Below are 72,089 nucleotides of genomic sequence, written 5' to 3' on the forward strand. Positions count from 1 at the left end.
GCTTCTTTCCTTGAGTCAAGAGATAGCACTTGAGTCTATTCCTGAACTCAGATACTCAATGCACACAACTCAGCGTGACCTCTTTACTTAGTCAGTTTTCAAGCAAGCAATATATATATATCAAAGGAGTTTAAGGTTAGAGAGATGTTACTCAGCAGATTTATCCAGGTTCAGCCTCTATGCCTAACCACCCCAAGTCAAGTGATATGTTTGAGATTGATATATCATTGTTGAGACTTGTATGTAACAATGTCTTCTGTCCGACAGAAAGCTGATCTCACAAGCTTCATATATACAGATATCTGGACAGTTACATAGATCCGATGAAACGTTGTTCATTAGGATTGGGGATCCGATTTGAGATAACAGGATGGGTAGATTCATCCTTGTCACCTGTTCATCTCATTGGTATTAATAGGTATAACTAATCCTCAGACTCAAAGGAATATTAATTGGTATTCTGGATTACGGAATGTGATGCTTTGACTCTGGTGTAACACGATCCTTAACAGAGATGACTCTGGGGTGTGAACAGTAGACGTTGGGTATCACAGGAAGTAATTGCGGAGTCGTTATATATTGGATTGAGCATTTATCACTCCCGATAAATGGGAGATACATCCATGGATCGCTTGTGGAAGACTCGACTCTAAATCCTCGGAAGGTGATAGCTTAAGAGTAAGAAATACAGATTTCACTTAACCTATCTTTTTGAGTTGACTCGGCCTGTACAAGTAAAACGAACGTCTCGCTATATGTGACTTGACATCACCCATAGTCATAAGATTCAGTTCAAGGATGTAGTTGATGAAGAATCGAATTATACTATAACTAATACGGAAAGGTTAACGACAGAATCAACCTGTCTTCTTATAGCTCTGGGGGAATGATTACGGACTTGCTAATCACATACTCTGTACATCATTCCGTTATGCAAAGATTAAATATAATTCTTTGAAAATTAATTTAATAACGTTACATACGGCTAGAAGCAATAAGAACCTAATGGATCACACATGACTTGGAACCTAAAAGAGAGATAGATGTTAATTAATTGATAGAAGCCCAATTGAGCCCAATAAGGGCCCTGGACATAAGGGGGTCGAAATTCATGTAGTAATATACATGAATAATTAATTTGATTTTGTTAATCCTAATTAGATTAGGAATATGAATTAAATTAATTAAGAGATAATTAAGTTAGGAGTTTTAATTAGATTAATATACTCCTATTATTATCCAATAAGGTTATTATTATTATCCTTAATATATTAGATATATAGTGAGATAATAATTAGGAATTCTATTCCGAATGGAATTCCTATTCAGTAACCTAATTCTATCTAACTAGGGATTAGATACAAGAGATTATAAATACCCCTTCCCTTGAGATTTTCGAAATCCAAGCAAGCCATACCCTACTTGTGATTTTCGAAATTCACTTAGTCCAAGAGAGAGAAAATTCGACACCCCTAGTTCGAGGACGAGATTTCTCTACGGCTTCGTTTGATCAATTGATTTTCATCTATTTCTTTTATCCTTGATCTTGTGTTGATTAGTTAGAGGCAATCTACTTTGGTTGCTATTCAATGGTTGATTCCAAATTAATCTTCCCGTGTTTTATTTCGTGTTTGGGAACTCGAAGAAGAAAAACACACAAAAGGGAGAAATTCATTTTACTACTCCTACATCAGGTCAGTTCACGATTTCGTGGATTCCCAGAGATTGAACCGTCGGATCGTCGTGATTTTTGGACAGGAGCTTCTAGACATATTCTTCCATGTTTCCACCGAATGGATTGTCGTTCGGAGGTCTGTTTCGGATAGGGGCAGATTGGTAGACAGTACCTACTAACCTAGCTTTGTAGGTGCTAACCTTTCCATCCATGTTTGTCTTCTTTTTGAAGATCCACCTGCACCCAATGGGTATTATCCCTTCGGGTGGATCAACCAAAGTCCACACTTGATTAGTATACATGGAATCCATTTCAGAATCCATGGCCTCAAGCCATGCTTTAGAATCTGGACTAGTAAGAGCCTCTTCGTAGTTTTCGGGTTCGTCGTCTAACACGGGAACCTCATTATCATCTCCCACTAGAAAACCATATCTAACTGGGAGTTCACGAACTCTTTGTGATCTACGAATAGGTGGCACTGGAGTCTCATCTAATGGGACTCATTCGGGTACCTCAACCGCCTCTGTTGTTTCAGTCGGTGTTTCTTCTTCTTGAACTTCGTCAAGTTCAATCATGCTTCCCTTTTGTGTTTCTTCGAGAAACTCTTTCTCTAAGAAGGTTGCGTGCTTGGATACGATTACTTTCTGATCATCTGGATGATATAAGTAATATCCCATAGTTTCCTTAGGGTATCCAATGAAGAAACATTTATCAGATTTCGAATCTAGTTTGTCGGACGCAATGCGTTTGACAAAGGCTGAACAACCCCATACTCTCATAAATGAAAACACGGGTTTCCTACCAACGAACAATTCATATGGTGTGGAACTAGCGGATTTAGTTGGTACTCGATTAAGGGTGAAGAGGGCAGTTTCTAAGGCATAGCCCCAGAACGTCTTTGGAAGTAAGGCAATGCACATCATGGATCGTACCATATCTAATAGGGTACGGTTTCTCCTCTCGGACACACCATTGTGTTGTGGTGTATAGGGAGGTGTCCATTGTGAGCATATCCCACATTCAGTTAGATAATTCAGAAAATCATCTGAAAGATATTCGCCACCTCGATCAGATCGAAGCGTCTTTATTTTCTTTCCTAATTGATTTTCTACTTCATTCTTGAAGCATTTGAATTTCTCAAAAGCTTCTGACTTGTGCTTCATCAAGTAGATGTAACCATATCGGGTATGGTCATCTATGAAGCTTATGAAGAATCTGAATCCTCCTCTTGCTTGGACTGACATAGGACCACATACATCTGAATGAATGAGTCCTAGAGTGTCTGATACACGCTCACCTTTATTGCTAAAGGGTGTCTTTGTCATTTTACCTTTTAAACATGATTCGCATGTTTCCAATGATCCAGGATCGATTGGATCTATAAGCCCATCTGAATGTAGCTTTAGCATGCGTCTCTTGTTTATATGGCCTAAACGACAATGCCACAAGTAAGTTGAATTATCTAGCTTATGTCTTTTGGTATCAATTGCAAAAGCAGGAATTTTTTTATCTAACACATAAATCCCATTTTGTGAAATTCCTGAAAAATAAAAGATCGAATCTTTATAAAAATTGCAACTCTTGTCTTTTATTGAAAAATGAAAATCGTCGTCAACAAGATGGCTAATAGAAATAATGTTACGAGACATTTGAGGAACGTATAAACAATTCCTTAATTCTATTACAAGCCCAGAGGGGAAATTTAAAACATAATCTCCAATTGCGAGGGCGGCAACTCTTGCTCCATTTCCTACTCGCAAGTTTATGCTTTCTTTCTTTAGTTCCCTAGTCTGATTTAGCTCCTGCATATTTGTACAAATATGAGATCCACATCCGGTATCTAATACCCAAGATTCAGACAGTGAAACTGTATTTATTTCAATATAAAACATACCAGATGTTGAAGTACCGTCATTTTCCTTCTTGTGGAAGGTCAAGTACTCCACGCAGTTTCTCTTCCAATGCCCCAAGTCACCACAATAGTAGCACTTTCCTTTGGGCCTCTTTAATTCCTTTCCCTTCGTTTCGGTGAGCTCAGCCCCCTTGCATTTATCAAGATGGTTTGGATTGGGAGAGATCCCTTTCCTTTTTCTCGATCCTTCAATAGCAAGGGCCAGTATCTCCTCGTTTTCTTTTATAATGGGCTCGACTGACTCGAGCATATGCACAAGCTCTACAAGAGAGGTTTGCAAGCCACTCATTTGGTAGTTCATGATGAACTGTGAGTAACTCTCGGGGAGGGACTGAAGAAGTAAGTTTTCACTTAGTTCATGGTCCATCGCATCTCCAATACTAGAAAACTTGGTGATAAGGCTGATCATCTTTGCACAATGTGCCATTACAGATGTTCCCACCTGCATCTTGCTTTTATATAACTCCTTGGTTATTTCGAAGCGCTCGCACTGAGTTTCATTCACAAATAACTCTTTTAGGTGCTTGACCATGGAATAGGCATCCATATCTGAATGTAGTTGCCTTTTTACTTCCGGTGTCAAAGATGCAAATATGATGTCTCCTGTTTGATCGTCATCAGATTTATGTTTCAAGTAGGGAGCATCATCCGTTGGGTAAGGGGGTATCGGTGTATCAAGTACATACCCTTTCCTCTCGAACTTCAAAACAATTTTGAGGTTGCGATACCATTCGGTGAAGTTTGAACCATTCAATTTGTTATCGGTAATAATGTTTCGCAGATCGGTGTTAGTCATGATTATAAGAGTGGGTTTAATTTAAACCTGAGAGTGAGAAAGAGTAAACGTATGTCATTCATTTGCTTAAAGTATATCAATCTAAAATTATAGGCCTTTTAGTTTATTTTAGATTGCTCCCACTATTTTGCCAAATTAATAGCCCTCCATATTAATTTAAAGAATTTCACAAATCCTTTAGTGAGCTAGGATCCTAACTCCTGAGATTTTGCCTTGAGTTTACTCAACAAGATAGTCTCATTCATTAGGTAGATTCATGTAATCAATCACATCTTTAATGTGATTCCTAGGTTATTGGGTTACTAACCACATTAGTAACTAATATGCTATTCATATTAATCCCAACCGTCTTGCCCATTAGTTTATGACAACATGAGTTTACTCATCCAATTATCATAATCTAATTTAAGTATTACCCCATATTCATGAAAAATGATTTTCGATAATTCAGGTGTTACCGAAAGGACCCCGAGCTTGAGTTTACTCAACAACCCAAAGGCCCTCAGCTCTGCCGGCTGAATTATAATATTAGGGAGGGGCAACCGATTTTAATAACTTGTTTATTTACTTAACTTTTTAATGAGGGATTTTATTTTAGGTCTCATAATCTAACTTAGTCTTGATTTGCTTTAGCATACATCAGACACATACATTCACATACATTGGCGTTATGGACATATCATCTAAATTATTCTGTCGAGCTAGAGACGGAATAAAAAGGCAAACCTAAGGAAATACTAACTATTACATATTTCTCTTTAGGTCCTCCGTCTTCTCCATGGCGCCTTGAAATTACATATTAATTTCTATACTACTAAAGAAAACTTCAATTGAATTGAAGGGAATCAGATGAGAGGAGAAATTACAATAGATAGTAGAAAGGCAGGACTCGCAGGCCCTATTTCAAAAATACCAAAAGACTAAAGAGAGTCCAAATATGTCCATAACTCCAAACATGCATAGACTCAATTAAATAAATTTAATTGGTTGATTACATAACTATCTTATGTAATATTTATGTTAATCACATTAACATATCAAATTAACTTTCATCCAATTTTACTTCTAATAGTTTCGTATCTTTTATATTAATCTTTAGATTAATATAACTATACAAAACTTTAATTATGCACGTCCCAATTATTTTGATTTTAATTCATTTAACATTTTGATTTACAAATTGGTAAAACAAACTTTTAAACAAATTTTCATTCGATAATCAAAACAGAAAACTATCAATTTCTGAAACATATATATTTAAATATAAAAACGATTTTAAATATATATATATATATATATATATATATATATATATATATATATATATATCAGTTCTAAAACGGTTTTAAAACGGTTTTCAGAAAATAGGAAAAACTACTATAGATTTCCGTTTTATCTTTAGAATTAATAAAATTGATTTTATCAATCTACCTATAAAACTAATAGATTTCGTTATAATGATTATCAACCAAAATAATTACGAATATACGCATAATCTATTTTAATTAATAATTAATTAAAACTTATTTATCTTTAGAATCAATTAATCAAAACAATTTTTTAATTAATCCTAACTAAAAATATTTATTCAATCCTATTGAAAAACTTCTAAATTTTCATATATGAAATAACGGATTTAACGATGGCTCTGATACCACTGTAGGAAAAATAGGCTAAGGTATAGCAGCGGAAATATAAAATTTTTAACCTATTTCCATTTAACCACAAGATCCGTTAACCGTTATTTCATATAAAGAAGGATAAGAAGAAGTACCTTTTAGAAGTTCTATCTACCGTTACAAACGATGTGCCCACAACTTCAAAAAGATAGAAACTATCTACCAATATTCCCCTATCCGAAACAGACCTTCCAGACCTCCGAATGACAATCCCTTCGGTGGAAACGTGGAAGAATATGTGTAAAAGCTCCTGTCCAAAAATCGCGACGATCCAACGGTTCAATCTCCGGGAATCCGCGCAATCGTGAACTGACCTGATGTAGGAGTAGTAAAACGAATTTCTCCCTTTTGTTTGTTGTTCTTCTTCGAGTTCCCAAACACGAAATAAAACACGGGAAGATTAATTTGGAATCAACCATTGAATAGCAACCAAAGTAGATTGCCTCTAACTAATCAACACAAGATCAAGGATAAAAGAAATAGATGAAAATCAATTGATCAAACGAAGCCGTAGAGAAATCTCGTCCTCGAACTAGGGGTGTCGAATTTTCTCTCTCTTGGACTAAGTGAATTTCGAAAATCACAAGTAGGGTATGGCTTGCTTGGATTTCGAAAATCTCAAGGGAAGGGGTATTTATAATCTCTTGTATCTAATCCCTAGTTAGATAGAATTAGGTTACTGAATAGGAATTCCATTCGGAATAGAATTCCTAATTATTATCTCACTATATATCTAATATATTAAGGATAATAATAATAACCTTATTGGATAATAATAGGAGTATATTAATCTAATTAAAACTCCTAACTTAATTATCTCTTAATTAATTTAATTCATATTCCTAATCTAATTAGGATTAACAAAATCAAATTAATTATTCATGTATATTACTACATGAATTTCGACCCCCTTATGTCCAGGGCCCTTATTGGGCTCAATTGGGCTTCTATCAATTAATTAACATCTATCTCTCTTTTAGGTTCCAAGTCATGTGTGATCCATTAGGTTCTTATTGCTTCTAGCCGTATGTAACGTTATTAAATTAATTTTCAAAGAATTATATTTAATCTTTGCATAACGGAATGATGTACAGAGTATGTGATTAGCAAGTCCGTAATCATTCCCCCAGAGCTATAAGAAGACAGGTTGATTCTGTCGTTAACCTTTCCGTATTAGTTATAGTATAATTCGATCCTTTATCAACTACATCCTTGAACTGAATCTTATGACTATGGGTGATGTCAAGTCACATATAGCGAGACGTTCGTTTTACTTGTACAGGCCGAGTCAACTCAAAAAGATAGGTTAAGTGAAATCTGTATTTCTTACTCTTAAGCTATCACCTTCCGAGGATTTAGAGTCGAGTCTTCCACAAGCGATCCATGGATGTATCTCCCATTTATCGGGAGTGATAAATGCTCAATCCAATATATAACGACTCCGCAATTACTTCCTGTGATACCCAACGTCTACTGTTCACACCCCAGAGTCATCTCTGTTAAGGATCGTGTTACACCAGAGTCAAAGCATCACATTCCGTAATCCAGAATACCAATTAATATTCCTTTGAGTCTGAGGATTAGTTATACCTATTAATACCAATGAGATGAACAGGTGACAAGGATGAATCTACCCATCATGTTATCTCAAATCGGATCCCTAATCCTAATGAACAACGTTTCATCGGATCTATGTAACTGTCCAGATATCTGTATATATGAAGCTTGTGAGATCAGCTTTCTGTCGGACAGAAGACATTGTTACATACAAGTCTCAACAGTGATATGTCAATCCCAAACATATCACTTGACTTGGGGTGGTTTTAAGTTTATCAGTTTACTATAAAGTTTTGTCTCACTTCATGCTTGTATGAACACTTTATAATCACTTTAAATAAACTTACGAATTTCCTTTTATTAGACTTTATTTAGTGCTTAAAAGGGATTGCCTTTATATAGTTATAAAACATATATCTCATTAAACAAATGATATAAAGAACAATTCATTTACATTAAGTTTGTATCCTAGAACAATTGTCTATAGGACACTAAACCCCAACAGTGTTGTACGACTTTCTTACCCTTGTCCTTCGTCTGCTGTTTCCCTTTAGAAGAAGTAGCTAGGACAGCTTGAGCTTTCTTGCTCGGCGTAACAGCTCTAGTGGGATTACGCTGGGTAGGAGAAGTGGGATTGTCATCAGAGCGGTTTTGGGAGTGACTGATAGGGGTATTTTACCCCTATCTTTTAGCGTGATTTACGGGTTAATTTTAAAAGAAATAAATAAGTTTAATTGCAAAAATAGAGTGTTTTGAATAAAATAACGAAATAATAATAAATTCCGTATTTTCGGATAAATTCCCTTGTTTTTGATATATTTAGGAAATAAAAACGTCAAGCTAACTCGGCTCTCAAGAATTGTATTTCAGGTACAAGGAAGAAGCAAAATTCATGCCAATACGCGGGGCGTATCATCCCATACGTGGGGCGTGAAACATCAAGTCAGAAATGATTGCCCTATCCACAAACACCACGCGGAATCTAGTCAGCATACGCGAGGCATACGCCAACTTACGCGAGGCGTGTAACACATGTCAGAAATAATTGCCTAATCCTGAAAAGTCAGACTGCATGGTCTCCCTGAGTCAACGATCCATACGTGGGGCGTACCACCTTACACGCAGGGCGTGTAAGGGAATTCTTCAATGTAAAAAGATCAGAGACTCATTTACGCAGGGCGTGCCTTAAGCTACGCACGGCGTAAACGGACCAAATCAAGCAATAAAAAGTCAGAGACTCAAACACGCAAGGCGCAGTCCATCCTACGCGGGGCGTGTTTGAGACATCAAGATCCGGAATTGGTCCACATGTAGGAGATTTTCGACGGAATGGGCATACACGCGGGGCGTACTCCACCATACGCGGGGCGTATTATGGGATTTCTGCACAAATAATGTTGCTTCATACTTGTACCTTGCAAAGTTACAATTTTGCCCTAGCTTGATATGTATAAATAGGCAGCTCTTGATACACACATAGATACCATTAGAGAGAGCAAAAACTATACTTGTTTTGATTGTTGTAGTTTAGATTTGTTTTTAGGCTTTGTGTAACTAAACTCTTCCATCTCGAGAGCTTGTTCGTTGCTCCCGGCATTTCATCAAAGTCCCGCTCCATCTCCGCACACCAAGCTCGAGAGCTCCACCATTCAAGTCCTTAGAGATGGCTTTTGAGTCCGGTTAGCTAGTTCCGAGGGTGGATTCTTCCCTTTACACTTGCTAATTAGCTTGATCTCATCCTATGTACTAGGCTTGTTTGTAATCCATATTTACACTTTCCGTATTTATAATTTATGATTCATAATCTTCTTTTCTATATATGTGTTGATGTTTGTTACTTGTTTTGATATTTATAATTGATTGTTGTGTAGGAGAACACGACTTCCGACGCCATTCGGGCTATTTTTAGGGATTCATATAGGTGTTGCCTTACTGGAAGTGACAAACCGGAAACCGTAGGAGTTGATAAACCACGGAACTTATGGGCCCTAATTTCTGGTCCCAAGCATTAGACACGCCTTGACTAGGAACCACGTAGTCTAAGTACTTCACGGGTCGGTTTCTCTACACGTAGTCGTCTTTGCACGAGCAAATCATCAACCGTATAAACATTAGAAGTCATTATTTGTCATAGTTATAACTTATCGCATTCATATCACTCCATAGAGTTTCGTTATATAAATTCGCCTCACACGTAGTTAGGAGTAGTTTGTAGTTGTGTCTCACACCAACCTCAAAGTATTCATCGCTTAAATAACGTATAAAACCCAGTCGTTTAATACTTGCAGTTATAAATCCCGTGGATTCGATACCCGATCTTAACCGGATTATTACTTGATACGACGGGGTACACTTGCCCCTACGTAGTGACATCTAGTAGATACAAAGCACTTAGAAAGACCATATCCATAGTCATAGCGCAATCATCGTGATATACATTTCGTCGTTAAAAAGAACACTACTGGGTGGCACGCACCAAGTTTTTGGCGCCGTTGCCGGGGATTTATAACATCTTGCAATATTAGACAAAAACGTTTTATTGTTAGTTTAAGCATTCTTTTTGTATAAATTGTTTATATATACTTTTACTAACAACATTCTTTTCTTGTTGATATTATATTTTATTTCACTTATTTTATGCATACCCGATCTCGGAGTGATTCTCTTATTCCTATTGATCTCGAAATTGAACGTACTCTTTGTAGGATTCGAAAAGAGAAGATGGCAAACCCCAACGCTGAGGTCAACCAACCCGAAGGAAACCAAAGGCCACACGTGAACAACATTCGCGGGGCCAACGACACACATTCGATGATGGAGATCCTTGCTCCGCACCGTCCCCAAAACCGTAACGGAATTGTCGCCCCCACAATACCGGCCAACACGTACGAGATAAAGATCGGGATGATCCAGCTGATACAATAATGCGATCAATTCGAAGGGGAACTCAACGAGAACCCTAACGAACATCTTGATAAATTCCTTATATGTGCCGACACCTCTCGGCAAAATGGTGTTCCCGTTGAGGCTGTTAGACTAAAGTTGTTTCCTTTTTCTTTGACAGGGCAAGCATTGGAGTGGCTACACTCTTTGGAGGCGGGATCCATCACGGCATGGGAGGAGCTCGAGAAGGAGTTCCTTTCCTACTATTTTCCGCCGTCCAAAACAGTCAAGTTACGGACCGATATCACGTCCTTTAGGCAGTTGGAATGCGAGGCCCTTCATGCAGCTTGGGCTAGGTTCCGGAATTTGCTCCAAAAATGCCCCCACCATGACATCCCGAAGCACGACTTGGTAAGCACTTTTTACCACGGGTTAACCCCCACTAACCGTGCGACTGTTGATTCCGCTGCAGGTGGGGATCTATTTCGGAAGTCAGCTAGTGAGGCCTACGAGCTCATTCATGAGCTCGCGAGGAAAAGCATGCAATGGCAAGAGGATCGGCTTACCGGCCCGTCACGACACCAAATGTTTGCTGTGGAGAAAGAGGCTCCGAAAAGCTCCATAGCAGAAATGCATAAGAAACTTGACTCGTTAATTGCCCAACTAAGCCTCAACAAAAGTGCACAGGTCCTGATGTGCAATCACTGTGGCGGAGAACACGACGGACTCAATTGCCAAACCGGCAGCCCTTTCGCCGGCGACATCGAGAGTGTAAGTTACGTAGGAGGAAATCCAAGGTATAATCCTAATCAGAACTCCTATCACCACCACAATAATAATAACAACGGTTGGCAGCCTCGGTACCAACACCCGAACTTGTCATATGGCAATAATAATAATGTGTTGAGGCCCCCATCCGGCTTTGAGCAAGAATATCGGGAAAACGGGCTCGGGCAATCACAAGCCGTTCCTGGTAATCGGAACGCTCCACCTCCCGGCAATGTACATGACCAATCGGTCACATCGTTGTTGAAGGATATATTAACCCGTCTTTCCGATAGCGAGGTGTTTTGCAGGGATCTTAGCCGCCAAGTAGCCCATCTGAACCGTCAACACAAGAAAGGCCACTAGGAACCCTACCGGCAAACACCGAACAAAATCCGCGGGGCAAAAATCGGGAATCCAGACAGGCGATAACGCTCATGAATAATGGAGGTCCAGACCCGTCAAGTTCCAACTCGGGCAACTTACATTGAGCCACCGCACGAGAAAGTCGAGCTAATTCGACTCTAAACGTAGCATCGGTTTGAATTTCTCAAACCCTTTGTTTATATGTATTATAAACTTATTTTTATTTCTTTTCTCTTTTATTTATTTTTTCCCCTTGATTGTTGTTATTTTAAATTTTATTTCTATTTTTGCTTTATTTCTCGTCTTTCTGCTCTTCATTTTTATTTCATTTTATTTCAATCTTACTTTCTATTATCTTTATAAAATCAAAAGAAAAACAAATCCCATGTAAATCCAAAAAAAATTTACGACACGCGGGGCATATACACCCATATGTCCCGCGTATCTACGTGTATGACCCTAATCCCTAATAAAAAAGACACGGTACGCGGGACGCCCCTCCTATCACGCCCCGCGTACACTTTAATTTTTGACACTCTTTAATAAACGCCACGTAGGAAGACACGCGGGACGTGCCCCAGGGCACGCCTCGCGTATCTTCGGGAGTTGTGAATCACAGCTTGAGCTTTCTTGCTCGGCGTAATAGCTCTAGTGGGATTACGCTGGGTAGAAGAAGTGGGATTGTCATCAGAGCGGTTTTGGGAGTGACTGATAGGGGTATTTTACCCCTATCTTTTAGCGTGCTTTACGGGTTAATTTTAGAAGAAATAAATAAGTTTAATTGCAAAAATAGAGCGTTTTGAATAAAATAACGAAATAATAATAAATTCTGTATTTTCGGATAAATTCCCTTGTTTTTGATATATTTAGGAAATAAAAACGTCAAGCTAACTCAGCTCTCAAGAATTGTATTTCAGGTACAAGGAAGAAGCAAAATTCATGCCAATACGCGGGGCGTATCATCCCATACGTGGGGCGTGAAACATCAAGTCAGAAATGATTGCCCTATCCACAAACACCACGCGGAATCTAGTCAGCATACGCGAGGCGTGTAACACATGTCAGAAATAATTGCCTAATCCTGAAAAGTCAGACTGCATGATCTCCCTGAGTCAACGATCCATACGCGGGGCGTACCACCTTACACGCAGGACGTGTAAGGGAATTCTTCAATGTAAAAAGATCAGAGACTTATTTACGCAGGGCGTGCCTCAAGCTACGCACGGGGTAAAAGGACCAAATCAAGCAATAAAAAGTCAGAGACTCAAACACGCAAGGCGTAGTCCATCCTACGCGGGGCGTGTTTGAGACATCAAGATCCGGAATTGGTCCACATGCAGGAGATTTCCGACGGAATGGGCATACACGCGGGGCGTACTCCACCATACGCGGGGCGTATTATGGGATTTCTGCACAAATAATGTTGCTCCATACTTGTACCTTGCAAAGTTACAATTTTGCCCTAGCTTGATATGTATAAATAGGCAGCTCTTGATATACACATAGATACCATTAGAGAGAGCAAAAACTATACTTGTTTTGATTGTTGTAGTTTAGATTTGTTTTTAGGCTTTGTGTAACTAAACTCTTCCATCTCGAGAGCTTGTCCGTTGCTCCCGGCATTTCATCAAAGTCCCGCTCCATCTCCGCACACCAAGCTCAAGAGCTCCACCATTCAAGTCCTTAGAGACGGCTTTTGAGTCCGGTTAGCTAGTTCCGAGGGTGGATTCTTCCCTTTACACTTGCTAATTAGCTTGATCTCATCCTATGTACTAGGCTTGTTTGTAATCCATATTTACACTTTCCATATTTATAATTTATGATTCATAATCTTCTTTTCTATATATGTGTTGATGTTTGTTACTTGTTTTGATATTTATAATTGATTGTTGTGTAGGAGAACGCGACTTCCGACGCCATTCGGGCTATTGTTAGGGATTCATATAGGTGTTGCCTTACCGGAAGTGATAAACCGAAAACCGTAGGAGTTGACAAACCACGGAACTTACGGGCCCTAATTTCTGGTCCCAAGCATTAGACACGCCTTGACTAGGAACCACGTAGTCTAAGTACTTCACGGGTCGATTTCTCTACATGTAGTCGTCTTTGCACGAGCAAATCATCAACCGTATAAACATTAGAAGTCATTATTTATCATAGTTATAACTTATCGCATTCATATCACTCTATAGAGTTTCGTTATATAAATTAGCCTCACACTTAGTTAGGAGTAGTTTGTAGTTGTGTCTCATACCAACCTCAAAGTATTCATCGCTTAAATAACGTATAAAACCGCGTCGTTTAATACTTGCAGTTATAAATCCCGTGGATTCGATACCCGGTCTTAACCGGATTATTACTTGATACGACGGGGTACACTTGCCCCTACGTAGTGACATCTAGTAGATACAAAGAACTTAGAAAGACCATATCCATAGTCATAGCGCAATCATCGTGATATACATTTCGTCGTTAAAAAGAACACTACTAGGTGGCATGCACCAGTGACCGGCACCGGAGATGTTCATAGAGACTTTTGTCATATTCTCAGAGAAGTTTTGGGAAGTTTGGGAAATATTTTGAGAGAGAAATATAAATGCCAAAGATTTCTAAGCGTAAAGAGATCATAGTGGGAATACATCCACTATTTATAGAGATATTGAGTCGATCCAAGACGTTGCGTTGTCAATTTGACCTCGAGATTCTCAATCGACAAGGATTCTGGCATTTATGACATATACGGCTCGTGGCTTTTCTAATTATAGCCTATACGTCATCCTAGGTGGCTATTGAATTCGCGTGTTTGGCATTAAAGTTTGCAACGGCTCTTAACTCAGTGTGAAGAATTTCAAGCGTTTAAAGTTCTGAGTAGTCAGTGTTGTGCAAAGGAATGGTTCTTATGCTTAGTAGGTCAGCTTGATATAATCACTCAGCATATATCTATCTACTTAGCAAGTAATAGCATAAATCATTCAGCATGGTGATTCACTCAGCATTTTGAATATATATTTAGGACTGGAATTTACTGAAGAGGATTAAACATACCAATGGCTTCTCTCAGTATGATGAATTGCTCACGAGCTAGTGGATTCGTGAAGATATCTGCAAGCTGCTCATCAGTTGGGACATAGGTCAGCTTGATCTCACCCTTGAGTACATGGTCTCTAATGAAGTGATGTCTGATGCTGACATGCTTCATCATGCTGTGCTGGATTAGGTTCTTTGATAGATCAATTGCACTTTTGTTATCACATTTGACCTCAATCGTCTTTGTTAGAATGCCATAGTCTTCAAGCTGTTGCTTAATCCATAGGACTTGAGCAACACAGCTTCCAGCAGCAATGTACTCAGCTTCAGTGGTTGACAGGGCTACTGATGCCTGCTTCTTACTGAACCAGGATACAAGGCAGCTCCCTAGGAAGTGGCATCCTCCAGAGGTGCTTTTTCGTTCAAGCTTGTCTCGTCCATAGTCAGCGTCAGTGTATCCAACGAGTGTGAAATCATGAGTGTTGGGATACCATAAACCTGCATTCACTGAGCTTTGTAAATATCTAAGGATCCTTTTTACAGCTATGTAATGAGATTCCTTAGGGTTAGATGGATATCTAGCACAATAGCATACTGAGAACTGAATGTCCGGTCTACTCGCTGTTAAGTAAAGTAGAGAGCCTATCATACCTCAATACAATTTGCTGTCTACCGACTTACCATTCTCGTTAGCGCATAGGACAGTGTCAGTGCCCATAGGAGTAGATATTGGCTTGCAATTTTCAAGATCGTATTTCTTCAATATCTCATTGGCATATTTAGCTTGACTTATGAAGATGCCATTTTTCCCTTGTTTGATTTGAAGTCCAAGGAAGAAATTAAGTTCTCCCATCATTGACATTTCAAACTCAGTTTGCATCTGCTTGCTAAATTCCTTGCACATTGACTCGTTAGTGGCACCAAAAATAATGTCATCCACATAAATCTGAGCCAGCAGGGTATCTTTACCCTTCCTCTTAATGAATAAGGTTGTATCAGCTTTGCCTCTGACGTAATTTCTAGTCAGCAGGAAACTGGTCAGCCTCTCATACCAAGCACGTGGTGCTTGTTTGAGGCCGTATAGAGCCTTTTTGAGTTTATAAACATGGTTTGGGAACTTAGGATCCTCAAACCCTGGAGGCTGATTAACATAGACTTCCTCGTTTATAACTCCATTAAGAAATGCACTCTTAACATCCATTTGAAATAATTTAAAGTTCATATAAGATGCATATGCACATAAAATTCTAATAGCCTCTACCCTTGCCACTGGGGCAAAGGTCTCACCGTAGTCAATACCTTCTTGCTGACTGTAGCCCTGAGCTACAAGTCTTGCTTTGTTTCTGACCACTTTCCCTTGTTCATCCAGCTTGTTGTGAAAGACCCATCTTGTTCCTATGGTCTTCTGACTCCTTGGATGTGGCACTAACTCCCATACATCATTTCTTCTGAATTGATCAAGTTCTTCTTGCATTGCACTCATCCAGAATTCATTGTGCTCATCTTCAGTGAAATTCTTTGGTTCTTGAACTCAGACGAATGCTACGTTGCTGAGGTATCTCCTGAGTTGATTTCTTGTCATCAGGGTATTCTCAGCGGCATCAAGAATAGCACTCTCTGAGTGTCCTCTTGGAATTCTTATCTCCTTTGGTAGGTTGATGTCTTGCGTTGTCTGTGTTTCAACAATCTCTGCAGGAGTAGACTGGTCAGTGAAAACAATTTTAGGTTCACTTTTACCTTTAGTCAGCCCTTGAGGGAATAACTCAGCGGCTGGTTCTTGGTCAGCGAGTACTGAGTGTGGATCATCCTTGGTCAGCGGCTAGTATCTACCTGCAGGGTTAGTTTCATCGAACTCAACATGTACTGACTCTTCTAGAACTTAAGTTCGTTTATTGAAAACTCTGTATGCTTTGCTGTTTGTTGAGTAGCCTAAAAAGATAGCTTCATCAGCTTTTGAATCAAACTTAGCTAAGCTATCTTTGGTATTTAAGATAAAACATTTACAGCCAAAGGCACGAAAGTATCCAATGTTGGGCTTTCGTCCTTTCCAAAGTTCGTAGGGGGTTTTCTTTAGTATAGGTCTAACTAGAGCCCTATTAAGAATGTAGCACGCTGTGTTAACAGCTTCTCCCCAAAAGTACTTTGGAAGCCTATGTTCACTCAGCATTGTCCTGGCAATTTCAACCAAGGTTCTGTTTTTCCTTTCAACAACCCCATTTTGTTGAGGCGTTCTAGGAGCAGAGAAATTATGGTCAATGTCGTTGGTTTCACAGAATTCAACAAACTGTTGGTTCTTGAATTCTCCACCATTATCACTTTGGATGTGAGCTAACTTAAGGTCTTTATAATTTTCAACTTTTCTTACCAAATTTGAAAATGTCTCAAAGGTTTCATCCTTGCTACTCAGCAAGATGATCCAAGTGTACCGAGAAAAGTCATCTACAATGACCAAGGAAAATCTTCTTCCACCCAAGATCAGCGGTTGGACTGGACCGAAGAGATCCAAGTGTAGTAACTCTAATGGACGCTTAGTTGAGACAATGTTTTTACTATGAAAAGATTGTTTGGTTTGTTTTCCAGCTTGGCAAGCGTGGCATAGTTGATCTTTTTCAAATTTAAGTTCTGGCAGACCCTCAACCAATTGCTTTCTTGCTAATTTGGCCAGGAGGTCCATGCTTACATGACCAAGTCTCCTGTGCCATAGCCAGGAATTTTCTTCCTTTGACACTAAGCATACAGTTTTTGAAAACTTCTTTTCTAAGTTCAGCATGAAGACATTATCAATGCGAGGGGCAGTTAAAATTAACTCATTTGTTTTACCCTCGAATATTTTACATCCAGTGTCATCAAATATAACTTTTCTCCCATTGTCACATAGCTGAGCTACGCTGAGTAAGTTATATTTGAGTCCGCTGACTAGGGAGACAGACTCAATAGTAGGATTACCACCAACGGTTCCTGACCCTACTATCTTACCCTTTTTGTTGTCTCCAAAACTTACGCTTCCTCCTCGTTTACGCTCAAACGTGATGAACTGAGTTTCATCACCAGTCATATGCCTCGAGCATGCGCTGTCAATGTACCACATCTTTGACTTCTCAGCACACCTCAGGCTTACCTGCAATATAGCTAGTTGCTTTTAGGTACCCAATTCTTTTTGGGTCCTTGCTTGTTAGGTTCAACAGGTAAAGCATCATATTTTATTTTATGACGACATACTTGGACAGTATGTCCATTCTTTCCACAGAAGTCACAGCTGACCTTCCGTTTAGGATGTCTCACTGACTGGTCAGCACCCCAGTGCTGAGCATGCCAGCACACCTTTGTGGTGTGTATTTTCTTCCCACAGAAGTCACACTGGACATTCCACTGAGGATTCCATCTCTACTGACTAGTACTTCGGTACTTAGTGTTCAGAGGATTATTTCTTTTATTCGAAACCTTAAGTTGGTTCTGAATTGATGTGATGTCCTTCCTCAGTTTCTTAGAATCTGATTGGACCTTAGAGACAAACTTTTGCATAATTCCTATGTTACTATGCAAATCTGAGTTGTCCTGAAGAAGATATCGAAGGTCACTCAGTTTGACCTCCTCAACCTCATCACATCGCTTGTTGAGTGCTCTAACCTTTTTATTACACTTTTTGACAAGTGTGTAGAGGTCACTCAGGGCATTAACCATTTCATTTCTGAGCAAGGGTAGTGATATTACCTCAGTTGAATGTTCCTCATCGTCAGATGCAATGGAGGGGTCAGCATGCTCAGAAACACATGGCTCAGCAAGTTCATCAGCCATAAAACAGATCTTCGCTGACTCAGTGGCATCAGCTTCAGATGATGATGAATCATCACTATCACTCCAGGTTGCCACCATTGCCTTCCTGCCGTTCTTCCTTTCTTTCCTCAGCGAGGGACAGCTTGACTTGATATGGCCAGTTTGATGACATTCAAAGCATGTAATGGTCTTTGAGCTGTCCTTCTTGTACTTACTGTCGCTGGAGTCAGATTTGTACTTATCAAACTTCTTGTAAGGCTTCTTAGAATATTTGTCATTCTTTTTGAACAGCCTTTTCATCTTTCTGGTAAACATAGCCATCTCTTCATCGTCTGTTGAGCTCCCATCAGTGGAGTCAGCTTTCATGACAAGAGACTTTTGCTTCTTGTCTTCAGACTTTTCCTTCACCTCGAAATTCTTCATTGAGATCTCATGGGTCAGCAGTGAGCCAATGAGTTCATCGTATTTATAGGTGGTTAAGTCTTGAGCTTCCTCAACAACAGTCTTCTTTGCTTGCCAGCTTTTAGGAAGACTCCTAAGAATCTTCTTGACTTGTTCTTCCTCAGTGAAGATCTTCCCAAGTCTCTTGAGCTCGTTGATGATGTTTGTGAATCTTGCATTCATGTTTGAGATCCCTTCATCATCGTTCATTTCGAACAGCTCGTACAATCTCATATGCTGGTTCACCTTGGACTCTTTCACCTTGTTGGTTCCTTCATAGGTGACCTCCAGCTTCTTCCAGATCTCCTGCGACTCACAACCTGATCTTGTTGTATTCTGCAGCATCTAGTGCACAGTGAAGCATGTTTATAGCCGAAGCATGATTTTGTAGCTTCTTGAGATCATCCTCTGTCCATCTGGTTTCAGATTTGACAACTGTTTGGCCATCAACAGTTTCAACATGAACAAATGGGCCTTGGACTATAGATAGCCATGCACTCATATTTGTAGCCTGAATGAAATTTTTCATCCTATTCTTCCAGAAGGTATAGTTAGACCCGAAGAATAGGGGAGGCCGAGTTATGGACAGACCCTCAGGTAAAATCTGAGTTGTCAGATTTCCTGGGAGAAACCGAGTGCTGTTTTCAGCCATAGTGGGGATCAGCTCAAGGTAGTTAAACCTTGCACAGTGAGCTTTTAAGCTCTGATACCACTTGTTGGCCCCTTATAACGTAAAAGTATAGTTCCAAGGGGGGGATATGAACTATTTTAAAATTTGTTCGTCACGGCTGAATTCTTTTTCTTTATGAAAAGAATTACACAGCGCGCTGAGTGAGTTTAAGACACTAGCTTAGTCAACTGGTGACTAAGTCAGCTTCTTTCCTTGAGTCAGGAGATAGCACTTGAGTCTATTCCTAAACTCGGATACTCAATGCACACAACTCAGCGTGACCTCTTTACTTAGTCAGTTTTCAAGCAAGCAATATATATATATCAAAGGAGTTTAAGGTTAGAGCGATGTTACTCAGCAAATTTATCCAGGTTCGGCCTCTATACCTACGTCCTGTCCCCGAAACACGTTCCGAGCTTTCGAATTCTCTACTGAGCTCTTTAAAGGTAGAGCACCAAACCTTTTACAACTAGAAGCTGAGTATAACAAGAGTACCTTCCTCTATACCTCTACTCACTCCTATTCTATCGCTGAGTACTATAACCGAGTACTCAGCCTCTCCTTTCTATACTTCTAGAAATGATAATGAGATTGTCCTAAACAACAATTGCTAAGACACTTTAGATGATTGGAAATCACTCTAGACTTTTACACAAAAGTATGGAAATTGGTGTAAGGTATTTGCTTTGCTTTTCTCACAGATTCTTCGAGTATGAATTTGGTCAGCGTGATTGCTAGTTGAAGATGTGCATCGATTGAAGCAAATGGATGGCCTTTATATAGTGACACTTAAGGCACCTGGTCATTTCGAATTTCGAAATAACCATTGGAGGGAAACGGCTTCCTGTCGTTGTCACTCTGTGCGTGCTCAGCGTCGTTGGCCAATAGAATTCTTGCATCTTCTGTCTTCGTCAGTCTTCGGCAGAATGTTTCGCCATTTATGGAAAAGTCCACGAGACAGCTTTTTGCGCCTTCTGAACTTTACCCAAAGTAGAAATACTTTGTCTAGAAGTTGAACATTTCCTGCCGCTGTCCTGACTGCTTTGTCGTCCAACTCAGCAGCTTCATCTTGAAGCTTTTGCCACGAAGGCTTCTCGATCCTTCTCTTGCTGAGTCATCGTTTTAGTTGATACGGCTCCGTTTTGGAATCTCTTGGGCCGAATGATTGATGTGTTGACTTGGGCTTGACTTCCACTTAATGGGCCTTTGGTCTTTTTATTCTCAATGTCTTATATACAATTAAACTCAACATTGAACAAACACATTAGTGTAATAAATCAAAGCTTATTAAATTTAATGTGTTAGAATATTTTTACTTAAATAATTTTGTCAAATCAAAATCATGTGGAAAGGTGTTTCAACAAACCTGTATGCTCACTCAACCATATAATCTGAATTTATAGGCCTTGAGTTGGCTAGTCAAGAAGCTGAATGGTTGATGACTCTTTTAGCCGACGTTCCATTGTGGGGGAATTCTTCTGCACCTGTCTCCATGCATTGTGATTCATAGGCAGGTATTAGTACTACCAAAAATAGTGTCTATAATGGAAAGAGAAGACATATTCGCATTAGACATAGTATAATGAAACAATTATTAAAAATGGGGTAATTGCCTTAAATTATGTGAGATCTGAAAAGAATCTAGCAAATCCTTTTACCATAGGGTTACCGAGAAGAGTTGTTCTTGAATCGTCGAGGGGAATAGGGCTAAAGCTCGTTAATTAAAGGAAATATGTTGGACACCACTCGTGGTCAAACGAAACCATATTATCCTTTGTATGCACTATATTTCTCCCATTCCTATGACGTATAATAGAGTGTGTGTAATCCATAGCCTGTTATGTGGTGATTCATTTTAATGGACTTGATGGATGTCCTTTAGAGGATGATTTATGAGAAACTCTTAATGATCTCATGTTAAGATCACCTACTTGATTGTGAAGGTGAGCCGCCTTTTTTGAAAGACTTGGACAGTATTTCTAGAGCACTCATGAGACCCAAGGTGTGCATATGGTCATCGAAAGTGTTGTATTCTTTTTTATCATGGAACAATAAAGTTTTCTAAGATTTTTACGCATTGTGGGGGTCTCAAATGAAATTATAGAAGTTCAAGAGCAATTCCCTTTTAAAGCTTCACATTGTTGCCTCATCTCACTACGTATCAATTCAATTGAAATACATTGATATTTAAGTTTTCAAAACTTTGTTTTGTTTTATTGCCCAGAAAAGATTTTCTTTGTACTTATTTAAAATATTTTCTATAAATCCATTTGTGGGGGATTGTTGGAAATGGCTTTTAGTATTAAGCCTTTAAAACATGTAAGAGTATGTGTGTACATGCACTTGTGAAATGGCTTTTTCACATAAAGTGGTTTTTCTATCCCACATGGGAAACTTGTAAAAGATTAAAAGAGTTTATAATTTTTTGGCCCTTGTGAGCTTTTAAATTGGGTTTAGTGAGTTTTGATAAATATACCACATGTGCACGCTCGCTCGATTGTTCGCGTGACGCCCACCCGTCTAGACTGGAATTTTATTTTTTCTCACAAGTTATTTTACTCTTTTGACTATTTCTTCAACTACTTCAGTTTTATTCAACAACAAAATCAGAACGTTTAAGTTTCTGATTCTTCTCCACTAGTCAGAGAATTTTTCTCCTTTCTCCTCAACTGCACGTTCCAATGTTCAGTTTTTACAGGGAAAATATAAGGTCGTTTTCATCTTCCTTAATTCTACTGCATTTTGTTTCTTCTCTCAAACTTTTTTGGGCAAATAAACTACCTTGATGTTCCACTGCTTTTCAACTTTGAGTGCACAAGTTTGGAAGCCTTTTATATTAACCTTAGGGAGCGAACGGATCTCAGATTGCACCTCCATCTGCCAAAATCGCTTTCAAGGCAGTGACTCTTGTCACAACACAGTTCGATTTCTTGATAAGTTTTTCTATAACCTATTTACTTTCTTACAATCAACTTCGATACTCACGTCAATGGAAGGAATGACATTACCAGGAAATCTTGCTCATTTGTCACCAACTTCATCATTTACTTTAGTAGAAACTTCATACTCTAGGGAAGATACGATCTCATGAATCGTGAGGTTGGTCAAGCTAAAAGGATATGTTAGGGCAAGCGAATCAGGCAACCAGGAAAATGAAGATTGCTAGTAAATGGGTTATCCACAACTGAAACCTCAGGTAAAGGGTCTGAAACATGAGGATTCGCTACAAGAGCTAAGGGAATCTCCATTTGAGGCTTTTCATATTCAGTGCGTCCAATCCCAACAACTAAGGATGCCTCAGGTTGAGGCCTTTCGGGTTCTGATGCTTGAACCGCAATCTTCTTCGAAGCAGAAGCTTTTTAGGTCTTTTTTCGTAAAGTGCGGGGTTGAGCTATCATTAGTTGACAAAAAGACATAGTAGCAGTGCACCCAAAATAAAAAAAAAATAAAGATAAGATTAAAAAAATGAAGTCACTTCTTTCCAATTTTTCGAAGCCTTTACCCCCTCTATAAAGGATCTTCCATTTCTGGTTCAAAAGAGCTGTAAGGAGGTATGATTGAATCGTGTCCAACATATCCTGATAAGACCATTGTTTTAAATAATCAAATAACAAAGCAAACCCAATTTCCTCCTCAGTAATAAGCTCCCTAGTTGGCTTCTAGGTTTTGGCGCTACGAGGAGCCTCGTTCCACTTTATCTTAAAAGGATAACCTTAGGTATAATGACCTTCAGGAATCGAAGGAGTAGTCTTCATCCAAAACCCCTTCGATTTGAAATCTTTTATGCTCTGAACCTTTTTAGTCTAGAAACTCCTTAAGTTACGGTTTATCTGCCACCAAATCATGTACACAAAACTAATTTCTCTCTCAAATTACTATAAAGCTCCAACATTTCAGTATCCACTTAATCATCGAAGCAGGGATGTTGGAATCCAACCGCTCCTCTAACTGTTTTCTAGTCTTATTTCAGATACTCAAGGTAATCCCCAAACCATACTTGAAAACGGAAGACATCAGTATCAAAATATATATATATTTTTAAGGAAACTACAATTTAACCCTCACATGTAAAAAAAAAAAATAGTTAATATTTATAAAATGATATAATTAAAGTCGTTGTTAATAGAAATGGACACATGATATAACATACCATTTGCAATTTGTAATAGATTAACAACAAAGTCATTTAACGCATGTATCAATTTTTAGTAATGACTTTAATGGTACAATTTATTGGGCCAATTTTAATACATTATTTATGGTAAATGAGTTACCAAACACTAATATTTTTGTATTTATTGAGAGTTGAAAATGCAAAAAGCAGAAGACTTGTATTCATATAAATACTTGCCCAAATCCTTCGATTCCCTAATCAGGCGTGATTTTTGTTTTTGTTTTTGTTTGTTCCCTCAAATAAGATGGAGAACATGAGCGAATACAGAGATGGAGAAGATTATATTCCGATTCACAGCCAAGTGATGAAGATCAAGCAAGAATTCGAGAAGATCAGGCATCCTTCCTTGAAGCAGGCTGAGATGACTCGTGTTTTTTGCAAGATTACCCGGGAACGAGAACGTTCTCCTTCACCTCTGGGTTTCGCCCACAGAGAAACGCCCATTTCCGTCGGCAATTAATCCAGCCACATGTTTTTGTTTTCTGGCACTTGTGTACATATGAAGCAGCCGGAAATAACTAGTATAAAATTTTATTTTCTATCTTCATCATGTTTGTTTCTTAGTTATATGCTCTGCCAATTTTGATATACTCTCTCCGTTTCATTTTCCCAAACTTGAACTTGTTCTAACTTTCAAATCAAAATTTCACTTTCAGATAAATATCTTTTAGGACAAAATTATGATAATTCTTATTTATTTATTTTGGGGGAAATTTCAACATTATGAGTAGATCCACAATTCATTTTCTCATTACATTAATTTAAATCAAAATGAATTCGGTTGGTCAGATATTTTATGCAATCAAAATCAAAATCTCATATTTAACTTTCTATTATTATAAAATTTGGATCTTCTACCTCTATTTATAATACCATGAGGAGACTTTTATTTTATTTAATTATGAATGCGTAAATTGAATTCATCTCCCCCAACACAATAAGATCTCACCAAACTTTCTCCTAACACGAATAAGTTTCAAATACAATTATACTTTTCTATTATATAATATAAATGTAAAAAATGTGACAATTGTATCAGTCTTATTTTCTCCTAGTATTGTTTCTGAATTCACACAGATGAACAGCAATCAATTGAAAGAAGGTAATGGAAAGACTTTTTTTTTTTTTACTTAATTTAATTTCAGCATCAATTAATTCTGTAACTTTATTATAATTATAATTATTAGAATTATTATTTTTTTATAAATTTTTTATTTTAATTATTGCTATTTTTAAAAATTATATTATTATTTCAGTTTCAGTAGAATTCGGTTCAATTTTTGCCAGTAAAAAAAACAGATTATTGTCACCAATTTTCAATGCGAAAGCTTCACTTAATTTGCAACACCAAAAATGATTCAACTTTATAATGGTCTTGGTAAGCGATGAAAAGAATACAATTGAGCATAACAACCAAGGAAAAAGTCTTCCTCCTTTAAATGTAGTAATTCTAGGGTTGATTACTAGTAAAAAGAAGATGAAATCTGATTTTGAGAAATTAGGGTTGAGTAGTGAGTTTATCATCCTTCAAGTGAAGTGAGTTGAGCCTTGCAGATAGATCTCTCATGACACGTATAATTACAGATTTCTTCTGAATCCTGAACAGTATGGCCAATTCAGTTGAAGTTGAAACACCTTGTTTCAACAGAGCTTCATCCTCCATTATTTTGGTGGTGAAGTGTCCCAGGACTATCACACATAGTGCAATTATAGTACGTAGAGCCGCTACTTCATTTGAAACTCCAAGAGGAGCATTGACATTGCCTGATAATGCTTTCAGTGTCTCCATATCATGCTTTTCCACTGTTTCCACATCACTTGCATACAAAACTCTCATGGCTGCTAATAGTCGCCCCTCGATCACTTCTTTACCTCCAATTGTAACCTATCATTACACAAATCAAAATAACGTCCACTTTAATAAGCCGTTACAATCTATCTACTACCACATTATGATACACACACGACAAAAAGAATTGTCACCATCTCATAGCTCTACGGTTTTATTGCATATTCTACATACTAAAGCAGCAAAGCGAAACTCGTGCTGCATAAAATGCAATCTTTATGCAATGCTAAAATCCCAGCAGGGTAAATCTCATCGACAATCACTGAAGTTCAGACATCCCAATAAGATCACAAAAGTTCACTTTGTATCAATAAAACAACTCATCGTTGTATTTTGTACCAATAAATAAAGTCACTTTGAATATTTTTAGACAAACTTTTCGCTGGAAATGTTGAATAGGATGCTTAATCGATTCAACCAAGCCATATAAGCGCCAAGTATATTAATTTATTGTCATTTGGACCAAATTTTCTCTTACCTCCCAAACTTCATTTACCCTCGGTTACCTAACCTAGTAAATGGGTGTCATGTGGCAGTAAATCAATGCGCATGATGCTAATGTTGACGCTAATGTGGCCTAGATGAATTGACCAAGTGTCCTAGTCAGTATTTCCGGCGAGAATTTAGCCTGGAAATATTCAAAGTGACTAAGATGAGTTATTTTCTTGATACAAAACGAAGTTTTATGATCTCATTAGAACATTGTCCAAACTTAAGTGACCATCGGTGAGGTTTACCCCAATCTAGTGCAACATTTTCTGTTCAATGTATATTCTTCCCAAAATTGTGCTGAGACGATTAGACAGTGAAATAATGAGGAGAAGATATCCAGTCCATAACCTATACAAATTTTACCTCATAAGTGCTATGGGATAACTTATACTTCAGAGTTTAACCAAATTCATAACAATTACATCACAAATTAGATATTGCATTCACATGCTAGCATAGGAAGCGGTGAAATACATGGCGTCAAACCAAAAGCCAATAACTAGTTCATCTGAATTTGAGAAAGCCCATAAAATGACGAATTAAAGCTTTGCTTAAACTTACTGTTGGTTTAAACAGGGGTATTAATCCCTTTGAATTATCAAAATGAAGGGTTTTCAAAAGGTATAAGGGGTTACATATAAAGCGAGGATTGCAAACCTTCAGATTTGGATGTTCTCCATCTAAACTTAGCTGTTGTAGAATTTTTTTCTGCCATGGAGCTGGTGACAAGAAGTTAGCTGAGGATAATCCAGCAGCCACACTTGCAAAATCAAGAAGAGCTGCGTCATATTTGAGCTCAATGCAATCATAAGGATTTGAAGGTATCACGAACCCATAATCCAGCAGGAATAAATCATTGTTTAAACATCCATAGTTGAGTAGTAAAGGATCTTCTTGTCTAATTGTTGTATCTGCCACAACCTGGTATAATTGAGAGTGGGGATTTCAAACAGAAAACAAAAAAATTATATCTAATTCAACAGCTAATACAAGTTATCAGAGTTATCACAAAACAGAAAGAAATGGAAAACTTGCCTTAATACGCATTTTTGAGTTCCCTGGATCTTGTTCTTGCAATATTTGTGCATTTGGGCTGAAGCTATGATTGCACATATCAATGAGAGGAAGCATCATGGGGACAGTAATATGGTTTCCATCAGGAAGCTTTTCTCCATATAAACGGAATGCCCTAGTTGAGACTGCTGACATCGCCCATCCAAGTGAGGATGCATCAACATCTTGACCCCCATAAGGGTGATCATCTGATTTCAGATTTTCAAGAGTTTGCTTGACTTCTTGCTCAAAATCAAGAAGAAACCGACATCTTTTATTTACCTGGATCAATAAGACTTTTCAGTTAAATTTAAAGCTAATTAGAGAAGTTGAAGGGCTTTTGAAATGCCAAAAGAGGGCATGTAAAACACCGACAAGCCTCGGCATCATTCTTGTCTAAATATGTCCTTGATTAGAATTTTGTGTATGTACAAGCCAGGAAACAATAAGCAAAAATACATGACAGAATTTTTAATTCTGTTCTTTCATTCATCTTCGTGTTTCTCATTTTTAACATGATATCAAAGGTCTCACCTAGGTTGCTTCCAACCAACAAGAAAATATTTCTCAAAACAAGTGTTGACTATCATTGACATATAAATTGCAGTCTTTTTCAACCAAAAAGGGATGTTATTGTTTTTCTGCTTTGATTTACTAAACACGGTAATTCAATCATGACGGATCAATTTGCTGAAACTGGGTAAGAAAGAAAACTATATTTATCTATAGTATTTTTTTCTCCCTCTTCTTTTCAATTTTCATCACATGAACATTTGGGGTAGAAGAAAGTGTGTCCAAGGAACAGGAGAAAGGGGAAAAGGCGAATGTTGGTCAAGATAGGATTTAGAAGAATAAATCTACGTCTAACACTTTTAATATTTCAGTGACTACTAAAGGAAGTTGTTTGATCAGAAGCACACATTTTTGACAGAAATTTGCTTCCCATCCGTCTGGAGCGGAAGATGCTCCTGCTTATAGAATCCAGCGAAGGATAAAATTGATTGGTAATAGGTAATTACATATAAAGATAATGTGACATTCCAAATCTCAAACCTTATTAACACAACCTAACTTGAGGCTAAAATTACCAAAATGAAGGATGACTGGCTAACAGTTTATAATATATGAAAACATGAAGGTCAGTTCAGAACTGAAACAATTATCAACTTCCATAAATTACAAAATTTAGTGGTGATGCAGATAACAATTAAAGATTTGCCCCATTAAAATCTACAGGGACATTTTTAGGGGGCTTCAGATCCTAGTGCTATTCGATGTAACATGACACCACTAGTTTTTGTGTCTTTTTATTATATATAAGCTTCAATGTTATGTTTCCAGTTATTATAGGAAGATCTCTTATCACTTTGAAATTGCTTTGATTTAAAATTCAATAAATATTAGCCTTTTGGGACACACATACTCATGAGAAACCTCTCCAAACACAAGTCAAACCAAGAAATGGAATACACAAACAAATGATGAATAGTACAACTGATATAGTAAGAGATCCAAGTCAATGAACAACTCTAAACAAACATAGGAACTGATATAAATCTATGCCGAAGCACAGCCCAGGAATGATCCATTTCTCCTAGCAGAATCACTAAGAGACCCAAAATGAATATATTCAAAGCTACCTTTCTCTTTTAATACTACATCTATATATACTCTCTACCCAAAAATTCCTAATAATCCATTAGCCACTCCAACTTCCTAAAAATGACATAACACACCCCTTATTTTTTCTCAATTGGAGAATATGTTGACCCGTGAGGACCACTCGCCTTTCGATTGACTTCCCATATGCAATGTGGCTTTTCGTTTTATAAAAGATTTCCAATGTGGCCTTTCAGGATGGTATTTCAAAGTGTATATGAGTTTAGAGAGGCCATTGCAAAATATGCTCTACGAAGGGGTAATTTTGTTTGAAGGGAAAAGACACGTTGCATATGGGAAGTCAGCGGAAAGGCGAGTGGTCAAAATCTTCTCCGATTGAGGAAAAATAAGAGGCAAGTTATGTCACTTTCAGAGAGTTGGAGTGGCTAATGGGTTGTCCCTTAAGTTCCGGGTGCAAAGTGACCAAAATGGACAACTTTAAGGGGCTCCGGTTTAGGCCCTTAATTATCATATAGCATAACTACCACATTCTCTATTACATACACACGGAGACAAAAAAAAAATACCTGGTAAAGAAGTGGAGCATACTGCAAGTTTTTTATATCCTCTCCAGGAAAAAAGATTGGTACACTGTATGTTTCTGGGAGATTGCTGATATATGGCCACCAAAAGGATCCAACATTTGCTCTTTCCTGAAGAAGCTTCAGACCCAATTTCATTGCCCAGAGCTCCTCTGCCAAATGCTCCCACATGTCCAATTTACTCACATTCAAAAGTCTAAACAGCGTAATTTACAACACATGAAGTTACCAACCTATATTCAGAAAAGAAAAGCTAAATGATGTCGATATCACACGAATAGGATTTCATGTCATAAAAAATCATGAGTTACTTTCGGCAAGAAAGACATACTCGTATAAGCATTTCATCAGCCTACTTAGAAATCTTAAGAAAACAAAGATAAAACAAATTTAGAAAGCAAAAAACTAAAAGCAAAACAAAACAAGAAACACACCTCTCACAACAAGTCACCTACTTGGCTAACCAATATCAAACTTGAATAAGCTACTCCTTCATCAAAAAGTTTGAGACAGGAGCAGAAGGATTCACAAATTGAATAGGTTGAAAAACAAAGCTTGTGGTATGTGTGTGCTTGTGTATGCCTTGTGTCTTGGCAATGGCATTTTTACCTCAGTTCTCAGGCAGGGTAATTAACTGTGGACAAGAATTTCACTGGCATTATTCTTGAAGATTCTTACAACTTGCTTTATAATTAAATCCTTACCACAAAAAATAAAAATGAAAAATTGTTACATATAGCATGCATATATGGTAAGGAGTCGAATGTCCAATTTCATTTAATGGTATAGTAACAACCGGAAATGTTTTAACTCAAGCAGGCTATGAAATTTATGTTGCCAATATATGAGTAACTGAAGTCAGAATTATTAACCTAACTGGAAAAAGTGAGGGATTGTTATGAACTTTGCATATTTCATGGAATTCTCAAGAGTGTTGCTACTTTATAGTGCTGCAAGAAGTCTCATCTCTGTGTTCTCAGTTAATTTTTCATTTTAGTTTTAATCAAGAAAATTTGGTACGAAAAACAGTGAAATTTGGAGAAAACCATGTTAGTAACATTGCCGTTTCATTTCATGAATTATAAAATACTTTCACACAAAAGTATTGCGCATCTAATAATTGGCACCAAGTTCTAACATTGACTCCATGTTATGTATGTTCATTCTCATATCTATTAATGGCCATTTACAAGCCTTGATCCATTTTGAACTCAAAGTATGGAAACACCAATTCACAGTTCTCAGCCCCTTCTTGAGATCACATCATTAAGGCTAGAGGGCCATCTAAGAACTTCAAAGTTATTGGATGGAAAAATGGACTTGAATTGAGCAATCATCCAACCCATATCAGCTAAATGAATGGAAGAACCCTTTCTAATGAATTGAATCCATGAAGACAATATTAGCATAGAAGCAATCAACATAAAAACATCTTCAAATGCAGCTTTCACGCTCTCATAAGCCATTAACTTGACAATAACAAAAGCCACATTTCAAAATGAAACAAAAACTACTTACCAGGAACTTTTTGTGCCAAATTAACCAGTACAGAAGTAGCCCCATCTGCACCGTCGAATTGAAGAGGCCCAAATTTCAAGGGTATATGATAAGGAAGAACGATAAGGTCGGAACCCTTTGGAATTGGTTGAGAGGCAATTAGACCAAGGCCGCTGGTTCCTTGTGGTGATATATTCACCGCCTGGTGCACGAAGCCACCTTCACTCCTGACCCATTTGATGAGATCCGGCGGATGAGGCAGCAGGCGAGAAGGATAAGATTTCGGAACAGTAGCGGCGCATGTTAGTGGACGGCAGTGCGTTAAGGAGGCCATTATCATCTTTGAGGCGGCCATGATTTAACAGCTTCGCCAGAACAAGTATTTGAGCAGCAGATATTCGGCTATCCTCTCAACTCAAGTATCAGTTAGTTGTTTCTTTTTTTTTTTTTTTCTAAAAGTATGGTTTCTTTTTTAACATTATTATTATTATTATTATTATTATTATTATTATTATTATTATTATTATTTTAGCAATTATTATTATTATTCGTAATTGTGTTTATTAGATCATTGTATTTTTTTTTTTTTTTTTTTTTGAGATATTGCTTGTAATATCATTAGATATGAAAAGAGAAGTACAACAAGTAAAACGTAAGGAAAAAAACCTCACATGATTACAGATAAATACAATATCCACGAATGGATGAAAATGACTACAAAGAGCAAAAAGAACCTATAAAAGGCATAAAAAACACAAAACAACAATATATTTCTCGTTAATCCAAATCAGTAGAAAGACATCTGCGATCCAAACTCCATTCTTTAGACCATTCCGAACATTTGGATCTGAATCCTTTTTTTTTGTTGCAACCACGTAGATTTATTGATCTACGGATAAAATAAACCATTTCCGCTCTTGCTAAATCCGAAAAAAGCATAAATGAAAGAATAATAGAGAGCAGATACAATCAGACGGATAAGGAGTTCCGATGAAATATATGAACACAGACTAAAAAAGCAATAAAAGATATAGAAATCTAACCCGGTGTGAGGAGGAAGAATAAAGATCCTTCGTCCTCCTCAAAGTAGATCAACAAAATATAGAAAGATTGATAAAAAAATGAGAAGGCAAAGGAACAAGATGAAGATTACAGTTTTTCTTCTCTAACTCCCTGAGAGAACAGTTTTCGAGTTATTGTATTTTTTTTAAGTTGTGCGTAATGCACTTAAATCAATAAAGTAGGAGCTTTACCATTTATTAAATTATTGTATTACTTGTAAATATTATATTTTATTTGTTTTAGTGATATTGTTATGAAAATATTTATGTTTGCATATTTTTTTGAAATATATGTTATAAATACATATTTTTCTGTATTCAATCATTTTATATTATTATTTTTAAATAGTGTAATATATATTTTAATTGAATTTATATAATAATTTATTTATTAATAAATAAAAATACAAATTAATTCTCGACTAATCATCGAATGGTATGTCCTCTCAATTAGCAGCTAGCGCTTTTTACAACCTTGATCATATCATATATTGCCAATACTAATATAGAAAACTCGAGTGGTTGATTATAATTGAATGGTTTATTAATTTTATTTTCAAGTTTTATTGAGAAAAACAGAAGTGGGTAAAAAAATAAAAAGATACAAGAAGATGGTGGAATCAAATTGATTCCATAACATACAAAAGGGAATGATTGATTCTTGTATATTAGATAATGAGATTTATTATAAAATTACCGGATTATACTATGACTATAATTACATTTATATGTAGATTAATATATATGTATAAATATATATGAAGATTAATATAATATAATTAAGAATTTATATTGATAGAAAATAATAAGAGCATAACATCCTTAAATTTGGTGTGTATTACAAACAGGATGATAAGCTTTATTTATACCAATAGACTTACAAAATGGATGGTTCTAATTTCACTTATCTTTAACCATAATATGTGCATAATTAATACATGTTTAGTTGTCAATGGACATCCATTTAATGTGGTGGTGGATATTAGTTAAATAATTATTTACATAATTATTCATGACATTCCCCCTTGTATGTCCAAAGTTTTAAGGTTGGAAGATGCTCGAGCGTGAAATTTTAATGCCATAGGTGAAAAATATATATCGTAAAAGCCTTATCTGTCTAGTCCTTAAAATCCATACGAATAGGACGTTGCCTCATTAAAAACCTTACCAAGTAAACCCTAGTGGAACAAAACCATTGGTTAAAGGAAAAAAAAAAGTGCATTGTTTACTGATCTCTGAGGCGACGCATTTTAATACTATAAACCAAGTTCTTAAGATTTGTAGAAGGCAATGTCTTTATGAACAAATCTATCAGATTATCACTTGATCGAATTTTTTGAATATTGATTTTACCGTTCTTTTGAAGATCGTGAATAAAGATCTTTTTTTTTGTAAAATGTGCTTTATTATTTCTCCTTTAATATAATCTTCTTTCAGTTGAGCAATGCAAGTTGTATTATCTTCATATATTATAGTCAAGATTCATGTATTTGATGATGATCTACCATATGATTCTCGTATATACTTGGTTAATGATTTTAGTCAAACACATTCTCGACTTGCTTCATGAATAGTTATTAATCCAACATGATTTGAAGAAGTAGTTGTAATACTTTGCTTCATAGAGCGCCAAGATATAGTTGTACTTCCATATGTGAATAAATAGTCTGTTTGTGATCGAGTTTTATATGGATCAGATAAGTTCGCATTCGCATAACCAACTAATTTAGGTTTATATTCATATGCAAAAAAAATAAACTCAAATCAATAGTTCATTGAAGATAGTGGAAAATATGCTTAATTCTATTACAGTGCCTTCGTGTAGGTGCAAAGCTATTTTTGGATAACAAATTGACAGAAAAATAAATATTGAGCCTCGTGTTATTAGCAAGATACATTAGTGCACCTATTGCACTAAGATGTGGTACTTCAGAACCAAGAATCTCTTCCCCATCTTCTTAAGGTCAGAAATGGTCTTTATTTACATCAAGTGATAGAACAACCATTGGGCTACTCAATGGATGTGTTTTGTCCATGTAAAATCTTTTAAGGATTTTTCTATGTAAGTCGAATGGTGAATAAAAATTCTCTTTTCTAGGTGATCAATTTGTAAGCCAAGACAAAATTTGGTCTTTCCAAAATCTTTCATCTTAAATCCCTTTTTTAAACCAATCCACTGCTTTTTGAATCTCTTCATGAGTTCCAACCATATTCAAATCATCCACATAAATAGAAATGATGGAAAATTCAATTTTCGATCTCTTTATGGAAACATATAGACAAATTTGATCATTCTTATAACCCTCTTTCAGCAAATATTTACTAAGACGATTATACCACATTACGCTCATATCGTTTCAGTCCATACAAAAACCTATGTAACTTTATCGAATAATGTTCTTGTTTTTCACATTTTTCTTGCAATTTGAATGGGTAAATTTCATCAATGGTGTACAACCTTTGTCTCATTTCACACTTTGGTGTACAACCTTCAATTTGTCTCACTAATATATACAACCTTATGGGTGACCTCCCAATATGGTGTACACCAGGTAAAAATGACCGGTCAACACAAAGTCAACGTGCCATGTCAGCCGTTTGACTGGTCAAAAAGTCAAAAATTGACTCACTAATATACTAATATACCCTCGTTTGTCTTTTTTTCCTAAAATTACCTTTCTCTCTATGCTTTTCTCACTTTCACTATTCTCTTTTCGAATTCCCCCTCACCTTAAATGGTTTTGTTTGATAGATTTTTAGTACCATCATAGAATCGTGAAATTTCTTTGTAATCCTTTATATATATATATATATGTTGTTCTTAATTGTTTCTTTGCTGTTTCTTTTGGGTGAGAGCACTCTGCTGATCAAAAAGCTGAAAATTTCCAGTCATACATCCTATTTGCTTCTGTAAATCTGGATTATCATCTGCTAATGAATGCAAAAGTTTTGCTGCCATTTCCTCTACTACCAATCCAATTCAACACTAACCTTACCTTTTTCTAATATTCATTCCTTCTTCATTTATCTAAATCTAGATAAGCATAGAATTTCAACCTCACACAGACCAAAAGATGAAATCTTAGGTTCTTCAGGACCTTGAATAGATTCAGAAATTTATAAGAGGTATGAGCAACTAATTTCGTAGCTCAATCAGAGACTTCGCTTCATTTCGGTGTCAAATCCCAGCATTGACCTGAATTATCTCCCTTTTCTCTCTCAATTAAAGGAGAAACTTCAGTGTTTTTCCAAATTCATGAGCCCAAACAGGCACTTTCCATATACAACAACTCCAAATATTTGAGTTTCCAAAAACAGAATAATATGACCAAATCAAAGGGAACAAAGGAGAAAACTTAATAATTCTGTCTTGGAAACACGGCCCCCAGATAATTTGCAGCCCCAAAATATAAAGAATCGTCCTTTTAGGTATCAAAATCCAAATCTCACAAAACAAAAAATACCCAATTTAGGATTTAGCAGGAATTACTGAAAATCTCGAAACTTGAGCAATAATGAGGAAAGGGAAACCACAGAAAAGAAAACCAATTGGAAGAAGTAGCTTGTTGGGGTCTCAAAGGGCAAACTTTGTAACAGAAAGAAGTGAAGAAAGGAGGGGAAGCTAGGGGACCCAAAACCCAACTCACTGATTACAATATGAATGTAGCTACAGTTATGAGCAACATTACCTCAGTTATCTATAGATTTTGTAAACATGGTTTGGATGAGAGAGAATTTGAAGAGAGAGAATGGACAATATCGAAAGTTAGAGAGAAGATGAAGAAATTAGGAATTAAGGCAAAGGATGAAAGAGGGACACCCATAAATGGGTATTTTTGTAATAGCACATGTGGTGGGTCCCACTTTTACTAATGGATGGAGTGAAAATGGATGATGTGGCAGTTTGACCAGCGTTGACCGGTCATTTTTACCTGCTGTACACCATATTGGGAGGTCGCTAATAAGGTTGTACATATTAATGAGACAAATTGAAGGTTGTATACCAAAGTCTGAAATGGGACAAAGATTGTACACCATAGATGAAATTTACCCCAATTTGAATCCTTCATATATTTTCATATAAATGGCATTACCAAATGAGCCATATAGATAAGTTCTAACTACACCCATTAGGTGCATGCTCAATCTATATTATACTGCCAAACTAACGAGATATCGAAAAATGATCTCATCCACAACAAGAAAATAGGTCTTCTCATAAGCAATCATAGGTCTTTGGAAAAAACCTCGTGCAACAAGTATTGCTTTATATCCCATAACATCATTTTTCTCATTTATGTTTCTAACAAGTTCATATTTACTCACGTTTGTTGAGAGATTTCAATTCTGTTTGGATTGGATCTTTCCATTTTTTCCAATCATCTCTATTTTGACATTCTTGAACATATTGTGGTTCATGGTGTCACATATGTGTCTAAATTTCTAGAATTTATACCTAGATATTAATATATATTATAATTATTGGGTGTGTGAAATTAATTTGGTGCTATAGAAAAAGTTTGGGGTTAATTCGATGGTTTTATGTATAAATTAAAAGTTTAGAGTAATTTTTAAAAGATTATATAAAAATGGAGGATCAAACTAGATATTTGCCAGGTTTGGGATATATATCCCAAACCTTTTCCAGGAGGTGCCGCCTACGTCTTTTCTTTTTCTTTATCTTCTTCTTTCATCTGTCATTTTTTTATCTTCATCGTTCTTCGATCGTTTCTCCACCATTTCTTTGATTTACGAAGATTCGACCATCCAAATCACTTGAAATTTAAACTATAGCATCCTTTTGCATAGATCTAAGTCCTAATCAAAGAGTTTTTGAATTTTGGAAGTGTTAGGAGGGGAAACGTCTTAGACAGAATTTAGAGGAGAATTGAACGGGTGTATTTTCTTCAATTAATAGCCAATGTAAGTAACTATCAACTATATTTTGAGTTTTATGTATATATATATATATATATATATATATATATATATATATATATATATAATCAAAGAATTTTTAGAAACTGATATTTTAGGGTTATGCAGGAATTTTGTAAAATCGGGATTTTTCACAATCTTGCTTTTTATTGTGAAATTATAGTTCAAATGAAGCTATTGATTATACTTTTATACAAATTTCAGATTTTACTTGGTTCTGTTGATTTGAGGTTTCGTTTGGTTGATTAACTTTGGAATTTGATTTGATTAAGGATTGATATTTTGGAGAATTGAAAACTTGTGAGCTTGATTATGATCAAGTAAAGTATATATATATATATATATATATATATATATATATATATATATATATATATATATATATATATTTATATATGGAATAAAATGTTTGGTATCAATTGAGAGTAGTCCGGTTTGGTGGATTTAATGCTAAAGACTATATTTAGTGAGAAATATGGCATATGTACACAGTATGAAGACCTATTGGGTATGGCAGTGAAGTGTTGGGTAAAACCATATGGGATAGGCAATGTTAAGAGACGTCTCGTATATGTTGTGAATTGTGATTGAATTATAAGGGGATGAACTCAAGAATGGATACAAGATTATATATTTTTGGTTTTTGGTTTAATACATTGACTATATTATGAACTTCAGTTTTGAGTATATTCTATAAGGTTTTGATTAAATCCTTTATAAATGTATATATGTAGCTATGTTAAGTAAAGTTGGTTTTTATAGCTGATAGTTTCTTATTGAGATTTTTGTCTCATTTTTTCCAAATGTTTTTAATGTTTTGTTTTAGGCGAAGAAGTGCAAGGTACCGAGAGGGGTACTCGATCCTAGGCCGTGGTTCGGTTACAGCTACGAGGTGCAAGTCGTCTCTAGGGTATTGCATCCATTTTGTCATGTACATATATGTGGATAGTATATGTGTAAGGACACATGTATATCTTGTTTTTGGTAGTGTCAGCTGAAGTTGAGAACTTGTGGAGTAGTGTGATATGGGTTATGAGTAAGTCATCACTTGTCTATATAGGTGATGCTGGAAAATCAAATTCGTACCTGAATCTTGTGATGCATTTTTCGACCAGATATAGGCTGAATCTGTCATGGAGTCCTAAATGAAAGTTTTTTATTATTATCTTACGTTTCCAGGGTTTTTTGAATCGTCTTAATTGGACTCCGTATGAAAAAGTTATGCTGGAAACGACATATGTTTGTCATTTTAGCTATAAACAAGAATTTGGTTTTTGCTTTGATTTTTCTCCTTATTAGAGAGATACTGCTACTGGTTTATATAATAAGTCAGTGGTAATGTCTTACCGTCTTATCTGATCTTATTTTAGGTCGGGTTTGACATATGGTCTATTTTCATCTAAATATCCATTGTCACATTATATGCAAAAATATGATCCCCAACTTTTCCTTTCGATCACATCTTTTTTCAGAACTAACATAATTTATTAAAATTTCTTCATTCTTAACAACTTCAGGTTTTATAGTTAATTTTTTTCATTTAGACCTTGCTATAGACTCCACCAATACTTTTGATGTTTTATTCTATATTTATTTTTTATATTTATTTTTGCAATAGTAATATAATTATTTTTACAAATGGTATTAAATAATTAGACTAAGTTTTTTGGTGTTATATATATTTATATTATGTATATTTCAAACAATATATATTTTTTTATTAATAATTCAAATCAAATTAAATTAATTTTAAAAATAAAAATTGGTTCATTTTTTTTTATAGAATTTTAATTAAAGGTGAATGATTTGTTTACTTTTATAAAAGTTAATGATTTTTACCTTTTAGTAATTTGAATATATACATTTTCATGTTTTTTTTTTCTAATTGGAATTCTTTAAAATAATAATAACAAAATATGAGATTAATTAAGAAATATATTAGAATACAATGAAAAACAAAAAATTTAATTAAACTACAACTAAAATTCAACATTATATCTACGATACAAAAGAATTACAATATATGTTGAATGGAATGAACATTAATTTATTATGCTATAAATTGTTACAAACAATACTTTTCTAATGTTTCACATGAAGAGACTTTATCAATTTAATATGTTACATATATACATTTAACATTTACATTAAAAAACTTCAATTACCTACAAAAAAAAAAATCATAAGAATTATATACAAATTCATCTTGATGATAATCATTTTGCTTGATGGAATTTCATGATCACCAAAGTATTCGAATTCAATTATTCATTAGGTTACAATAACCTAATATATCCAATTGAATCATCTTAAGGTGATGAATTCCCCTATTTTCATCTCATAATATCTCATCAAGTCATTCAATCAATTTATTTTTCCAATGTATACAATATCAGTTACGTTTGCAGATATCACTTCTTTGACTTCATTAATATTTTATAATAATTATATATTATTGAATTTCGAAAGCAAGAACATGAAACAAACAAAAGAATAGAAAACAAAATAAAGGGACGAAAAAGAAAATTATGAGAGAATTATTTTTTTATTTCTAAAATTAAAGAAAATGTCAAGATATAGGCATATAAAGACCACATTATAATGGGTAATAACTATGTAGGCATGCGTTACAAAAGCAATTTTCTCAATATCTCATAATTAATGTACATTTTTGGATTTTGAGCATCAAAATTTATTTTTATTTACCTTCATTTTGGGTTCATATCTAGCACAATCCAAATTCTTCAAGAATAATTAAACGTTTACAATCCTCTATCTAGAGGATTGGGCAAAAAAACTTAACTTCTTGTTGATAATAATAATAATAATAAATAATAATAATGTAGAATCTATGATTAAAAAAGAGAAATGAACTTAGAATAATAATAATGATTTAATATAATTTAAAATTGAAATGAACTTCATTATAATTATATAGTCATGTTCACATGCACCTTAATGACCAAATGAATTTGGTCATTGACCGTCAGATATAGGCTTATTAAATCCAAGCCTTCGGATGCTTTGAATCTCCACCCTAAGATTCTAATAAGCCTAGATCTAATGATAAATGACCAAATACTACATGGTCTAATAGGCTTATTATAATGTTTCAATACCTCTTTAATTATTTTTTTCAATATGTCTCCAATTTCAATGAACCACTATTGTGTGAAATTTTATATCTATTCATATCAAAATGCATAAAAATAAAAAATACAATCCATATCAGTTAGATAAACCAAATTTAAAAAATTAGTGCACTTCACGAGGTTCTTAATTTAAAAAATTAATCTACCTTCAATTAAACCTAACAATTGAGTTCATATAAAGCCGAAAATCTAAATTTTAGTTAGAGTTGACAATCGAAATGATTACACCTAGCAACATAACTAAAAAAGAATGCAAATGTATAAAATCTTTATTTTAGTCATTTTGGAAGAAAAAAACAAATAAAAAAGCAAACTTAGATAATGTAGCGAAAGATATGGAACATGGGTAACGACAGAAAGAAAATTTCATCTCTCAAGAATGGAACTATAACTACTATTGTTTTATAAAAATAAAGCAACAACACAATTGTGAACAAAATAACTACTATATATGAAAAAATCGAATAATTACCTTCACAAATATAAAAATTTCCTATAATTTTTTACACCTTTGCGTTTCCCAATTTTAGTTGTCCACACATCTTCTATTTCTAAATATCAAAGTTTGAATTCTCCATTTCTTTTTTAAAAAAATGCTACTAAATAATTTATCAATTGAAACCGCTTCTAAATCGATGAAGTAAGAACATAATTATAAGACTATATTATTTAAAGTAGAAACAAAATTATTAAACTATATTATAAGAGTGTGAAAAACAAAACCATTACATCATCAAAATTAAAAGTTGATTTTCTCTTTACTTCTATTATTATATATAGTATAGATAGATAGATGGGTGGTGGAGGGGAGGCTATAGCTCAACCCTTAAAGCCTCCCCTCCACCACCAATGTCATCATAAAATGATGTGTCATGCTAAAGGTTTTCATAATTTTTTTTTCTTTTCCCAACTTTTAAAGCCTCTCATTAAGCATTTATATTATCAAAAGATGATGTGTCATGTTAAAAAATTTCACAAACAATACTCTTCATTAATACATTATTTATTATCAATTATTAACTCATTAATTAAAATAATAATAATAAAATAAGAGTTGCGAGAATATGAAAAAACATAAAACGAAAAGGAAATTCGAAAGTCTCAAATAAACCTATATATAATGATAAATAATATTTCATCATTATATTTATCGGCCACCGAAAATCACTTATAAAAAAAATTAAAATTCTCCTCGACCTTTAATTTTGATGATCTATTAGTTTTGTTCTTCGTACTCTTATAATATATTCTTATAATTTTGTTCAACTTACAACAAAGATCGATGTTAATTGGTGGAGTGTGAGAATACTATTGTTTGAAATGCTAACTAGAAATGTACTATATTTGGTTAATATTTTCTACAGAAACTCTAGCTATAAATGCATTTTTTTTTTCCTGCAATGAGATAATGAGGAGGATTTTGTTTGGCTTAATACATCATTTGCCCTCTGAACTTGTCCAAAATGATTGATTGGCCCCCTGAACTTTCAAAGTGTCTCGATACCCCCTGAACTTGCATAAAATGTTCAGTTAGCCCCCTGAACTTGCGTAAAATGTAATCAATTAATCATTCGGTTGCTAAAAAGTAAGTCAAATGCGGAAGATATGTTACACGTGCCTTAGAATGTTATTACATACTTCACAAAATAGATTAAAACATGTTAAAAAAGAATTTCTTACTTATTTAACTATAAAACATTTTCTTCTCTAATATTATAATCGCATACCCCGACCTTGGTCGTTTTACATTTTTAAGATGCGTCCAACATATCTTCCGTATTTAACTTACTTTTTACAACCGATTGATTAATTGATTACATTTTATGCAAGTTCAGGGGGCTAACTGAACATTTTATGCAAGTTCAGGGGGACTATCGAGACACTGTGAAAGTTCAGGGGGCCAATCAACCATTTTGGACAAATTCAGGGGGAAAATGATGTATTAAGCCATTTTGTTTCATCAACTTCCATTTCCCTTTCATAAACAAGATGTAGCACTACTGTATGAATCAAGTGTCGAAATTTGTTTTTGAGTTGATTTTAGTATATGAATATATCTGCAGCCACCATTTACATACTGTATGAATCAAGTGTCGAAATTTGTTTTTGAGTTGATTTTAGTATATGAATATATCTGCAGCCACCATTTACATTTACACATAAAAATACATAATATACTCTTATAATTTTGGTCCTTCTCTTTTTTTTTTATATGTCTTCATTTATTCCATTTTCCCTAATGTCTATTTCCTTTTTCCATGATCTTTAACTTTTAAATCTATATAATACTTTTTCTCCATCCTCATGACGAGATCCAATTTTTTTGGAGAGGTTTCCATTGTTAAATCGTATTAGTAGCATTTTCTTCGAGAATTTGGAGAATTCAGACTCTCATATCTTCAATTGAAGAATCTGATAGATATAGAAAAGACGTGGAAAAATGAAATCGGGAAACTCAAATGTGTTAAAAATTACAGATCATCTTTGTGTTTCTAAAGACAATTATTCAATTTTTTTTTTATCTGTAATAGTTATTTTGTTCTTCTTTTTTTTTATAACAAAATAGTTGTTATAATTGCATCTTTGAGAGATGAAATTCCTTTTCTGACGTTACCCAAGTTCCACGCCTCTTACTACTTCATCATGTTTTCTTTTTTATTTGTCTTTTTTTTTATTCAAAACGATTAAAATAAAGATTTTGTACATTTGAATTATTTTTTAGTATAGGTTGTTAGGTGTAATTATTTTGATTGTTAACTCTAACTAAAATTTAGATTTCGACTTTATATGAATTTAATTGTTAGATCTAATTAAAGTTAAATTAATTTTTCAAATTCAAAATCTGATCCAGTCAAATTTGGGTTTATCTAATAGATATGGATTGAATTTTTATTTTTATGCATTTTGGTACGATACGAATAGATATAAAGTTTCACACGGCAGTTCTTCATTGAAGTTAGAGACATATTGAAGAAAATAATTAAAGACGTATTGAACCATTAAACATATTTCAATTATAAATTATGTTTTGTCATGATTACTATTCCAAGTTACTTTCTAATTTTATAGTCACAGATTCTATATATTATCAAAGAAGTTAAGTTTTTTTTGCCCAATCCTTAAGACAGAGAGATTGTAAGCGTCAAATACACTAAGATGTCTATTCCTGAAGCAATTTGAATTATGCTAGATATAAAATCTAAATAAATCTAAATACAAATAAATTTTTATGCTCAAAATCCTAATATGTGCATTAATTATGGGATATTGACACAATTGCTTTTGCAATACTGACATTTATAATTATTAACCATTATATTATGGTTTGTACAAAATTGTTAGTATTTCAAGAGTTTTATTAGTTCTTTTTATGTAAAAAAGTTCTCTGATAAACTAATATATAAAATTGATTTTTTTTTCAAGGAGAACAAAAAGACTTTTCTAGGTTAGTTAGTGGTTTGATCTTTAATTTTTGGGTTAAGGTACAAAAATACCCTTAACTTTTGGGTCATGAGCAATTTTACCTTTAACGTCTAAATGGTGTAATTTTACCCCTAACATAGATAAATTGGGTTAATTTGAGAAATAATTCATCAAAATGTCTTCTCGATCATGAATCTTGTCATCTACACTTCACACGTGCGTCATTTTGTTAGTAACAAATAACAAACATATGTTGGGATGTGAAAAAAAATAAAAAAGATTATATTGTCTTTTGTACGAATTAGACCAAAAAATTCACTGAATTTTTAAATATTAATCTCCAATTTTATAATAATGAAATCCTTTTTCTAGAACGATTTGATAATTAAATTACAAAAAACATTAAATCCTTTTTCTAGAACGAATTGATATGCAATTGGTGCAAAATAAAGAACAAAAATGTCTGTGTTTTATAATAATGTCTGAAATTAATCCAAATTATCAACGTTATGGGTAAAATTGCTCTTCGCTACAAATATTAAGGGTAAAATTGTACCATTTTAGACGTTAGAGGTAAAATTGCTCATGACCTTAAATGTTAAGGGTATTTTTGCACCTTAACCCTTAATTTTTTACAACAGTTTTATGTGTTTCATAATTGATAATAAGTTTAAATTGTAACATCTTCATTATTAATTTTTATCTTCAATTGTTAAAATTTATTAATTGTAAATTGTATTTATTTCAAATGAAATCACTTTTATTTATTGTTTCTTGATATAAGTTATGATGTCGAGAGATGATTTGAAGTTTATCTTAGGTTTAGGCTCCGTTTATTTGCCAGAAAAAAACATTGTGTAGAAAAATATTTTCCTGATTTTTCGGTGTTTGTTTGCTTAGAAAAATAAAATCAACATAAATTTTTAGGTTAGTCAACTGAAAAAATATATGAGAAAGTGAGAAAAATATTTTACCATTTTGAAAAGAGTAAAATTGTTTCGTTATGATTTTGGAACCATACTCCATTTCTTTCTACCCTTTTAAAAACAATAACCACCCACCGTTCTTTTCGTTTTCCGGTGTTGTAGCCAAACACCAGAAAAAATTTCATTTTCCAACAAAAAAAATTCACCTAATATTTTTCCGTAAACAAACGGGACCTTAAGTTTTGAATTTTAATTTCAATTCTATATGTTTGCTCTACATAATTACGTACAAAATCATGAATAGAACAAGCAATGGAATTAGTAGAATTTGTGTTATTGACATTTAAAGTTTGATATTTTAATTTGAAAACTACAAATGCAAAATGAGGTAGGTTGATATTGATGTATGTATGTGTTAAGCCCAAAATATACCTAAAATATCATTAATATTTATATCATTTTTATTACATATTCGTGTTATTTATATCTGTTTAGATTACTTTTACTTTCGAATATCTTTCTTTCTTGCGAGGTACCTAAATATTTGGTAAAATCCAAATAGGAACGAAAAAGGATCTAAAACAGAAGAAAAACCCTTCAAAAGGAGTCAAAGACGACGTAAATCGAAAGCGCCAAGTCGAGGACACGAACGAAAGCAAGAAGTAAGAAAACCTGCCGGGCCGCGACAGTGAATCTCGAACCCGCGGCCGCGACACGCGTGGTATAGCTATTTCTACCCTTCGTCCGAAGCTCAACTCAATGCTACGTCATTCACGGCCGAGGATTACTATCCTCGGTAAGTGCAGAAAATTTACAAAGAGCATTTAACACATGCTGAAATCCAAGAAACACGTTCGTTCAAGTGGATAAAGACGTCATTTCACAACGGACACGACTCTTAACCAACGGATACATCACTTCAGTCACAACCCTTCAACATCTATAAATAAAGAGTTGATATGGAGAGAAAGGTTGTTGTTTTTTTATGTTATGTAACATGTTATGTTATGTAATGTAATGTAATATTGAGAGAGTTAGATTAGTGCAGAGTTTATGTAGAAACTCTGACTCAGGAAAGAGTCAGAGTTTAGATTTTATTTCTGTTCAAAACAATATGCTGTACACACATTGTTTACTCAATAATAACAAGTTTAGAAGCATTTAGACATTGTTCCAGTTTAGTTTACATTTTGGTGGGAGATGAGATTATTCTTCATTCCAAAGATTCGACGAGAAGAATTAGTAAAAGGATCCGCCCCCGAGCCTGACAACCTCCTAAGGAAACCCAAGGAAGGGACTGATCAATCCGTGCACTTGCGGAAATCGCTCAACAGTATGATATAGACACATGTCATATGCATTTTTATACAACTTTTAGAATTATTTGTTTGAATTTTTTATTCATGTTCCACACATTATTATTAAAGAAATTAATAAAAAATATAATATACTAATAAATAATCAATTATCAAAATAGTTAAACAGTGTTATATGATCCGCGCAACACGCGAATCTTCGACCAGTGATTTATAATAATCCACCAAATTTTACAACCGAAACAAATTCTCTCTTTACAAACTTGAAGAGGTGTACAAATATTAATTCAAGGAATGAAGATTAGATGGTGTTTGTTTTAGCTTTTCGGAAGAGCGTTTAGCGTTTCACTCCAAACCGCAGGAAATATAGCGTTTGGTTAGGTTTATATAACCGTAACGTTTAGCATTTTCTCTAAAAACTGCAACGTTTTGGAGCGTTTTATGAAAAGCTCCTATTTGGAGCTTTTCATAAATAGTTGTTTGTAGTTATTTGTTATTGATAAAATTATCCTTCTTATTTCCACAAAATATGTTTATTCTTTAACATCGTTTATATTTCTACAACATAATTACCCGGAAGAATAATATTTTGTTGCGTTCAATAAATTTTTTATTTTTTATATAGATTATTTTCATTAATTTGTGTAACAAATTTTTTATTTTATAATAGGATAAGGTGCAAAAATACCCCTAACATTTATAGCTAGAAGCAATTTTTCCCTTAACGTCTAAAATAGTTCAATTATACCCCTAATGTTGGCGGCCAAAAAACAATTTTACCCTTAAGGTCTAAAATAGTGCAATTATACCCCTAACGTTGGTAGCCAAAAAACAATTTTACCCCTAACATGACAAGTTAGGTTAATTTGAGAAATAATTTATCAAACTGTCTTCTTGGTCATTAATATTATCATCGGTGCACCATTTTATCATCGTTAGTAACAGATCACAAACATATGATTAGACGTGAATTTTTTTAAGAAAAAAATATGTATATTGTCTTTTGTACGAGTTGGACAAAAAAAAATTTCAAATATTTAGCCGAATTGATAAATATTAATTTTCAATTTTATTATTAAATCACAAAAAAAAATATGAAAACTCCTTTTTAAAACTACAGATATGTGCAATTGGTGTAGAATAAGAAATAAAATATCTATGTTTTCTAATAATATCTGAAATTGACCAACTTGCCAACGTTAAAGTAAAAATTGCTCTTAGCTGCCAGCGTTATGAGTAAAATTATACCATTTTAGTCGTTAGAGTAAAATTATTCCTAGTTGTAAACGTTATGAGTATTTTTTTTAACATTTTCTCTTTTATAATTTTATCATTGATTAATTTAAAACATGTCCATTTTAGACATTTTAAATCCGAACAGCAACAGTTCAATATAATTTTACCAAACACTAGTAATTAAACAGCTAATAACAAACAGCTAACTGCAATAGCTAACAGCTTACTGCAACTGCAAACAGCTAACAGTAACCGCAACAGTTATTAGCTAACAGCTGAACCAAACAGGCCCTAAATTTAACTTTTAACCCTAATTTTTAAAAGAAGTGCAGATTTAACCTTAACGTAGAAAACCATGCAAATTTAACTCTAACGTTTCCAAGCAAGATCAATTTTAGCCCTACATTATAAAAAAATAGAAAAATAACTGATTTGACTGACATTTAACCGTCACTTTAGACCTTCCAAATATGAAATATTTAGTGTCTTACTAATAAAATTACAAAAAATTTTTGCTAAAAATGTTAAAAACTAAATCAGCTACATACAAAGTAATCACTTTTTTTTTATTAAACTGTCTAAAGTATTTATTGTATTATTAATATAGTTACAAAAATGTATGAAACTGATATAACAGTTAAATTAGAATAACATAAAAAAGTAAGGAAAAATTACACATAAATTTATCTTTGGAAAATTATTTACAATTATGTTAAATCATAATTTTTTATTATGCCAAACTAGTAAAATCAGTACTTTTAATATACTTTAAGGATTGTAATTTATAAATTAGAAGTCTAGAATATATTTTCTAGGGTTTATGATTTATGAATTAGAGTCTAGAATTTTTAAATTATAGTATAAAATCATAATATATAGAGAATAATGACATATTAAGAATTAAGTTTGGTGATATGATTTAGTTGTAATTTTTTACTTAATTATGAACCCAAAAAGTAACAGTTTTGTAAAAAGGAAAAAAAAATTCCACTAAAAAAGTTAACACCGACCCTCCCTACATGTTTTATTATGTCATTCTAGGTATTTCAATTGACTACAAAGAGCATGAAAGTCCCATAAAAGATATAAAAAACACAAAAGAAATAATAAAACATATGCTTTTTGGAAATCAAAATCCTTAGAAGAGCAACTGCAGCATATTCATCATTCAGACCTTTTCGAATATTTGGATCAGAATTCTTTCTTTTGTTGCAACCACATAGATCTATTGATCCACGTATAAGATAAATCGTTTCCGTACTTGCTAAATCCGAAAAACCGAAAAAGATATAAATAAAAGAATGATTGGGAGCAGATACAATTCAGACATATATATAGAGATCTGCAAAATATATATATATATAGATATCGTCTACTAATTTTAAATTTTAATACTAGAAACAATTATTATCAAATTCTAAAATTAATCAGCAATTAAAATTGGGTTATGTGGCTAAAGATCTCGAATCGTTACAACTAGAGATTAAAGATCTTGAATCGTTACAACTAGAGATCTCAATTAAAATGTGTCTGAACATTAAACATTGCATAAAACATAAAAAACATAAGTTTAAATTCTAGAATTAATCAATATTAAGAGGTTACTGCTAATCATGTGGTAATTAATTATAAATAAACATCAAGTTCAAAAACAACCTAAAGGGTTTTTTTTTTTTTTTTTTTAACGAACCTAAAGGATATTTTAAATCCATATTACATAACTAAATATATTTATATGAAAATTATATTCACAAGAGTTCAACGGAATTCATTAATTAGGAAAAAGAAAAAAAAAGGAAAAAAAAAAACCTATGAGATCTCGGAGAGGACCGCAGCGCCGGCGCCACCACGCAGAACCAGAAGATCACCTTACCCCGTCCCATCTAACACCCGTAGTCATCATAACCTTGAACTCTTCAAAATCAATCATTCCATCTCCATCGCTGTCGACTCCATTAATCATCTTCTTGCAGTCGGCGATGGAGCAATGCTCGCCGATGCTACCCATTACTTTCTGCAGTTCCTCGGCAGAAATGGATCCGTTTCCATCTATATCATAAACGGAGAAAGCATCCTTCAAATTCTCCAATACCATATCCGTATCAACTCCCTGCGTATTCAACTCAACAAACTCCTGGAAATCAATGAATCCATCGCCGTCAGAATCGAATTCCTTAATCATATTCTGCAGTTCCTCGTCGTTAGCCTGGTGGCCGAGGCTGGACATAATAGAACCGAGTTCGGAAGAGGAGATCTTACCGTCTCCGTTAACATCAAATTTGCTGAAAACTTGTTCCAATTCATCAATCTGAGGTCGGATTTTGAGAGAGTGAGATCTCGATCCACTCAATGGAGGGGCGGCGGTGGGGGATTCATCGGATTTCTTGGATTTCTTTCGGTTGAAAATAGATTTAAAACTCATATTAATTTAAAGTTAAAAAACAGAAAATGAAGAATTTGGTGAGATCACAAGAGGATATGTGGAGATAGAAATGGAAAATGGTTTTTGTAACAGAATATATGCTTGTGTTGTGTTTATTTTATTTGGATTTTGATGGAAATATTTTTGAATTTTGGGTTTCTAAATTTGGGGAGAGGAATAGAGAGAGATTAGGGCCTACTCTGACTGGGAGTTCGACTATCCCACTAATCCCGCCGATTATAATTTCGATTTCAGTTTTTAAATTTAAGATTCGAAACCTTTAATTTCTTAAAGAAAAACTGTTTTTTTTTTAAATAAATATTTATTATCTGTCGAATATTTTTTTTTTTGTAAGATAGACTAATTACAAAAAATAAATAAATATTGAAGATAGATTTTTATTACGAAAAAATCTAAGAGGAATTAAATTTGGAGTAATTCTATTAAATGCACAATTGTAGAAGTAAAAGTTACTTTCTCGACGAATGGAGCGTTTGGTATTTGAAGGGGATAGAAATAAAGATAAATATTGGGATAAATATAAGGATAAATGATCGAGATATGAATAAAAATAAAATAAAAATGAAATAATCATCCAATGGTGAAAACACACCAAGTAACGGTACTTTGTAAAAAACAAAGTAACTATAGCGGACACCTAGTATCCTATATTTAATAGGTAGAATAAGGATATGGATAAAATAATATATTTTCCTATATTAGTTTTATCCAAATTTAAATATATTACATTGAACTATTTTCATTCATTGATACTACATAATATACCAAAAGTTCAAACATTAAAATTAACTTAAGATTGACATTATCCTATAATCATATTACATGTATTATGTGATATAAATTAAAATCGTCAATATAAATTATTCATCTATGGTAAACATAATTAAAATTTGAAACATTTGTGTAAATTATGTTATTCAAATTAAAATCATCAATATAAATTATTCATCTGTGGTAAACATAATTAAAATTTGAAACATTGGTGTAAATTATGTGATTCAAATTAGGAGCCCTCCAGTCATGGCGATACAGAGGATGGAAGATGGGGCTGAGCCCTAATCTATAATTTTAATTTTTTTAGGTTATAAGTAAAACGACACCGCTTAAGTTAAATAGGGTGTTTTTTTATTTTTTTTATTTTTTTAGGAAAATTACTTAGTTACCCTTCATTTAATTAAAAAGTATGTGTAGCAAAAATAATTTTTATCACAACCATTAAACGATTTGTTGCTGCTGTGCGAGGAGGCGAGGAAGAACGCGGGTTGCTACTACTGCCACCGACCGTCGTCGCCGGTGAGGGGAATTCTGTTGTCGTCACCAACGGAAGTTAGGGAAGAGACAGAAGAGAGATAAGTTTTTAATTTAAGGTTTTGATTTTAGAGATTTTGATTTTAGGGTTTTGAGTTTAGGGTTTTAATTTTAGGATTTTTGATTAAATTGAATTGATAATGTGATAGTTAGGGTTTCTATATGAATTGATGATATTTAGGGGTTTTAGTTTTAATATTTATTAAATTGGTTGAAAATATTGAATTGAATGTGATATTTCGAGGGTTCAATTGAATTTAGGATATTTAGTTTAGGAATTTGAAATTTAATTGGTAATATATTAAATTTTAGGGATTAAATTTATTTGGCAATATGTTAAATTTTTGTTTTTGGGATTTAATTGATGATATTTAGATGTTTTGATTTTAAGATTCATTGGATTGGATTGAAATTATTAAATTGAATATGATATTTTGAGGTTTATTTAAATTTAAAACTTATTAAAACTTATAAACTTGTTAAAAATTTATTAAAACTTGTTAACTTTTTAAAAACTTATTAAAACTTGTAAACTTATTAACTAAAACTTATTAAAAACTTGTAAATTTATTAAAAATTTATTAAAACTCGTAAACTTATTAACTAAAACTTATTAAAAACTTGTAAACTTATTAAAAACTTATTAAAACTCGTAAACTTATTAACTAAAACTTGTTAACTTTTTAAAAAACTTATTAATTAAAACTTATTAAAAATTTATTAGTTCTCTATTAAATTAAAACTGATTAATTCTAAACTATTTTATTTTTTTAGAAATACAATGCATAGATTTTTTTAAACGAATTGTCAAGATAAAAATGTTGGATCTTCAATAAATACTCTGAATCTAAGTGAGAAGAGACAATGTGTGGAAATATCAGATGATGATATTATTGGTGTTCTTGGACTAAGAAAATAAATTGCTATGTATTCTTATAATCTTCAAGATGAATTAGGGAGGGGTACATAACAAAAGGCCTTTGTCAACCAAAAGGCCATATGTTTCCTCGATCTATTTTTTTTGAAATTTCAAAGAGTTTTTAAACAAGTTGGTTCGATAATCGGCCATGGTTAGAGTAATGTATCTAAAGATGTTGCTTTTTGTTTATACTGTTATCTATTTGCTAGAGGAAATAAGCATAGGGATAAAACATTTACAGAAATTGGTTTTAAAAATTGGAAAAAGGTTTTAGAAAATTGCAGGGATCATGTAGGAGGGCAGGGTAGTAAACATAATGATGCTACAACTAGGGTTACGGGATTTCAAAATCAAAAGACTAAATATTGATTATCTGTTGTAAAAATCAAAGGAAAGAGGTGAGGTTGCTTAGCAAACTCGTGTCACAGCAGTTGTGAAAAGTGATTCGATTACTTTTAAGGCAAGATTTGTCTTTTTGTGGACATGATGAATACCTGAATCATTGGAGAGAGGTATTTTTCTTGAGTTTCTAACATGGTATTGCAATGAAAATGAAGAAGTGAACAAAGTATTGATGTTAAATGCTCCGAAAAATAATCAATTGACTTCTCATCAAATTCAGAAACAAATTATTAGGGCTTGTGCATCAGAAATGATAAAAGTTATTTTGAATGAGCTTGATGGGGAGTTGTTTCCTCTTTTGGTTGATGGGTCTCATGATAGTTTTGTGAAGGAGCAAATATCTATAGTTGTAAGATTTGTGAATGAACATTGTGAAGTTGTAGTACGTTTCTTGGGGTTGTACATGTTAATGACACTTCTGCACAGACAGTGAAAAATTATATTGATGAGTTCTTTGCACTTCATCAATCATCTCCCTCTAGACTTAGAGGCCAAAGCTGTGATGGGGCTTCTAATATGAGAGGCAAGCTTCATGGACTGAAAAGACTCGTTTTAAATGAAAACAAGCACACACATTATATTCATTGTTTTGCTCACCAACTTCAGTTAGTGGTTGTTGCTTATGTGATTTTTTAGTTATCTATCTATGATTGTGAACAATGTCGGAGCTTCATGTAAAAGGAAAGATGCTATTCGCCAATCACAACATGATAAAATACCGCAGTCTTTAGAAAAGTGGGAAATTTCTATAGGAAATGGCAAACATTGAGAAACAAATTTAGCTCGACCAGGAGATACGTGATGGGGTTCTCACTAACTACAATTTCACACCTTTTTAGTCTGTGGAGTTTAGTGTTAGAAGTTCTTGAAGTTGTACATGTTGATGCCACTGATCATAAGATTTCAAGCAGTATACATGCTTTGTGCAGCAGAATGTACAATTTTGAATTTGCTTTCATTGCTCATTTAATGAAACAAATACTGGGAATGACAAATGCATTATCACAAACTCTGCAAATGAAGCATCAAAATATTGCTAATGTTGTACGAATGATTAGCTTGACGAAACACAATTTCAAAGAATACAGAGATAATGGATGTAATCAATTACATAATTAAGTCTGTGATTTTTGTTCGGCAAATGAAATTGAAGTGCCAAATATGGAAGATGTTATTACGGACCGGGCAAGAAGGCCCATTGATGTACCTAGGATTCATTAACATCATTTTTACATTGAGATTTTTTTAGAGGTACTTTGTTTTTTTTTCATTTCATATAATGATAGAAGAAATATTCAGAATACTATGTTGAATTTTTTGTATTTGCAAAATGCTAGGTTGTTGACCGTCTTGCTACAGAATTGGATAACCGTTTTTCCGAGTCAAATATAGAGTGTGTGCATGTCACGTCTTGATCCTTTAAATGCATTTGAGAAGTTTGATCACCGGCAATTGCTTCGTCTTGCTAAGTTATATTCAGAAGATTTTTCTCATTGTGATCTAATCCAACTTAAAGAGGAACTCAAACTCTTCATTTATGAAACGAGATTGAATGCGACATTTTCTAGTTTGGAAGATATTGGAGTTCTTGCAAAGAAGGTGATTGAGATACATTATCACTCTATTTTCCCTTTAACATATTGACTTATTGAGTTGATTTTGATCTTACCCGCTGCGACATCTTTAGTTGAAAGATCTTTCCTTGCAATGAAATTTATTAAGTTGTGGAACAATATGGGTGATGACTTTCTCATAGATTGTCTAGTGTTACGTTGAGAAAAGAAGTTTTTATCGGTATAAAAAATGAAGTGATATTGTAAAATTTTCAGAATATGACGTCACGAGTTGATTTTGATCTTACCCGCTGCGACATCTTTAGTTGAAAGATCTTTCCTTGCAATGAAATTTATTAAGTTGTGGAACAATATGGGTGATGACTTTCTCATAGATTGTCTAGTGTTACGTTGAGAAAAGAAGTTTTTATCGGTATAAAAAATGAAGTGATATTGTAAAATTTTCAGAATATGACGTCACAAAGGGGTAACTTGCCACTTGTTAGGCAGTAGTTTTCTTATTATGGGTTAAAAAAAATATGTACTCATATTTTATGATACAATTTATATTTTGTAAACGGTCAAGCCCCACCACCCCCTACCCCCCCCCCCCCTCTGAGATTTGGGTCCTGACTCCACCACTGCTGATAACTTGCTGGATCCGCTTTGATATTCTTTGCCGGAGTTACCTGCAAAACAAAACCGGAGACAGGATCTCCGGGAAAACTCTCCGACGATCAAGTCAGTTTTTGTAAAAATGAGTCTATAATTTAGCAATAGCTTTGTGGGAAAAAATGTGAACGTACCTCCCCCCCTTATTCTTAAGGCCTTTTATAGGTGTTTTTTGGGTAACCGCCGAGGGCGGTTACTCCTTAGTGGGCCACGTTCTGAGGGCGGTTACCCCTTTTTAGGCCATGTCCCTTTCGTGGCTTTCATGGCAACGAACGTGGTTCTGAGTGGGAGTCTTGACGCTCCGTTTAGGAATTCGGGGCGGTTTACTCGCTGCGCCCGCTTCCTTCATTCGGGTCCCGTCCAATCTTAGCCCATGGGGCTTTAATATGGGCTGGGCTTGCGAAATGAATATAACCCGTTTTGGGCTTCGCGGGTTATCACATGCCTCCCCCTTGGTCTAGCAAGAGCCCTTTTAGGGTCTTTTTATAGGGGACGCTTCGTCTTTGTCCGATTATTTCAAAGTTTTGAATTTGTGCATTTCCCCTCTTTCGTTTTCTCCGGCGTCGACCTTTTAATTCCGTTACTTCTTTTCCGGCGTTGACCTCTTAATCCCGTCACTTCACTGTGTTGTCTTTTTCATGTAAGTTTTTCTTTTCACATTTGTTCCTTGTTCGGCTTTTTGCTTCTGTTTTCCTTTTATCGATCATGTCAGACCTCGACTTCGCGCCGTTTGACGATGATTATGTCCGCGAGGTCTCTAACGAGGTCGAAGAGATGGTTGAGGAAGCTTCAACCAGCTCTCCTGGGTCTAATTCTCATCCCGCCGACTTCCTTCATCTGGCGAATACAACCGACGAGGGTTTAGGTTTTGACCCCAAAAAGTTGATTCCGCCACCTGTCCCAACCCCTCGTTTGTTACCAAAGAAGGACAGGTCGGGAAGTCTGGTTTGTCAAGAGACAATCGATGATTTGCGGGAGCATTATCCCTGGCTCCGAGGTCTCGAGACTATCATTCCTGGGGAGGATAGGGGACCGGGCGATTACCCAAAGGGGTACTTCACTATTTTCGTGGTCCAGATTATCTGCGGCTTCACTTATCCGCTGGCGGATGAGATTGCTTCCGTCCTAGGCGGTTACGGAATCGCGCCCGGGCAATTGCATCCTAACGGCTGGGCCGATTTGACTCTGGACAAATTCTTGGCGGATTGTTTGGAGGTTCCCTTTTCGCCCAAAATCTTCTCCAAGCTCCACCATTTCAAAAGCTCGGCGGGGTATTTCACTTTCATCCGCCAGAGCGGATACTATGGTTTTGACGAGAAGCTGAACAAGATCCGCGAGTGGGATCGATCTTACTTTTTTATCAAGTTTAATGAGGAAAACCTGAACTTCCTTCGTTGCTGGAGCCGACCCAACGTAAAGAGTTTGAACTTCGGGTATCCCAGCAAGGAAGAATCCGCCGTTATTAAGTTCCTGAAGAGCACTCCTCCTTTTGTATGGACATACGATCAGGCCTTTCATATGCTAAGGAGCCGAGTAGCGATTGCGTACCACGAGGGGGATCGCGTTGTCTATATTCCTTATCGCGTTTTTGTGCAAGGTACTTTTTATTTCCAAGTTGATGGTTTCTTTTAACCCTTTGCAGGGGTGATCCTTTATCTCAAATCGCTGCAGATCGGGAGGCTAAAGCCCTGGCGAGAAGAAAGAAGCGGATGACGGAAACCGCTTCCGTTGTAGGGGCGGATCCTTCTAGAGGGACGATTCCTTCTATTGGGGCGGCTTCCCCGGTTAGGGCTTCCGCTTCACAAGGTCCCGCTTCTGCCTCCGAGGATCTTCCTTTAACCAGGAAGAGGAAGATAAGTGCGGATACAGAGTCTTCTCGTTCTAAAAAGAAGAACACTTCTGTGTCCCTTACTGTTGGCGGCGCACCTGTATCCGCCTCGTCTAAAGGAAAGAGCAGTACCCCCATTCACGAGGTATCTTGATCTACTCCCTCTCGTATTGCTACTTTTTCCTCATGAGCTTCTGCCGTTCTCTTGATATTTTTCTTTATGCTTTTGCAGCCAATCCCCGATATTAGCGGATGGTGGACTAGGACTTTCGGCCTGGCCGTGAACTTCTCTTGCAAGGATATTGTATCTTCCATATGCAATGTCCTCGGGCGACTTCCCTCTGCCTCCCGTGTGCGCGAGCAAGTACCGCTCCCTACTGCTGTGGAAGGGATCGAGAAGCGTTCTGTAGAGGTATATTATTGCTTTGTCCTTCGCTTTCAAATATCTTGTGTTCATTGTAACCGCATATTTCTATTCGCCCATTTTTATTTGTGAGACGTGTTATATGCAGATTATCAATTTCGCTGAGGGCATTCTCCGAAGGGATGCAGAGCGAGCCAAGGAGTTGGAAAGTCTTGGTACGGAATTGGCGACTCAGAAGTCGCTTTATGATGATGTCCAAGGGAAGGTGAAGATCCTAGAGGGCACCTGTCAGAAGGCCGTGGGCGAGAAGGAGGAGGCCCTTAAATCCCTTCAAGCCAAGTTCGATGAACTGCAAAAAGCCCTCGACGACCTAGCCGCTTTCAAGGAGGCCCAAAAGAAGAGGGTTGAGGAGATTTTGGCTGAAGATGGCGCCCGCATCTACTGGTATGGGGAGCGGATTCATGCGGCTTATGAGCACGGGCATCAGGGTCTAGTACTTAACCGCCCCAAAGTTCCCATCCCTGAAAAGGATTTAACTGGGGAGTGGGATAAGCTGGAAGCCGAGGATGCTGATATGGATGAGGTACTCTTCTTAGATTGGAAGAGTCTTCAGGATCCTCCAATTAGCTGCGAGATCCCTATTCAGCCCGCGGAAGGAGAGGCATCCCAAGCCGTTTCTCAACCTGTGCAAGAGGTACCTCTCACCGAAGAGGTTACTGAAGCGGTTACTGATTCAAGGGTTGAGGATTCGCTTGAAGTAGATCCTCCTACCGGAGGAGATGAGGGAGTCGCCGCAGTCCAGGAGGGCATTAGGGGTGAAGGAGAGGAAGCTGTAGCATAGCTTAACTTATATTTGGACTTTTGTATGTAAAAACCATGTAACAAACCGCTCTGATATATATATTTTCTTTCGGTTGTTGCTTTTCATATGTGTGTGATTGTCACTTTTTTGCCCTTTATATGTGTCCTTTGTCCTTTTGCCGACTCCATATTTGTGTTTCTTCATAGCTAGGGTGGCCAGACCCTTTTTGCAATTTTGAGTACTCGTTTATTCGCTTAATTTTATGCCTTAACTTATAATTCTTCTTTCGAAAATAATCATAAGTTTTGATCATAAGGTTTTGCGAGTGATGCGTAATCATGCATCCGCCTTTCTTTAACAGGCAACACATTTATGTGTTTTTGATTTTAACCCTAAGGTTTTTTGCGAGTGATACGTAATCAAGCATCCGCCTTTCTTTAACAGGCAACACATTTATGTGTTTTTGATTTTAACCCTAAGGTTTTTTGTGAGTGATGCGTAATCATGCATCCGCCTTTCTTTAAGAGGCAACACATTTATGTGTTTTTATAAAGAATCCGCATTTTGTTGTAACATACTGAGTGAATGTAATAACTTTTATTGATGACGAGAAAAAGTTTATTACATATGTACACCAATTGTGCGGGATCGAAGCCTCATTAAAACCTTTTATCAGAAAACCCAGTGGGAAAAACTCATAAAAGGAAAAAGAGTACTCGTCATTTCCTCGAACTACTCGGCCTTTCTATATAGGCGTAGATTCTCTAGATTCTAGGTGCGCGGGAGCTTCTTTCCACTCATTTCTTCTATTTCGAAAGTGGCCGGTCCCATCTTCTTGGATACTTTGTATGGCCCGATCCAGTTGACGCCTAGCTTGCCTTTGCCATCTCTAGACTGTATTTTATCTGCTTTTTTCAAGACCAAGTCGTTTTCGTTGATCATTACTTTTCGCACTCTTTTGTCATGGTATTTCTTGATTCTATTGCGATACATTGCCATTCGCATGTAAGCTTTTTCTCTTCGTTCCTCCACAGAATCCAAAGCATATCTGATGTTGATAGGATTTTGTGTGTCGCAATAATAAATTGTCCGATCTGTGGGCGACTTGATTTCAACAGGTAGGACTGCTTCGGCTCCATAAACTAGCGAGAAAGGTGTTTCGCCTGTTACTGCCTTTACAGAGGTTCTGTATGCCCACAACATATGGGGTATCTCATTCGCCCAACCTGTTTTTTTGTCACCTAGCCGCTTCTTGATGCCTTGAACCATGGCCCTGTTGGTAACCTCCGTCATACCATTTGATTGGGGATGGTTTACAGAAGAAAAATGATTCTTGATTCCCATGCTTTCGCAGTATGCTTTGAACTTGGCACAGTTGAACTGGGTGCCATTGTCGGTTATAAGCTTCTGCAGGATCCCAAATCGCATGATAATGTTCTCTCGTAAGAACTCGATCATTCGCTCAGGTGTTTGTGCGGTTACTGCCTCCGCTTCTACCCATTTGCTGAAGTGGTCCACTGCGACTATCAAATACTTCCTTTTCTTTGTTGTTTCTGGGAATGGACCCACTATATCAATTCCCCATGTTGCGAATGGCCACGCCGTCATTATAGTGATTTGTTCAGCTCCGGGAACATGCTTTTCATTCGCATGGATTTGACAGTTGTGACATTCCGCAACCATCTTCTGGGAATCTTCCACCACCTTGGGCCAGTAGTATCCCATCAGTTTGACCTTTCTTGCCAATGCCGCCGAAGCTTCGTGCGCGCCACAAATTCCTTCGTGTAGTTCTCGCAGCACATAGTCTCCTTCATTGCGACTAACGCATTTCAACCATGGACATGTGTACGATTTCCGATACAAAGTTCCATCCCGCATTGAGTATCGTGCCGACTGCCCAATTATTTTTCTAGCTAAGCTCTTATCAACCGGCAAATCTCCCTGCTCCAGATATTAACGGATTGGCATCCGCCAATCTTCATCGTCTTCCAGTTCCTCGATGATCATAATCTGATCAACCTCGAATGCTGGTGCCGATTTTATTTCCAAGCTGCATGCTTTTTGACTCCATGGTTCTCTACTTGCCGCTGCTTTTGCCAATTCGTCAGCTTTTGCATTTTGGCCTCGTGGAACATGCACCATCTCCCAAACGACTCCCTTGTGCGTTAACTCTTGTGTCAATCGGCTGACCACCTGATGGTATTTTACTAGCTCCTCCTGTTTCACCAGATAATTTTTTATGATCTGGTTTATCATGAGTTTGGAATCGCTGTAGATTACCACTCTTTCTAGGGTGAGTTCATTGAGCAACCTCAATCCACATATCATAGCCTCGTATTCTGCAGCATTATTGGTAGTTTTGAAAGTTAATTTTGCTGCATAGTACAGGCGGATAACCTCCGGACCTTTGATGACGATTCCTAGCCCAGCTCCGTCTGCAGATAAGGCCCCATCTGTGTACATGCTCCACTCTTCTTTTTGTGCCTTTGGACATTCATCATCATCCCAGGTGAATTCGTTCATGAAGTCGGCGAGCACTTGGCTCTTTAGCGCTGGTCTTCCTTCATAGCGGATATCGAATTCGCCTAGGCGAATTGACCATTCCATCAACCGGCCGGATGCGTCAGGTTTCTGCAGTACCTTTCGCATTGGGATGCCAGTTCTCACAATGACAGTATGCGCCTGAAAATATGGTTTCAATCTAGCCGCCGTGGTTATCACCGCGAGGGCCATTTTGTCCAACTTCGAATACCGGAGTTCTGCGTCCTTCAAGACTTTGCTCACGTAGTATACTGGATATTGTTGCCCTTCTTCTTCTCGCACCATCACAGTGCATATCGCCGTGCTGGTGACGGATACATAAAGAAACAAATCTTCTCCGTCTTCCGGCCTGCTCATTAAGGGCGGATAACATAGTAATCGCTTTATCCCCTCAAATGCTTCTTGACAATCCGGCGTCCATTCAAAGGACTTGGATTTTTTGATGGCATTGTAGAAAGGTAGACATCGCCTAGCTGAGCATGATAAGAATCGCCCTAATGCCACCAACCGCCCGTTCAGTCTCTGTACTTCCCTTATGTTCCTTGGCGTCTTCATCTCCATTACTGCTTTAACCTTCTCAGGATTCGCCTCAACCCCTTTGCCGCTAACAATGAAACCCAGGAACCTTCCCGCTCTTGCTCCGAATGTGCATTTCTCTGGGTTCAATTTGAGGCCATATTTGATCAACACTTCTAGGATTTCTTTGATATCCCGCGGGTGGTCTTGCATTTTCTTGCTTTTGATGATCATGTCATCAACATAGATCGAGAAGTTCTCGCCGGATTTGTCTGAAAATATCTTGTTCATCATCCTCTGGTATGTTGCTCCCGCGTTTTTCAATCCAAAGGGCATCACCTTGAAGCAATAAGTCGCCTAGTGAGTTATGAATGATGTTTTGATTTCATCCGCCTTCTCCATGGGTATCTGATGGTAACTGGATTTCACGTCGGTGAATGATAAAGCTTCATATCCTGCAGTTCCATCTACCAATATATCAATGTTAGGAAGTGGATACATATCTTTCGGACATGCCTTGTTCAAGTCTTTGAAGTCGACGCACATTCTGTACGTTCCATTCGGCTTTTTGACTAGCACCACATTGGCTAGCCATTCCGGATAGGTGACTTCTCGAATCGCATCCGACCTTAGCAAGTCCGCCACTGCTTTTTCAATCGCCTTTTGCCGCTCAGGAGCATGTCCCCTCTTCTTTTGCCGCACTGGGGTTGCCCCTTTGTCTACATTCAACCGATGGGTTGCTACGTCTGGGCTTATTCCTTTTAGCACTTCATTTGGGGCGGCAAATGCCGACTCACATTGGATCAATACCTCGGTAATGGCTTTCTTTGTTTCTTCTGAGAGTCCAGCCGCTATTCGCACGTTCTTGTCATTCGAGATGGCGAATAGTTCCATTTCTCCCAATGCTTCCGCCGGCAGCTTCTCTTCGACTTTATCCTCCTCTTCCGGTTTTGGTTCAAGTGATAATGTATAGGCCTGTTGAGATACAAGTTGATCACCTTCAACTATGACTCGCCCTTGGTGTGTTGGCAAATGTAATGTTAAATGCTTCATTGAGATACTCCATCTCCGACAGGAATGGCCGTCCCAGAATTATGTTGTAGGCCAGTGGGAGATCAACAATTGCGAATTCTAAATCACCTCGCCATTTTAGATTCTTATCGCCCATTTCTGCCTCCAACACCACCTGCCCACTTGTTTGGGAGGATTGACCCCCAAAACCAGTTACATCCATGAAGGTGTGTTCCACCCGCTCGTCGTTGATTCCCAACTTGTTGAATGCTGTCTGGGTAATGACGTTGCAAGAACTGCCTATGTCGATAAGGACCCGCTTGACGTCCCATCCTTCAACGGCCATCGTGATCACCAGGGCATCCGCATGTGGCTCCGTGATTCTCGCAAATGAGTAATTAAGGGCATCCCCCCTATGTGTGTTGCTCTTTCGCCGTTCACGGCGAGTTCTTTTTGTTGGAGGCTCGTAGATTCCGCCTGCTATCACGTTTATCACCCCTTTCTTCTGCTTCTTTTCTGGCCGTGTTTCTCCCTCATGCGGGAGCGTTGTTTTCTCATCAGCTGTTTCTTTTCTTACAAATTGACTCAGCTTGCCTCTCTCGATCAGTTTTTCTATTTCCTTCTTCAGTTCGTAGCAATCATCTGTGTCATGGCCATTCAACCTGTGGAACCTGCAATACTTACTGGGATAGCGCCCCAAACTGGTTCGGCCTTTCACCTCGGGGAACCGCACATCCTTCTTCAAGGGGCTCTTTTCGATCCAAAGTAACACCTCTTGGCGAGTCGTGTTTAGTGGTGTGTGATATCCTCCACCTTGAAAGGGACGATCGCCTCTTCGAACAAAATTACTTTTGGACTGGGTCTGACGCCGACTGTCCGAAGTGGTTCTAGCGGCATCTCTTTCTCGCCGAGTTTGGGCCCTATGTTCCCTGTTGACATCATCCACTTCCATGAATTCCTTTGCTATCTTCATGAGCTCGGCTACAGTGCGTGGTTTGTTACGGATGATTTCTTCCCGCATGCTCCAATCTGTGGTTCCATCCGCCATGATGTTGCGAATACTCACGATATCTGGGTTCTGCAATCGCACCAGGATATCGTTAAAGGCGACAACAAATTCCCTTAGGGAATTATAGTTTCTCTGTTTGATCTCCTTCAGCTGCCTATCTGTCACATCTGCCGCTTTATAGCCCACGAACTTCGCACAGAAATCCCGACTATATTGTTGCCAATTGTGAATAGATTCTGCCGGTAAAGATCGAAACCAATCAGATGCCTCGAGAATAACCTGCAAATTATGCTTTCGCTTGCCCCTGCAACATCCATTAACTCTCTGTAGTTCCTGACATGAGCCTCAGGGTCAGAATTTGGATCCCCATAGTATTTTGGTATGGCAGGTGCTTTGATTCTGTGATCTGGAATGAATTCCCGCAACGAAGGGGCAAAAGGTGAATCGCTCTGGACCTCTGCTCTCGGCCGAGGTGAGTACCCCATTCGCTCCATCATGCTCCGTAATTGATCTTCTAAGTCAATATCGGGTACTCGCCGGACCTCTTCCATCCGCTGCTGGTGAATTCTGGATGGCATCCACTCGCCCATCGGTGTTGAGACGGGTGCCTGTTGGTGGACCAATCGCCGTCCCGTTATAGGATCAAAGTTCCATGTGTGCTCACGCCCAGACATAGTTGTGTTAGGAGTCATCAATTTCGAACGTCTGTGAGGAAAAGGGTCCAGTTGTTGTAGCGGAAGAGTGCCTTGCATTCCTGGCAACGGTTGGGATGGCTGCCAGGTTGGATGTGTCGTCGTAATGAGATCTGGGTGCGAGTAGTTGCTCGGGTGACTGTGTGGATTCGTGCGACTACTCTGGCCCACTTGATTTGGCACCTGAGATGGCTGCGGAAGGACAGGTATGACAGGAATAGTCGGTGATTGTGTTGAGATAACCACAGGTTCCTGAGGGGCAGGCGCCATGGCGGTATCGCGTTCGGCGAGGGCGGTTAATAAATTAATCATTCGATCGCCAGCCGCCTGGCTCATATTCGAAGCCAAGACCTATCCTGCCATCTGCACGAAATCGCTATTGGACATCTCCATTTCATTTTGCACCTGCACTTCCAATAAGGGACCCAATTGTCCCGAGGGGCCTGACGAGCTAGGCACCACAGGCTGAGTACCTGCAGGCTGCGAATTTGCAATCCGTGAACCTCGTGAGTTCATGCTAGTGGATCTGGTCGTAACACCGGTCGTTCGTGATGGTTCTGACATGTTCTTCGTGTACCTTTAACCAAGTGTTGGTAAAAAAGGTCCACGTTCATCGCACCAATGATAACTTGCTGGATCCGCTTTGATATTCTTTGCCGGAGTTACCTGCAAAACAAAACCGGAGACAGGATCTCCGGGAAAACTCTCCGACGATCAAGTCAGTTTTTGTAAAAATGAGTCTATAATTTAGCAATAGCTTTGTGGGAAAAAATGTGAACGTACCTCCCCCCTTATTCTTAAGGCCTTTTATAGGTGTTTTTTGGGTAACCGCCGAGGGCGGTTACTCCTTAGTGGGTCACGTTCTGAGGGCGGTTACCCCTTTTTAGGCCATGTCCCTTTCGTGGCTTTCATGGCAACGAACGTGGTTCTGAGTGGGAGTCTTGACGCTCCGTTTAGGAATTCGGGGCGGTTTACTCGCTGCGCCCGCTTCCTTCATTCGGGTCCCGTCCAATCTTAGCCCATGGGGCTTTAATATGGGCTGGGCTTGCGAAATGAATATAACCCGTTTTGGGCTTCGCGGGTTATCAACGATAATGACAAAATAGAGATGTTTTGATATAGTATATTGGCTACACTTGTCAAATCCTTAACCCAACAAACACGATCAGATAACTATACATGGATATTTTATATAAGTTTAACTCGCACAAGATGAATAAACTGAAATAGATTAATGTCTTTCTTTATTAATTGAATCACCAAAATTACAATACCTTGTGACTAGGACATATATTAACACTATGCTGCCAAAAAATTATTCAGGGGGCCAAAAATCGCATAGAGAGCCTAATCGAAAAAAATCAGGACAAATTTATGATTTCGAATGTCTAACGGTCTAGATGGTCATTTTCTTGAACATTGTCGTGGCTGCCCAAAAGCTAAAAATTACATTTTTTGACTTTCGGTTGCAGATTCAAACAATCGAGTTAATTAAATAAAAATGTAATTATGATTATGTTTTTTTGTTGTATGTGGTTGTCATGTCTTACGTAACAGTGAGTCATTTTTAATGTGATTGTTACATCTATGCTCTAGTGACTTTTCTGTCTGAGTTGATGAAAATAAAAATAAAATTTTAATGATTTTATTGAAATAAAATGAGTTTTATTAACCTTTTTAATATATAAACTTCAATAAACAGCAATATAATTTACCCTAATATGAAGACACCAAAGTTTAGGGGTGATACTTACCCAAAGCAGAAAGAGTTACGGTACAATTTAGCTTATTTGTACAAAATAGTGCAATCTTAAGCATAATGTTTACCATATGACATAAATTTCTCGGTGGCGAGAATGTTGAAGACTGAAGAGTACAAAAAACATAAAATTGCACATGAAAAAAATCATTTTCTATTAATAAGACTTGAAATTACAATGTTTTATACGTATTGCATCTAATAATTATAAGGTTGAATTTGAATTTTAAAAGGCTAAAATTATATTTTATTCTAAAACAAATTGTAAAAGCGCAAAATTGATATGAATATGGGTGGCAACAAGTATTTTATCCGTGTGTATCAGACAATACTCGATCCTAATAAGAGTATGAGACAATCGCAAATAATGAAAAATAAATGGATAAGAGTTTGATATTCATGATGTGATCCCTAGATATGAAGGATATGTTGACTTGAAAAGAATATTTGGTGGATAGTAAACTCTGAAATGAGTTGATTGCTTTTTTATTAACATTTACAGGCACAAAAGAATGGGTGACCCCATCAAATCAATCACATTCACTACTTGTTTACCATTTTCCTAAACCTACCTCTTCTCTATCTCTTCCACTCCTCAATCTTCAATCTTCAATCTTCATTTATGCTTACCAGAAGAAGATCATCATATATCTCATAAAGTTGGAATCTTTTAACTTACGGACCTTAAAAACTCACTTCTTTCTTTTTTAGCAACACACTGAACAACCAGCACATGTCTCTTTTTCTGCTGTTATCTTTTCCCTTTGATGAATAAATTGGAAATAGGAATCGCACAAAGAGAAAGAAAGAAAGAAGAAGAGAAGCGAGATCTGCCTTCATCATCATGATGGATACAAAAGCCTTGCGCTTTTTAACTCACCAATGTTTCTTCGCCGCCGTTCGATCAGGCGACCTCGTCTCCTTGAAGCAGATCGTCGACAAGCTTACAAGTGATGAACCATCTGATGTGACTGATCTAATGGCTATGCAAACAGATGCAGGAGAAACTGCCTTGTATATAGCTGCAGATAACAATTTCCAAGAGCTTTTTACCTATTTGATCAAGTTTTGCGATTTTCAAATTGTCAAAATCAGGTCCAAGTTAGACTTGAATACCTTCCATGTTGCAGCTAAGAAGGGTCACTTGGGTATGTTTCTGCTTCTTACTTTTTCCGTTTCTTCAATTCTTGAGATTTTATCTCAGGGTTTGCTTCTTAATTCAGTTGGAAATCAAAGAACACACTTGTAGAAATTGATTTTTTTTCAGTTTAGGGTAATGAAATTTTGATAATCTCTTTTGTAATTGTGTTAATTAGTATTGAATTGGTGTTGGGTATAGGTGTTGTTAAGGAAATGTTAAGAATATGGCCTGAGGTTTGCAAGATATGTGATTCATCAAACACAAGCCCCCTTTACTCAGCAGCAGCACAGAATCATGTGGAAGTGGTGAATGCCATTTTGGATGTTGATGTTAACTCAATAAGGATAGTGAGGAAAAATGGGAAAACTGCCTTACATTTTGCTGCTAGATATGGGCTTGATCAAATGGTAAAAACACTTATTGAACATGATCCAGGAATCATCCCAATCAAAGATAAGAAAGGCCAAACTGCACTTCATATGGCTGTTAAGGGTCAAAGTACTGTTTCTGTTGAGGAAATATTATCTACTGATTCCTCAATTCTTAATGACCGCGACAAGAAGGGCAATACAGCCGTCCATATAGCTACAAGGAAATCTCGTCCTCTGGTAATTTCTTTATTGATTTTTGGACAACATCTCACATGGGGTTTCTCATTAACTGTCTCTTTGTTAGCTATCAGAATATAATCAACCAATAAAGAAATGTATACAGTGGTTCTCACATGTGCCTGCAAATTGGATAATTAGATCAACTTAATTAGCTATTAGTATAAGATATAATGCATTGTTGATTTGGCAATAATTAACTTGTGTTGATGCATTCGTTTATGTTGTACAGATAGTGAACGTTTTGCTGAGCTATACATCCATAGATGTCAACGCCATCAATAATCAACGCGAAACTGCAATGGATCTGGCCGATAAACTCCAATACGGAGAGTCAGCATTCGAAATCAAGGAAGCTCTTACGGAGGCAGGTGCAAAGCATGCTAGGTATGTCGGTCAACTGAATGAAGCAATGGAACTTAAGCGGACAGTAAGCGACATAAAGCACGAGGTCCACTCACAACTTGTACAAAACGAAAAAACTAATAAAAGAGTTTCTGGTATAGCGAAAGAACTAAGGAAACTTCACAGGGAGGCAGTCCAAAACACCACCAATTCGGTAACAGTGGTTGCAGTTCTGTTTGCTTCAATTGCTTTCTTGGCTATATTCAGTTTGCCGGGGCAATATTTAACGGATGGAAATGAAGAGGGGAAGGCAAATGTAGCTGATAATGTTGGCTTCCAAGTATTTTGCCTCCTGAACGCGACGTCTCTGTTCATATCTCTAGCTGTGGTTGTAGTACAGATAACATTGGTGGCATGGGACACAGGGGCTCAGAAACAAGTAGTGTCTGTTGTTAACAAGCTGATGTGGGCTGCTTGTGCTTGTACTTGTGGTTCATTTCTGTCAATAGCTTTTGTTGTAGTAGGAAAAGGAAGATCATGGATGGCTATAACAATAACTCTAATGGGTGCACCCATTCTTGTTGGGACACTTGCAAGCATGTGCTACTTTGTTTTCAGGCAGCATTTCGGAGCCAACGGGGACTCACAAAGGCGGATAAAACGGGCCAGCGGAAGCAAGTCTTTCTCGTGGTCTGTATACTCTGCAAACATCTCCGATATTGATGAGTATGACTCTGATATGGAGAAGATATATGCTTTGTAAACATAGAGAAATAAGATGACTGTCTTTTTCCCAGCCAGTGGTTGAAGAATGTATGTATAATTTTGTATATTCTTGTAACTCCAGTATGTATTACCACTTGGGATTCCAAATATTGTTAGAAACTCCGTTTAGCCTCATCATATACACATTATAAATAAATGAGATCCCATTAAGGTTTTATATCTTAATCCAGCCAAGGAAACTTTTTTTTTTCTTTTCTCCATTGAGACAATTTTTTGTGTTTTTGGTAAGTTAAAAATCAATTTAATGCATGTTAATTTTTTTGACTAAAGCATTTGGAGGGTATGTTTCCTTTCAATTCAATGCATAAATGAGGTAAAGGATTTCAGTATACTCAAATGAGGTCAACCACGTCATCAAATAAAAGAAAACTTTAATTTTAGCGAAGTACATGAAATCGCCATCCGAATTTATTAGACCATAAAGTATATTAGATGTCAGAAAACCTATATCTTTCAAAAATGGAATACATAGACAATGGAGATGAATTTTTATCCGGTTTTGTTAATGTTTGGTTAACTAATATTCAAATGAGAATGAGATTCATATTCCCCTAAATATGAGAATCCATTATTTTTCCCTTTTTACCTCCATCAATCTCACTAAGATCATCTTCTCAATATTAGTGTAATTACAAAGAGATTGCTTAAACTTATGTGACACTTTTTAAGTATACTTTATTCGAGAGAAAATTTACGGGTTTGCTTAATTGGAAATAGGAAAAAGGAGAAAATTTACAATTTTCCACTTGATAACATTGTGATATTATCCCAAGGATCAAAAGGGATATTCGCCTAGAACACCACGTGTTGATCACCTGATACCGGAGTATCACGGCGTATTGAGCAAAGGGATCCGACAGGCGGATCACCAACACCTCACCACAAGAGATCCGCGGGCGAACCTATGAGGCGAATCGCCATAACCGCCCAATCCGCTATTGAAACAGCTGAGCCGATCCCGCAATAAAGACCATTAATAAGCAATCAATTTCCTAACGGACATGCTTAAGGGAAACCAGTAACCGCCATTAATGGAGCATTAATGGAGACTTTCTAGTTACTAAAGGTTACAACTTCATGACTATATATAGCTAGTATCTCGAGCTATCAAGGTACACATTCACTTATCCTTTATCAATTCAGTTTGCTCTCTTGTTCTTCTATACTGACTTTGGCATCGGAGCTTTCCCCCGTCGAACCCAACGACGCCCCCACAGGGACGGAAGTCAATCGGATATTCTCCACAAGTCATCAATTGGTGAGGTGAGCGTGGACCCTTAATCAAATAAAGGGTTTTTCGTTAAAAAGTTATGACGAATGGAGAACAGAACCCCTCCTCGGGGATTGAAACACCATTGGTAACGCCATCAAGTCAACCTGAAACAAGCGCTGGACGCGTTGATTTGAGCACTCCTGCGACGCAGGATGGAAGGAGTATGTCGCTGGATACATTCATTGAAACATGTGCGGGATCCATAGGAAGATCGTTTGGCCCTAAGATGGAAAGACGCCTAAGGTCGTTCATGATAGTACCCGAGCTTCGGCGCACAAATCCTACGTCATCTCAATGGCAACAGGCCACTATAGGATCAAACGCCCATAATTCTTCATTCTTCCAAATTCAACCCATGGATTCCATGGTAACTACTACCGTAGCAAGCAATAACCTGCCACTCAATCGGCAATTATTTTCTGATGGAGCAGGAGGAAGTCGTAGGGGTAATCAAACTCCCCCTGGGGGATCCGCAAGCCAAGGGATAAATCTGGGCGGATCAGGTAACCCAAGCCGTCCGCGGTCAAGTCTCCCCGAAGGCGGATCAGAAGGTCGAAGGCACAAAAAGCGGAGAAAGGGGAAAAGCAGGCGGTCGAAATCCCCTTCGCCCCCGAGACAGAGATCTTCCCGTCGGGGTCGATCACCCCCATCTACTGGTTGTAGACAAAGCAAGAGGCCAGTAGAGACGCCACGTTCGGATAGGCCACCGCTACCATCAAACCAAGGAGAGGATAGACACGTTCCTCCGGGAGACCACAGAGGAGATAACGGCCAAGCTCCTCCTGGAGGACAGGGTGGTGGAGGTGGGCGTTCGCCATCAGATCCGTCGTCCGGGTCTAGCTCCTCATCTTCTCCAAGTAGATCTCCCCCTAGAAGACCGCCGAGGGCGGGTCCGGAGAATTTTGATGATCGTGTTAGAGCTGCAGTACTTTGCATTAATGAAGAGAATGCCCGACATAATCCATTCACCATAAAAGAAAGCTTGCTCCCCTGCCATGAATTCAGCATCTGCTAAAGCATCCTCATGCTCCTTAGCATCTGCTTCGATCTTTTCCTTCAGGTTTTGGATCTCGGCATCCTTGAGGGCAATGGCGGACGCGACATTCGCGTTAGCATCAACGACTTCTTTCTCCAACTTTTCTATAGTGGCCTTATCCGCCACACCTTGGAGGAGCTCAGCTTCCATGGCACGCAAACGAGTATACATCTATCAAGGCAAACATTTCATTCAAATGAAAGAACCATAGCAAAACTCTCCCCAAAGGAGATTACTTATTCACCCAAACAATAACAAAAGGATAGAGGGAACTTACCGTAAGAAGCTCCGTTTTTCCCATTTGGACATGGGCTGATCCTAGGATCTGGTTCTGGTTCTTTTGCACCTCGCCCAACTGACCAAGGGCCTCGTCCAGGTCATTGATGACAGACTCATTCTCCAAAGATCCCTTGATACCATGTTTGGCGGACCAATAACCGCCCAGGTCAGGCTTCGCCATCTGCACAAAGATGAGAAGGTTAGAACTTAGATTCAAAATATGGCAAAGGAAAAGGTAAAAACAGCTTACTTGTTCCTTCTCCACCAAAGGCATTGCGGATTTCATGGCATCCGCTATAAACTTTTGTCCGTCGAAAGCTGTAGGCTTCCTCTTCTTCAGAGGCGGGTCGGCCATTGTATCAGCAGGACGTTTCCCTGCACTCTTCTGGGGATCCGCTACCTGCCCTTTCTTTCGAGCCTCATCCTCCTTCAGTTTCTTGCGCATCTCTACAAGAGCGTGATTGGCCTTAGATAAACCTCTGACAAAGAGAACAATCAAGTAATCAAGGTTCAAAGAAAAAACAAAGTTACCTTGATCAAATTGTGCAAACTTTGAGTAAATGAACTTGTCCCCTTCTTGGCGAATCAAAGGAATGTCATTCATCATGAAGTCCAAGGCGTCAGCGTATGTCCAAGCATACGCCTTGACATTCTTCATGAGTTCCGCCACTACCTCATCACTATCTGTCAATATACGCATATCTCCCGTCATATGAAGAGGTTTGGCAATCCAGACCGATGGAAAGCCTAAAGACTCGCCCTCTTTTATCTTTACATAGAAGAATTTCTCGTCCCAAAGATGGACGTTGGACATCTTGCCGCTAAACGACGAATATACTCCAAACTTTGCAAAAGTGAGGAAAGACTCAGACTTTCGCTGTGACGATTTCTGAAACGATCGAAAGACACGAGGGGTGCACACTACTCCTAAGTTTGAAGCTAAGTAGCAATCTAAAGCCAGATCTAACCAGCCATTTGGATGTAATTGGCTGGCAGTGATGTCAAAGTAAGCTAGAATGTCCGCCATCTCGTGGTCTGTATACTCTGCAAACATCTCCGATATTGATGAGTATGACTCTGATATGGAGAAGATATATGCTTTGTAAACATAGAGAAATAAGATGACTGTCTTTTTCCCAGCCAGTGGTTGAAGAATGTATGTATAATTTTGTATATTCTTGTAACTCCAGTATGTATTACCACTTGGGATTCCAAATATTGTTAGAAACTCCGTTTAGCCTCATCATATACACATTATAAATAAATGAGATCCCATTAAGGTTTTATATCTTAATCCAGCCAAGGAAACTTTTTTTTTTCTTTTCTCCATTGAGACAATTTTTTGTGTTTTTGGTAAGTTAAAAATCAATTTAATGCATGTTAATTTTTTTGACTAAAGCATTTGGAGGGTATGTTTCCTTTCAATTCAATGCATAAATGAGGTAAAGGATTTCAGTATACTCAAATGAGGTCAACCACGTCATCAAATAAAAGAAAACTTTAATTTTAGCGAAGTACATGAAATCGCCATCCGAATTTATTAGACCATAAAGTATATTAGATGTCAGAAAACCTATATCTTTCAAAAATAGAATACATAGACAATGGAGATGAATTTTTATCCGGTTTTGTTAATGTTTGGTTAACTAATATTCAAATGAGAATGAGATTCATATTCCCCTAAATATGAGAATCCATTATTTTTCCCTTTTTACCTCCATCAATCTCACTAAGATCATCTTCTCAATATTAGTGTAATTACAAAGAGATTGCTTAAACTTATGTGACACTTTTTAAGTATACTTTATTCGAGAGAAAATTTACGGGTTTGCTTAATTGGAAATAGGAAAAAGGAGAAAATTTACAATTTTCTACTTGATAACATTGTGATATTATCCCAAGGATCAAAAGGGATATTTGCCTAGAACACCACGTGTTG

At 36.5% G+C, this 72,089-nt stretch overlaps 4 protein-coding genes across 6 annotated transcripts; 2 read left to right on the plus strand and 2 right to left on the minus strand.

The window, feature by feature from the left end:
* Positions 1 to 23,853: 23,853 nt before the first annotated feature.
* Positions 23,854 to 24,333, plus strand: LOC136209438 (uncharacterized). Its single transcript, XM_066000901.1, has one exon. It carries the CDS (start codon positions 23,964 to 23,966, stop codon positions 24,177 to 24,179), a length of 216 nt encoding a protein of 71 aa, XP_065856973.1. The 5' UTR covers positions 23,854 to 23,963; the 3' UTR covers positions 24,180 to 24,333.
* Positions 24,334 to 25,057: 724 nt separating this feature from the next.
* On the minus strand, positions 25,058 to 31,242 carry LOC136209384 (uncharacterized). 3 transcript variants are annotated; one of them, XM_066000831.1, is made up of 5 exons: positions 30,833 to 31,242; positions 29,300 to 29,466; positions 27,096 to 27,395; positions 26,718 to 26,981; positions 25,058 to 25,604 (listed from the first exon to the last, which is right to left on the minus strand). In XM_066000831.1, exons 1-5 carry the CDS (start codon positions 31,164 to 31,166, stop codon positions 25,218 to 25,220), a joined length of 1,452 nt encoding a protein of 483 aa, XP_065856903.1. In that variant the 5' UTR covers positions 31,167 to 31,242; the 3' UTR covers positions 25,058 to 25,217. The 3 variants fall into 3 exon arrangements, with proteins under 3 accessions (XP_065856903.1, XP_065856904.1, XP_065856905.1); XM_066000832.1 differs by having other exon boundaries at positions 29,300 to 29,547; positions 30,833 to 30,969; XM_066000833.1 differs by having other exon boundaries at positions 29,300 to 29,510; positions 30,833 to 30,967.
* Positions 31,243 to 48,456: 17,214 nt separating this feature from the next.
* Positions 48,457 to 49,515, minus strand: LOC136209041 (probable calcium-binding protein CML25). The gene has a single exon (XM_066000388.1). It carries the CDS (start codon positions 49,283 to 49,285, stop codon positions 48,728 to 48,730), a length of 558 nt encoding a protein of 185 aa, XP_065856460.1. The 5' UTR covers positions 49,286 to 49,515; the 3' UTR covers positions 48,457 to 48,727.
* Positions 49,516 to 65,164: 15,649 nt separating this feature from the next.
* On the plus strand, positions 65,165 to 67,719 carry LOC136208979 (ankyrin repeat-containing protein At2g01680). The gene is made up of 3 exons (XM_066000300.1): positions 65,165 to 65,830; positions 66,022 to 66,431; positions 66,664 to 67,719. The coding sequence occupies exons 1-3, from the start codon at positions 65,527 to 65,529 to the stop codon at positions 67,537 to 67,539; spliced, it is 1,590 nt and encodes a 529-aa protein (XP_065856372.1). The 5' UTR covers positions 65,165 to 65,526; the 3' UTR covers positions 67,540 to 67,719.
* The last annotated feature ends 4,370 nt before the right edge of the window (positions 67,720 to 72,089 follow it).

Source organism: Euphorbia lathyris, chromosome 10, assembly GCF_963576675.1.
Source record: "Euphorbia lathyris chromosome 10, ddEupLath1.1, whole genome shotgun sequence".
Lineage (NCBI taxonomy): Eukaryota > Viridiplantae > Streptophyta > Magnoliopsida > Malpighiales > Euphorbiaceae > Euphorbia > Euphorbia lathyris.

Coding starts and splice junctions, on each gene's coding strand:
- LOC136209438 (XM_066000901.1), top strand. CDS start 23,964: ATGGAGAACATGAGCGAATACAGAGATGGAGAAGATTATATTCCGATT.
- LOC136208979 (XM_066000300.1), top strand. CDS start 65,527: ATGATGGATACAAAAGCCTTGCGCTTTTTAACTCACCAATGTTTCTTC. Junction 65,831..66,021: donor AGCTAAGAAGGGTCACTTGG/GTATGTTTCTGC, acceptor TGTTGGGTATAG/GTGTTGTTAAGGAAATGTTA. Junction 66,432..66,663: donor CAAGGAAATCTCGTCCTCTG/GTAATTTCTTTA, acceptor TATGTTGTACAG/ATAGTGAACGTTTTGCTGAG.
- LOC136209041 (XM_066000388.1), bottom strand. CDS start 49,285: ATGAGTTTTAAATCTATTTTCAACCGAAAGAAATCCAAGAAATCCGAT.
- LOC136209384 (XM_066000831.1), bottom strand. CDS start 31,166: ATGGCCGCCTCAAAGATGATAATGGCCTCCTTAACGCACTGCCGTCCA. Junction 27,396..29,299: donor ATGCTCCACTTCTTTACCAG/GTATTTTTTTTT, acceptor TTATTGATCCAG/GTAAATAAAAGATGTCGGTT. Junction 25,605..26,717: donor GAGAACATCCAAATCTGAAG/GTTTGCAATCCT, acceptor GTGTAATGATAG/GTTACAATTGGAGGTAAAGA.